At 37.7% G+C, this 72,089-nt stretch overlaps 1 protein-coding gene across 3 annotated transcripts; it reads right to left on the reverse strand.

Annotated features, from left to right (window-relative positions):
• Positions 1-1,000: 1,000 nt before the first annotated feature.
• On the reverse strand, positions 1,001-59,811 carry FGF10 (fibroblast growth factor 10). Of its 3 annotated transcripts, XM_033086301.1 has the most exons (5): positions 59,643-59,811; positions 59,096-59,168; positions 58,399-58,948; positions 7,926-8,029; positions 1,001-4,154 (listed from the first exon to the last, which is right to left on the reverse strand). In XM_033086301.1, the coding sequence occupies exons 3-5, from the start codon at positions 58,733-58,735 to the stop codon at positions 3,957-3,959; spliced, it is 639 nt and encodes a 212-aa protein (XP_032942192.1). In that variant the 5' UTR covers positions 58,736-58,948; positions 59,096-59,168; positions 59,643-59,811; the 3' UTR covers positions 1,001-3,956. The 3 variants fall into 3 exon arrangements, with proteins under 3 accessions (XP_032942192.1, XP_032942191.1, XP_032942189.1); XM_033086300.1 differs by lacking the exon at positions 59,643-59,811 and adding an exon at positions 59,567-59,625 and having other exon boundaries at positions 58,399-59,168; XM_033086298.2 differs by lacking the exon at positions 59,643-59,811 and adding an exon at positions 59,297-59,555 and having other exon boundaries at positions 58,399-59,168.
• Between the last annotated feature and the right edge of the window lie 12,278 nt (positions 59,812-72,089).

Below are 72,089 nucleotides of genomic sequence, written 5' to 3' on the forward strand. Positions count from 1 at the left end.
GCAAGTAAGAGGACACGGACACGGGGGGTAGGAGAACGACACAGCTCGCCGGCCGAACTCGAGGAGAGAGGTTCCGTTTCTCCTGTTGGGATCAGGCTTCTTGGATTTGGACTGCTAAAGCTTTCTGCTTCCTCTGAACAACTGGGAACTGGGACGCCCACGGTGAGCAGAGTTTCCTTCCTCTCACCCTTTTCTTCCACCTGGGGTGGTGAGGCCACCTGGCCCCCTCCCCTGCCCCTGCAGCAGCCGCGACTAAGAAGCCGCCCGCCCTGGTCCATCGGAGAGCCATCGGTGACTGAAAAAAAGGGACTGGGACTGAATTCCGTTCTGTTCTGTCACTGTTTTTTTTTCTTTCGTATAGCTGATGCTGTTTTTGTTTGTCTTATAAATGTTTCAGTAAAGAACTGTTATTCCCAACCTATACCTTTTTTGTGCCTGCGAGTTCCTGAATTCCCTTTTCCTGGTAATACTGTCCCTTTAAACCGGGACAGTCCCACAGTCTAACTTAATGGAGTAAATAATGACATTTGATGCTTCAAAAGAAAAGTTGTTTTCATACATTAGTTTTAAGATCACTCCTTGAAACAGTTACTGTTTGTCTGAACAGAGACAACGGGTTTCCGAGAGGCACGAACTACAAAGTTCTGCTCCTACTTCTCAAACTTGCCAACCTTTGGTGAACTTTGTAACCTGAAATATCTTGAATAAAGCCTTATACAAAATGTAACTACTTTTCCATAACTAAAGTTTACTTAAAACAGTATTAGTACATGCTCTTCTTCCTAAACCCATTCAATCTTCATCAAACATGCTTCCTCTAAATTCATTGCTTTATTCCACTGTATAAAACCAGGTGGATTCAAATATAGGAAGAATCTGAAGCATTTGGTTTTATTAGTGTGGAGATAGTGGCCTCACACATTCAAAATATTAAAAATACTTAGAAATGCTCTAGTGATTTTTGTTTGGGGGACATACAGCACGAAATCACAGCCCATAATACAACAGATCTTTTTCTTTTTTATTTTTATTGTGCAGTACAATTTCAGGTTAATAAAACAAACAAAGACAATACTTTTATTCTCTAATCCCCACAGTTTATTATTTTTATTTAAATATAACATACTATACATTGTTGCTCAGTGATTTTGGTATCCCTTTTATTTTCTAAAACCCTTCCCCTGTTTTCCTTTTACTCAGGAGACTGTTATGCTCAGGGTGACAGAAAACAGAGCTTATGGTTGAGGATCTGGGATACTCTAATATCTGCAGTTTGCTCCCACTATAGTGGGTGTTACAGTATACCAAACACACAGGAATCATTGATTCCTTCAAGGGTTTTTTTATTTTGCTTGATTTTCAGAAACCACTCTTCATGTCACTAATGGCTCCTGGCTCACTTTGGGAAAGTGATATTTCCTGATCTTGTCGTTTGAGCAGCATGGTGTTTTGAGTACTATGATAATATTTATGCATAATCCTCCCCTGACCAAGTAATCTAGGTAATTCTATAAGAAGAGAATTTCATTTGTACCCTAAACGTTCCTTAAGTCGTCATTCAATACTGCATTCATCCAAACTCATACTGAAGGTTCAGTATGGGTGGTCCATTATGTCTTGTCAGTTTTAATTACTGATTACAAATTTAAACAACAGAAACTCGCTTTTATCATGGTAGTTAAGTTTTGCTGTGAGCAGCAATTACATTTAAAATCTGAAATTCTTATTTCTCTTTCTAGAAAAATGTAATTTGTGAAGAAGAAAACTGGAGATAAAGTACCATGAAATACAATATCAGAAATGAACTAAAAATATGTTGTCTCTCAAAGAATTCCTAGTTTTAAAAAGGCTGACTTTATTTAAGGACAGGAAATATAATCTGACCATTTTGTATTTTATGGGAAAGCTTTTTTTTTTGCTTTTTTTTAAAAAAAACCCAGCTAATATTTAAATAACAGATTAAGATTGAAGTGCTGGTTAAACATTGACTTAAATAAGTTATAGAAGGTTCCAACAACACCAGCCTTTATAGAGGTTAAACATTCTCAAAAAGACACATTAAGCAAGGCTCTCCTTTGTACCAAAATACAGTCTCCAAACAATAAAAATAAAACCAACTTTTTCACAACAAGAAATATTGAAGATAAACTGCAGCATCAATACAATCTTATAGTTATCATTAAAGTATTTAAAACAAAATAATATTATACTACTTTTGTTTCTTACTAAAGACACTGCAAAGGCTTATTTATTTATTTAGTGGAATACAATGTGAAGACAGTGGTACAAATTGTTTGATGTACTGTTTTCTATTTATCTGCTCTAACAAAATGAATCTCAATATGGTTACACCAGTGAGCTATCCAGAGCTCTCTAAAATTACTGAGTAAAGCAAAATATAAAACAAATCTTATGTACCTTTAATTGAACAGACTTCATATTATGCTTAACTTTATTATACTGCAGTTGCTCAAGTTAAGCCATGGGACGAGTAACACTTCATAAAAATGTGCTGGATATTATGTATTTCGAGCCTTCAGCTACTGTGATGGTTATGAAAGGCATGCTAAAGCTGGAAACCAGCACAGCTTTTTGGTTGGCTCTCATATATAATATACACGTGAGTAACAATCTCTGAAAAATGCATGAGCATGATTTTGGATCTCCTGTCTTGCAGTCCTTAGTTAGATACCACTCCCACTCTATGCCTGTGATTCTTCAAGTTGGTACCAAAGGCAAATGAGTTGAATAAGATTATCAACTGAATAAGGTGTGCAGGACTGTGTTGCCTTTTTGCTTCCCCTTCAGTGGTCAAATGTTACACTCAGGACTTACACACTTCTATTTTATTTTAACACTTGTGATTTTAATAGGGCTGACCACATCAGGGTTCCAGCCCAATGTGTGCTGCAGAATATCACACTGATAGCAATGTGCTAGATCCCTTAGATTTTGCTGAAATCAAAGTCAGATGAATGTACACACAGATGCATTGACACCCAAGCACAGATGTGGCCCCTTCTCTCAATTTCAAAATAGCAGAAAGACCCTTTGAACAAAGTATTTCTTGAAGGTTTTTCTTGAGTGCTGATAAGTACAAAAATTTCTCCACTATAAAGACACCCAATACCATAAATCCAAGCACTGCTTGTTTGGTCTTATGCTTAAGTGCAAGACAGTTTAGGAAAAAATGGAGTATACACTCTAAATTCTGCCTTTAAAGCCTTGTCTAATATCTATTCTCTGAGTACTTCTGAGGTTGTGGCATTTTAGTCTATCAACCTCTGTGTGAAGTACTAGGAAAAAGGGAAAATAAGAAAAAGCAAATGAGGAAACATTTCAAATAACAAAGATATTTAACATCCTATTAAATAAATAACTTAGAGAGAAATAAAAAGAAATGAATTTAGGACATACAAGCAAACCATACTATTCATTTTGTTAGAACAGTTATACACTACTTTGCTTATCCTATCCATTCATCCACAAGGCTTCTCCAGAAATGTCATTATTTGTGCATATGACCCAAGTGCTTCCAGTAAATGCTTGTGTGTCTAACTGTTCATTGAATCATTAGGCTTGAATGAGCAATTAAGGACTTTGATATGAGTTAGTATTCCATAAATAGCATTCCCCATGAAGATCACACAACAGATTGTCTTATGTCCATCAAGGTCTGTTGCAGTGATTAAAAAAAAAAAAAAAAAGTTCACACTGGCAATAAATTCCATCCCCTTTGATCCAGCTTCATTTGATTATAAGATATGACAACAAACTAAATAAAGGTATTTCATGTGCCAGCAATAAGTACAAAACCTTCAAAGGCTTCCCCTGCTCTCATTTCAAACATGCAGATGTCTGTGCTACTTCTTCGTATCTACTTTTTAAGAGAATTACCAAATATTCTTGACATAACAGCCTTTGGTTCAACTGCATCAAAAAAATGCTTTGTTTGTCTATGACATGACTACCATAGGAAGAAAGTGAGCTGAAGTGTTTTTCCTTCTTGTTTTCTGTCCTCTCTTCGTGGTTCCCCTCCCATTCAGGGCCACAAACATTTGCCTTCCATTGTGCTTCCAATTTAAGGACGCGTATGTGTTATATCCATTTTCTTCTATTCTTTCCTTCAATTTGCAGTCGCTATTAAACTCCTTCTGTTAAAAGAAGAGAAAAAACCACAAATTCAGAATAAACACAATATTTCAGCATACTGAAGGCAAACACTTTAAAAAAATGCTTCAAAAGATTGTAGACTTTTTTATGTGGCATTCTTTTAGGATTTTATAGTGCATTTAAATAAAAGTTTGACTGTGTCCACAGCATATAAAGCTGCATCAGTTAGACTGCAAACAGTGAAATTAAAAAAGATAAAATTAATTATTCAGTGCATAGATATAGAAGTTAAATTATATAATTCATTAAGAACTGAAAATCAACTTCTCTGTGGTGGAATATGGCAATAATATTAAATAAAATTCTCAGTCATAAACTCAAAAGTATGAGGAAGTAACCCTGGAATCTTTAATCACGTCAGTTCTAAGAAATATAATTATTAAATATCTTGAATGAGATTATTGATACCCTACATTAAACAAATATTGATGGTATAGGACTTTTTCTTATTTAAAGTAAGAATCTTTAGACCACATTGGTAATGAAAAAGGGCTTTTTTTTGATATGTGAAAGTCACTGTTATGTTGCTATTGGAATTGATGTGAGGCCTATTCACTTGGGTGACCCGAAAAGAGGCTCAGCCCAAAAAGGAATCATATATGATCCCATGTCTTACTGACTGAAAAAGGCTGGAAGTAATTTTATGTATGGGACCAGAGATTAAGGTTTTCTATTTTTAATGGAGAACCAGTTGTCAGGCTGTTAGAAGGAAACAAAAATACAAGCCTATGGGAACATGTAGGGGATACTACTTTTTTTCTAGACTGTTAAGTGTAATTTTACACCTTTCTGTACTGAAGTCAAGAATAGTTCTTTTCATAAACAAGTAATTCCTATGTATAAACGCATCCAACATAACAAACTATTTATATTGCATTTAGAAGACTTTTAGACGTCGCATGTTTGAAACATAATTAAATTAAAATGAAAAGTCAGCATATTTTTGCTTCTGCATTTCAGAAAATAAGATGTAATTTCACAGCTCATGAAGAAACAGGTCAGAATCTCAGAGTATGATGGACTAATTAGATGCACTATTTTTAATTTGATCATTAACTGATAAGAAATAAGTCTGAATAATCAACCAAGTTCCATGCTAGTGAAATCAGGTTAAAATATATTTCCATACCTATTAATTTAAATTAGAATTTTTAAACTAGTTAATGCCAAGTACTTTGATACAGTGAGAATTTTGTGTGTACAATTTATGTTTCCCTTAGCTGTGGCTATGACCATAGAAGACCTGTTTGGTGGAATTGCATACATTCAAATTCAATTTGACTCGAAAAGTGCTGTTTAATTTTAGGATTGGTAGTTATTTGAACAATGATCAGTGGGGAAGACGCTATGAAGGCAAGACCACTACAGACATTGCTTACACTCACAAAGATATCATATAGATAATTTCCCAGTTTTTTCTGTAATATGTCACCTCTGGAGTCAAAGTATAAAAAAGGCAGGTGCTCATCAATCACAATTCTAAACCACAGTAACTTCTCTTATCTGCCTATTTGTTAAAGAAGCTTAAATAAGTTCATTTTGTTAAAGAAACCGAATAGTGAGTCTTTTTTTTTTCTCTCATTTTAACCAAAACCAGTCAAATGGAAAAGTATTTGATTGACATAGAAGGAGTTTTGCTTGTTTTCCTAGATGCAAAATTGTACTCAAATCCAACTTTTACTTCTATTTTTAGACACTAGAGAAAAGATGATGTTGTGATGTGCTTAAGAAGTCTTACTGGCAGGGTTCTGAGTGCTACACACTTTGCTCATCTCAAACAAATTTCAGCATAAGCCTGCACCAAGGTCTATTGTGCACGTGCTCAAGGGTGTTTTCACAATTTTTATTGGTTCTGGTATTCATATCCATCTGCAAGCTGCCACACTGTAGTAATATGAGGCTAACTGCAAGTCCTGGGATTATGGGAAAAATAATAACAGAAGCATTCTTGAAATTGCAAAAGTATTATGGAATAGGCTTTGATAAATCATTATGCTGTAATTTTATGATGTGAATATTGAAAAATTATCTCAGCTGGAATTAAAAAAAAAGGCTTCCCACATTCGTATCTTCCTGTCAACACTATTTCTAATACACTATGAATTACTGAATCTTATGGCAGCAATTTCCATCTATGGTACATGAAAGCTGCTTCAATGTCTTTTGTACATATATAGTGCTGGGATAGACTCTAAACAGACTCTCACCACACTAGGCAAGGCTAAAAATTGGGATAAGAAATCCTGTCTTGGGCTTTGGGATGGACCATCACAAAAGACTGAAGCGCTCAACTGAGATGTGTGAATTGAAGGTGGTGATTTATGCTAAAACCTTCATCTACATACAGAAGCATACCCATGATCAATGAATGTACTGAGTAAATCAGTACATAGTTTTCTCTCTCAATAAGCACTAATCATTCAGTATTTCTGACCAGTATAAATCTAGAAATTAAATCTGCATTTACAGGAATATAAGAAAAATTTCTTTGTTCTGGTCTTTCCTTAATATGATTCTTTGACACTGTCATAGAGTTTAGAAAATCAGAAGTATATGTTGCTGAACCAGGAGTGACTAGCCACAGTGCAGATGAGGGAGGACAGTTTATATAGTTTGTATGAACTAAACACACTCTGTAGAAATGTTTATTTTAAAAAGAAGGCCAAATGACTATAGGCCCCTTGAGTCTCACTTGACATTATTCACTGTTTTCAGCAGAAATGGGAGATCTAGCTACATTGCTCAATGGTAAATGTAGTGCCTATATGTGACTTCCCTTCCATAAAGGATATGGATGATCTAAATATGAAGCAACCTGCGGAATGGCTCATAACCTTTCCAGGAACTGGAACAACATTGCAAAATTGTAAACCAAACCAGATGTAATTCCAGAACAATCTAGTGGTTTGTATAATCATGCGGATGTTTGAGGATATATTTGAATTTGATTGTTAGATTTATAGATCATAGTGCTTTCTATTAAAAATATTTGGACAGATTCTGGGTTTTTCTTTGGGTTTGTTTTGTGGGTTGTTTTTTTGTTTTGGTTTTTTTTGTTTGTTTGTTTGTTTGGTCAATTATTTCTGAGTTTTGTTGTTTGGACTTTTCCCCCCTGAAAGTATCAGTAACCCTAAACTTAAATTTAAAATTTAAAATTAAAATTAAGTACATATGGACAACTTTCAAGTGAGACCTGAATTCTGCTCAGATAATTAAATTCATGTTACTGATATTAAATTCATGTCTCTCTGTTCTGTCCATAATATTAACCATTAATCAGTATAGTCATCTTAAAGCCTACTACTCTAGGAATCTTCTTCAAAGTTTTAATTTAATGATTTGGTGTGTTTACTCAAGCAGCTCAAGTTTCCATGATTTCAGGCCCACTTTATCCCTCTCTCCACCCTTGAATTTCTGCTAAGTGTGATTGCACTGCAGAAAAAACAAGAAAAAAAAGCCTTAAAGATAACAATTTGTGAGACCCTCTCTACTGAAAACTCCTTAATAAGCAGTGTGACTGAGGCAATAAGTATGATAAATCCCAACAGCTATGTTGGTATGACATGAGCTTATCAAACAACAGGAAGCTTGCGGAGAGGGATGATCCTGGTTTATCAGAGGATGAAATTTTGATGAACAGATCATTTCAGCTCTAATTAGTAGCAACACACAGACAAAAAGTGTCTTCACTAGGCAAGACAGGGAACTGTGCTGACTCCTGAAATAATTTTGGAATGTAAAAAGGTACTTACAGAGCCGTAGACTTTTCCTTTTTTGTTCATGGCTAAATAGTAGTTGCTCTTAATAGACTTAACCGCCACAACTCCAATTTCTACGGATGTTATCTCCAATATGCCTAAAAAATAAAGTTGAGTTATTTAGTCACTTTGTTACAGGATTTTCTCACTATAGAGAAGACAACAAACTTGAAAAATACTAGACTTATAATATTTAGAATCAACGGACCAAAAAATTCAGCAGAAATACTCTTTAAACCACTGCAAGAATATACAAACATGTGTTTCCTATCCCTGTATTTTAAACCCCATAGATACTGAAATAACCCCATTCTTCTTAGGATACATTTTACTAAAATTTGTCAGAAGAGACATTAAAACCACAGCATCAAATTAAATATATAGCATATGTCAATAGAATATTGGATTTGCCCCAATCTTTAAAACCCTTGTTAAACAATTCCTTTCAGAACATTTAGATAAACTAAATCTCTTGGTTGCACTGAGCTGATAAATTCACTTTTGGCAAGTGTGTTGACAATGTGGGAAATAGTAAGACCAACACTAATGACCACACCATCTTTGTCTTCCAGATATCAGAAACATTTTGCTCTGTTCGTCATAAATATGATTTTTCCACCCCTTTCCACCCCTGCATGGCTCAAAGGACCTTTAATGGGAGAAACACCTTTTCATGTTTGTTTTCTGCCCAGGAGCATACTGATTTCAGAGTAGGAGACTGCATGCCTGGCTCCAACATTTCTTCTGCTCTCATGAAATTTATGTAGCAATAGTTGGATCAATGGCCTGGCTAACTCAGCGTGCTACACTAAGGGTGTACCGATAGAGAAATTACAGGAGGGGCAGAACTCCTTCTTGATTGGGTTGTGGTAGCTTACAAGTACCAGGGACATGCCACTGATAGAGGCAGATGAACGAGTCCGTATTTGCAGGGCCCTAATCTGTATTGTTCTTAAAAAATTGCTCATTTTCACAGAAAAGAAAAGCCAAAGTTGCTTTCTTGATCTTCTGAGAGAGAATTGCTATAGAGGACTGAGCAGCTCTCCCACGGGACATCTGCTAAAGTAATTGTGCTCAAAATCAGAGCAAAGTGGACTAGCTTGTGGATGGTAAGCTATCATGGGGCAAGAATGTGGTGTAAACAACACCATGAGTAACATTTTTAAATTTTTTTTATATTTTCCATGCCAAAAAGTGATGAGAAGAATTCAGTTAATTCTTTCTACAAAATTGTATTCTGAACTATGTCTGGGTCCATTTCTAACACCAGTAACAAGACAAAAAAAACAACCAAACCAAAACACAAAGAAGCAAGAAAAATACCGGCATAATATGTGCCATTATATATTTTTATGTTGAAAGGGATTGAGCTGGTTTAGATTTTGCCACAACATCCTTGTAACAATAACATCATAGTAGGCTATTTTGATTACTTATTTCATTAAGAGCTGAAGGAAATTAGAAACTTGTAGACAATTAACCCATTTTAAGTGACCTGCACCTATATGATGGACATCAATGCTTTTCAGCAAAATACTTAAACACAAGTACTCCTACAATTAATGAAAATATATTTTGTTTTTTTCTGGTAAAGTTTGTTTGCAATTTCATGCTCCATTATATTCTCAGTGGAGCAACTGTAAGGAAGTCCTGAAGAGAAATGTTAGTACATTTACATTATATCCACAACAAGTAGCTTGATTATCGCTGGTTAAGCTATTTAGTTGTAGGAAATACAGCAGAATTGTTCCAAATTATTATCAGATTGATAATATCATCACTAATGATCCCAGATTTATCCTCTCTGAGAGTGTGCTTGAAAGTTGAAAAAATGTATAATTTCTGTTGACAATTTTGCACATTCTGTGTTCTACACTATTTCTTTTGGGACAAGTGGATATCTTAATGGATGTTTTCTTTCAAATGCATTTAATCTTGATCTGTTAACCCTTCAGTGATAGGGTCCTAATTTGATATTTTGCTACTCTCTGTAGTCCTCCAAGAGTTACCTGCTAGTTCCAATCACAATTGCAATCTAGATTTTGTCTAGATTGCGAATTATTTTCTGCTATTTACAGATTTTTCCATGGGAAGAATCTCTAATTTGATAAAAATCTTTTGAAGGCAATAGGAGTCTTTCATTAGTTTTAGTGATGTAGACAAATTTCAAAAGTCAGCAAGAGAGCACGTACTCATCTGACATGAATCTGCAAGAAAGCCTAAGATTTTTTAGAATTTTGAAATAACTTAATTTGAATAAAAATAAGTAAAATGCACTTGATGTAGGGGTGAAAATATTAATTTGATTATTCTTGAAGTATTATTAAATTCATCAGGAATATATTAAAAAAGGAAATTGAGAATACAGCATGAAGCTTAAAATGACAGTGTTTTCCTCTTTTTTTTTTTTTTTAATTTCTTATTTTATTCCCATCAGTGGTAACCTTTCGCTGGAGCTTTTTTCTTTTCTCTGTGACTGAAACAAAAAAAAAAGCATTTCAACATGCTTCCTTGCATGCTTCTTGTATCTGATTTTATACCATTGCTTGGTCTTAGGTATTCCCATGCCTTAACACTTTGCTACAAGAAGATATGTAAGGTAAGTAATTTCCATTATATGATCTGATTTGTAATTATTCTTGATAATAAGTAGTACAAAAAAAAAAAATGTTATTGGGACAAAAGTCTTAGGAGTTATTTATTCTGGTTTCAAGCTTCTTAGGAACATGGAAATGAAAATAAATTAATTAGAAATACTAAAATGCTCTGGCCTCTATTATGGTTTTAAACCAGATAGCACACTATTATTTTACAGCCATAACTCTGTAAAACCCTACAATTACAACTAATCCCCATTGACCACATCCATTGTAAAAACATAGCTTTCAATACCCAAACCATTTCCAATTCATTATAACTAGAAAGATTTCAAATATCAACTTGTGATGTGCCCTGTAGCTATGCATGTGCTGTCTTTACAGGTCCCAAAGGCTTTAAACATATTCCCAACAGAACCCAAATGAATTTAACTTAAATAAACTGCATTTTTATAGTTTATAAAAGTGATCATTATGCACATTACAATGCAACAGAAACCAGTTTGTCTTCTTGCTTAGAAACTACAGTAATTTCACGACTATAAGGCACACCCTTTTGACTAAAATTTTCCCCCAAACCTGGAAGTGCATCTTATAGTCTGGTGCGCCTTATCTGATGGACAAAGTTGCGACATTTGCCACCCTGGAACTGTGAGCCGTGAGCCGTGGGGGGAGCCGGCAGTGCCGCGGCAGCCGGGTGGAGGCGGGCCCGGGGGCCCACAGCACCGCCCCTGACGGGTACAGGCAGGTCCCGGGGGCCAATGGCTGCCGGCTTGAGGCGGGGCCTCATCCAGCAACCGCATGGGGGGAGCTGGGGGCGGAGCCTCACTGAAAAAAAAAGTGCGCCTTATAGTCCTGTGCGCCTTATATGATCTACAAAGTTGTGAATTTTGCCGACTCTCGGGGGGTGCACCTTATAGTCTGGTGCGCCTTATGGTCGTGAAATTACTGTAAATGAAATTATGCTAAGTAACTTGACAGAATATCAGATCTGTTGTCAAGGCAGAAGTGCAGTGATGCAGACAGTCTGCAGCAAGAAGAAACACTTGACTCTGGGACCAAGTTCAACTTCTTTGCAGTGTGAGGCAGTGGTCATTTTTGTGTAGTTGTATCATTTGTTCTGGTATCTCTCTTAAGGAGTTCTTATAAACACATTTACAACATATCCAACACTAGTTGCAGTCCTCTCTACGTAGAAGAACAGAACCACCATCCATCTTCCTACACCCTTCAGAGATTATCTCGTAGCAATCCACAAACAATCCCTCCCTCCTTTGAGTTTTGTTCTGATTGCAAAAGTATTGTAGATGAAGAGTGAGTTCAGCTGGATAGAATGTGGTGATGACTGAGAGCTTGTGAAACCTTTTGGTTTCCCACAGGGTAAGAAGCAGCTGCTGGGCCCATGAAGGAAACTGCAGCTCTTGGTAGGTAACTGGAGAAGACAGGGCTTGGGGTCACTGCATGTGGGAATAAACTGGCTTTTCACAGCTTTGCGCTGTGCTTGATGTTGAAAGGGAGCTTAAGATAGAAATCACACAACTGACAGTGCCACAATTATGGGCAGAAATCTCAAATAATAACCAACCTGAACCATAACCTAAGTTTTGCCTTAAAAATAAAAGTTTATTCTAAGTTAAACCAGTTCTGTAGCTTTTATTAACACTTCATATTTTTTGAAACTGCCATTGTTCCTACTCTAGATTAGAAATGTACTGGAGGATCACAGTCTGCTAATGCGTAATATTTAGATCAACCATAACCAAAATATTAATGTCCCATGGACTTTTCTGTGACCACATCTAATTTGGATAAGCCTGAGAAATGCATCAAAACTTCTGGAAGATTATTGTAACAATACCTCTGAGCCTTTTTATATCAGCATAGATTCAGCATAAGATGTGCATAAAAATCACATAAAAGACTAATTATTAGAGCCCATTTTTAGATCCACACAGTCTGTAGCATCTTCTTTTTTATCTTCTACTGCTTTTATGGTTTTAATTTCAGAGCAGAGCACAGATGCCTCAATCAATGGTTCGCTGTAGACCAAGCAAATCAAAGAGTGGAACCTGGGGTGAGAGAACCCCTTAGTGATCAATAGTGAGAGCTGTTAGTTAGCAAAGGAGGAGTTTAGGTTTAGCAACAAAATTGTCAGGAATCAATTTAGCTAGTATTCTTCCTGACATGTAACAGACACAATTACTTCAGGATCACAATTAGCCTACATTTTTCCCTCTGGTCAGTGAAGACAGGCAGCTTCAAAGGGCAGTTCTAAACACCACCACCCCTTCTATTAAGTTTCCGAAGCTAGATGGGTTAAACTGAAGCAAAGGAAACGATGGAAGTGACATTGAGGACAAATCTATGTTGTCAGTTATGATGAGTTCAGATGTTCCCTCAAGGACACCATGTCTGTCACTTTCATCACTAACACACAAGCATGCAATCAGATTTAGCCGAAGTGCTAGGGAATAGAAACATGTTTGCTACCTTCAGATGGACTTAATTCACACTGTTGAGATGGGATGGCTACACAAAGGACCAACTGTACCTGGTTCTGTTAATCAGAGCTCAGATTTCTTGAGCTTTGTGTTTTGAGCCAAGATGGGAAGACATGTAAACAGCTGCATGAATGTTGATGGAAAATGTTGATGTCTGAGCATCTCAGCCTGCTTGACCCCACACTGCAGGATTTGGTAACTTTTAAATTAGACACAGACAGTGCAGGAATACATTATCTGATCTGGTTTTGGGACAGAGAAGCTATAAGTGACGACTCGTACTAACCAAGGAAGAGTAGTGACTCCTATGCCAAGAGGAAAAATGGAAAACAAAACACCACCATCACAGTATAGTACATATGATTAGATACAGGGTTTTAGTTATCTGATTAGATTTCTTGACAAAGATGGCTAAAGAGTTTCAGGCTTCCCTTCCCCAGCTTCTTTTTCCTGTCTCTGTGCTGAAGTTCACCAGCCCTTCAGATGTAACTGTTTGTGGAGCAGCATTATAAACAAAATCACTAGAATTATCTGGCTTGGAAAAAACTTTCAATAGAAAACAAATCAACCTAAAACTCTAAGGACTAAACAATCCAAGTTTTTGCAGTCAGTTTTAGTAGTATATATTTTCTAGACCTTCTAGTGCTCTCTTTTTGGTCTCTTTCCAGTTGGCTAGTTTTTTTGAACTGAGGTGCCCAAGACTGGACCAATGTTCTAACTAAGGCCTGATGGGTACTGACTTGAGCAGAATGACTACTTCATGTGTTTATAAGGAAACCTGGATCCTATTCCAAATCCTAATCGAAACTTGGCAGTCCATGTATGTTTCCATTTTGTAGACAGGACCAGGCACTCAGGACTTCTGCCAAGTCTTAAATTTCCATGTCTCCACAGAAACATGCAGGAGAATGGAAAGCTTGTAAGTGAGTAGTACAGCTCAGGACATTTTTTGAGGGCTGTATGAATCTGCCTATTTCAACCTGGGTGAAATCTCAAATTATCTTTCACACTCATGATTACTATATTCACCTCCTGCATTTTACCTCTTGCATAAGATTCAAGGTGAATAAGTTTAACTGGAAGAAACTGAGTAGAGGTAAGGCTATTCCACTCAATGTCCATCCTAACAGACTAGGGAGGGATATCAGACAGTTGCACTGCAGAAGAAACAGTTCAAGTGCATGATGACTGACAGAAGCATCTGTATATCACCTGCAATCTGTGCTTTCCCTCCTGGGGAAGGGAGGAGTTTCTAGCTGGATGGAATGTATTGACAAAAGAACTAATGGGCGCAAATTAGCTAACAGATACAATACCTGTATTTGCAAATGGAGTACAAATGACAACTAAATGGCACCAAACAGTATTTAGGCACTGACAGTATAAGCAGATGGAAGTGAGCCTGGGTGCTAAAGCAGTCACAGTATATACAAACAGATGAAAAAATCTTATGAGGCATTGTATAGATGTTGTGGGACAGGAAGCCCAGTGTGCTGCAGATGTTCTCTGCAATTTGTCTACCAACAATCTTCATACAAGTTTGTTGTCTGCTGCTGAGACTGTCTGACACATACTGTGGCTTTTGTTCTAACTAAGGCTGCTAGAAGAACAGCTAAGTGGGACAACAGCTCTCTTTCATCAATTTTGTTTCATTTTGGACCACATTTGATCTTATGATGGATCTTGACTCCCCTTTGTGAAAGAAAACAGGACCAGAAAAATATGGACTGCTATTTTCTCATGTGAAACACTTATCTTATAGTTGAAGGTAGGACGCAGAAGCATAACTACCTGCATAGCTATCACAAAGCTTGGCAGTGTGCACTGCACTGCATGTGGCAGGTAGGATCTCCTCCTGAGTCTCTATGTGCATAATAACTTAATACTGGGGTAAAATAGAAAAAAAATCACAAAATTCTACAGGCTCCTCTTTAAAATGCCATGACTAAGAACAATTTCTAGCAGTATTTTGTTACTGCTATGCTTCTCTGGGAAAAAAATAGATGCTTTTAGTGTTTTCCCTGCGAATCAGAAAGTTGCCAAACACACTAATCCACAACATCAATTAGTTGTTGGTTCTAATAGTTTATGTCTGTCTTTGCCTCACACGGCTAAAAGGAATCCATGGTATTTTAAAATATGGGATCCACATGTTTATAATGAAAGATTACCCCTGGACAGCTATAATGATCATTCTTTTTTACATAATTATATTTGGTGGTAGTTACTCATCAACACTTTCAGCAGTTTTCTTCTGCAATGCCACAAATATTCCTAATGTTACTTGATCATTATAATCTCTTTTGCGAGAAAACTTTATAAGGACTCTGGGAACAGAACGAACATCTGAGAAGTGTAGATTAGGCCGGCTGTATGGTATGGGTGATCAGGATTTAGAAAATCAATGCAAACAGTATTTCACTGTACCTAAAAATTCCTTAATTTTTTAGATATTAAATTCCTCACATCTGTTTTCTGTCCCTTCCTGCTTTTTTTCTCCAGATTTTTTTTTCTCAGACAGCCTGGATATGGTCAAATAAAAGCCAGATCTCTGACCTTAATACTTATATTTATACAGTTCGGGACAATGTTGTATATGATTTGATGGATGATTTTAAATAGCTCATAACCTGGTTGGTACTTTGCAATAGAAACTACTGTCTAAACTTTTTCAGACAAAATATTTACTGAAAGACATAATTTTTATAAAAATTGTTGTTCAGCAGTCTTGGAGTAAAGGAAGAGAAATTAACTGTATGTTGTTACTATATGAGAAGATATTAAGGCCAGCAGTTTAGCAGCTGAAAAGAACCTGATGACCTCTGATCACCAGTTTACTGAAACATCCATTAGTTGCATTGCTTTCTCTGACATAAATAATTTTGTGTATTTAATTCATTCTAAGTGACAACCAATCAAAAAGTCACCATTCAGTATTCATTATTCTTGTTACAATGCCATGTGACCCACTTCTCAATATTTAATGCTAGATTTATACTTTGTCATACCTATTTTGTACACTGTACATTTCTTTCTTCATCAAAGGTATGCAGTAAAAGCATATAACAAGGTTTGTACTCCTGCAAACGTATGTAAACTATGGCCTGCTACAGTGCAAGCACCTGATATATGTCTTTCACAGTGTTTTCATCTTTAATACTTGACTGTCTCTAACCTGGTTAGACCTGGTATCTTCAGACTGCTAGTACAAACAGTTCTTTTTAAACTTTGATGAGCACTGATAAGTGCTGTCTTCTTAAGCATTCATTCAACACCTCATAAAAAAGCAGGATTACAAAATCGTCAATCTTGCACAGCAACTTAAAAGGCTGATCTGAAGAGCACAATCACTTCACACCCTTCTGCTTTCATTATCTTCAAGTCTCCTTCTATATTGTTTCCATCTTCCCTGCTGACATCCTCAGATAACAGCTAACAAGCATGTTTTGCACACAGGATTATGTGATCTAATTGCACGTGCTTGCAACTCATGTCTTGTCCTTTTATAAAAACTATGATTCCCTAGCCTGGATTGCTGAAATTTTTTGGGGTTCCTTTTCCTTGAACTGCGTAAGTGTGAGCACAAACATTCACAAACCTATGCTAAGAACACATAAAAGACAATCCACAAACTTTGACACATTATTTCCAGTTTTTCTGATCAACATTCTGTAATTTAACAGCACAAATCTCACTCAGCCAACCAACCCCTCATCTGACAGTGAGTGTGATTTGTGCTGTCACACCAGCAGAATCTGTGTCAGGAAACATGTAGAGGGCAGGCAAAGATTGTCCCATTTTCTCTATATATTTCTGTGTGAAGTAGAGATATCTTTGCTTACACCACTGTCTAACACTGAAAAGAGAGCCTGTCCCTAGGCCATTTGATGAAAACTGTGTGTCAGTCATAGCCACACCTTCTAGCTGGTCTGCAGTGCCCCTGAGAGGACTTGGCCCAATTTTCCTCAGAATATTACCTACAGAGACCTTACCTGTATGCCAGACACACCTGTGGATTTTCTGTTCTGAGAGTCTCACGTGTTGTGAAGACTACCAGCCCAGTTTGCACTTAGTGTAGTCTGATGGCAAGATCACGTAGGCGCTGCTTTGCAAGGCCTGGCACCAAACTGCTAAAAACCAAAGGAACTAAGACTGGCTTGGTCTTGCTTATGTGGTCCCTGCAGTGAATTATGTTGAAAATTTTATGGAAGTTGATCCCAGTAAAAAATAGTTCATGCCAAATGATGCTAAGTGTGAACTACCGTGTGCAGTGTAAAACAGGATTACTGTATGCAACAGTCATCTTGGGAAATATGTTATTGCTGTAGACCTGCAGAGAGCTTTGGAGATGAGCAGCTGAAACACAGAGTTTCCATATAATGGGATTTTGCATGAATGTCAGATCAGTGGTGAGCATGCTACTTGTACAGCCTACGCACAGACACTAAATGCAAAACTACCTACAGTTGCTTGTGCATGATCAACTCAATAATTGTATTCCAGGTTCCATCAATTTTTCTATTTTTCTAGATGCTGTGTAGCTGAAGTATAGAAGACAATAAATAAACAAGGTATGAGTTAAAAATAGGGGGAAAAAAGTAATATTTTTTCTTGGGAAAGTAAGCAACAAAGTCCTGGTATTTTCTGTCCTCAGCGTATTCATTACTGATTTATGGTAAAGCCATGAAAGCCATGCTGATTACACTAAATTATTCAGGGTACTAAATCTGAAGGAATTGGGAATAATTGGAAAAGACTCTCAGAACCTAAAATGATAAGCCACTAAAATAAAAAATTCAGTGTAGGTGAATGTTGTATAAACAGGAAAAATAACGCGGGTTATAAACATGGTTATAAACATGAAATGTGTTACAGAATGGTTTATGCCTGAGCTGCTAGTTCTTGGTCTTATAATAGGTACTAAAAAAATTAGGAATGCTTAGGAAATTAAAAATACAGCCACCAAGTTTAAATCCATCCATGATTATATTTTGAACGCAAATGCTATCCTTGTCTCTTGTCTCATAAAAGATAGAACAGAACTGGAAAAGCTACAGGAAAGAGCAACATACATGATCTGAAATAACAATTAACTAATATTTGAGGAATAACTAAACCACTGGGCTTTACAGGGTGGAACAGAAATGGCTTTAGTAGCAAAAATCTATAAAACTGTAGGTAACTTTGGGAAAATGAAAAAGGAGCTACTGTGCACTGATTCTTAAATGAAATTACTGGCCAGAAAACAACAATTTAATGTTTAAAACAAAAGATTTTTTTTCCTCACTTGTTAGATTACAGCACTCATTGCTAGGATGTCAGTTTACCTGAGCTGAAAAGCAATCAGAGTATTTAACTCTGAAAATATGTTCCTAATACAAGTACATCAGCGTAGTCATTAGTTTCTGAGTTTCATACTGATGCACACTAGGGAAATGTAGCAGGCAGGCAGTCAGCATAGTATGACTGTTCTTCTCCTCTTGGGGCTTCTCCTACTGCTACTGTCAGAGACAGGAAACCAGACTGACCTTTAGTCCGAAGTAGTGGAGTCACCCTTTAATTCTTACATATACATCCCCCCATACAGAGAAATGAAAAAAAGCAGAGAAGCAGTCAGCAGAGACCTGTCAAGAGCAAATTCCATTAAAATCTAATCTGATTTTATAACAGCATAACAGGTCGTGAAAAGGGCTATGTAGTTAGGCTTTTGACACAACCACATTACATAATCATAAATACCCTAGTTTAATATAAATTTATTTTAAGTAGGATGAAAAACAGGCTAGAAAACTCTATTTAGACAAATGTTGCCAGTGATTCTCTGCAGAAATAGAATGAAGTGTTGAGGAAATGCAAATACAGGATGAAGAAGAACAAGATAACTACTTCTGCAGAAAAATTTCTGAGTGGCTACTGGTGTACAATGTGGCCTTGAGAGGGTAACAAGAAAAGCAAATAGCTTCCTAACTTATCTAAACATGTTGAAAATTCAAATATAATCCAGCACTTGGAAGGATTAATCTAAGTTTTACACTTATTTCAAAGTATGTCTAAGGAGGGCACCCAGCACAATGATAGGCATACAAAAACAAGACTTGTAACTGAAAGTTAAATAAAGTTATCCTGTTTATCTTAGGAAGAGGAGAGTTGGGAAGAAAAAGCATAACAGTAAAATACTTGAAAATTTCTGGGAAGAGGAGGGAATTTTCCATGCAAGAGACAACAGAAATAATGGGCTCAACTACACAGAAGAGTAAGAGAGGATGTTAAGAATAATAAGATTTTAATAAGGGTGATAAAAACTCTCTTTATTCATTAAAGATGCTTTGGAGTGTGTGCAGACTTTAAGAGCAGGTGATAAAAGTGTCCAGCTGAGTTGATGATAGATATGTTGTGGGACATGGAGATGTACCACATGATCTCTTGAGAATGCTTCCAAGCCCATAAAACTGTGTTTTCACACACAGGAAGTCAATCAATTATTTCTGAGTATGTTGGACTTACTACACTACAGAGCAGTATTTTTTACATTATTTGCACTTCAATGTAGTTTCAGTGTGCATGGTGTGCTGTTGATCTTTGGCTACAAAGGAATCAGTCAAAACTACTGTATGAAATTCCCGATTAGTGCACTGGAATTCCAGAAGTGCAAAGAAACATTAAAAGGCCCAGGCAGCAGTAGAAGATGGTTCAGATATTCCTATTCCTATGCCTATTCCTAGGCAATAGCAGGAGTATGATCATTTACATTATGCTCACAATAAATTCAAGACCATAATTGTTTCACATTGAATTGTTTTATAGATTACATATACTTTAGATACTTGCCTCTAAACTGAGATTTATGTCCTTCATCCCCATGTTATTAATTTGCTTATTTTTCACTTATGATCTGATCAAATGTAACATCAACCATATTTCCTTTCTGCTTTATTAGAAACCATTAAACACTGCAGTCAGTGCTGTTCATACATGAGGCATTGATTTCTGTAAATAAGTAAAAATTGACAACTGTACTAGTCATGTTAGACTGAAATGTAAAGAGACTTGTACTTAAAAACAAAATTTAAAATATGTTCGAATTGTGGCAAATCCTACAGAACCTGTCATTCACTACATGAAAACTGGACGCCCAACTGCAGTTTCTACAAGAATTATTAATTTCACAAATTAATAATTTCACAAATCAGGCTCATAGATAGCAAGTACCCTACAAGGCAAAGCATGAGGATACTATGTCTGAAAATTTGATTCTTAATGGACATGTTTTTCTCCACACCTCTATTGAATTACTTTTTTTCCTGTTCTTTACTTTCCAGTGCCTCTTTTCCCTCAAGCCCACACTGTAATTGCCTCCCCTTTCCTAGACAAAAGAACTTGACAGAAAAGGAGTAAGTTGAAACATGTCAATAAGGATCACAGTGGTTTCCTTTAATATCTTAATCTATTTATTTACTTTACATATTTTGCTGTTTTAGAAATTTTGTGCCAAGACCACACTTTGGGAGATCCTTGCTGGTTTTAAACTAACACAGTAAACAACAGTTACAACACTGCTGAATCTACTGTCAGGCATCTGCGCAATCATAATTCACTTCCATGCAACTACAGAGCAATTGAACTTCCTGACCCCACTCAGTCCCACCAGTTACATTCTCAGCTGCCTGTGAAAATAAAAAAAGCCTTCAGAGACAGCAAAAGATAAAAATCTGGAGGGAAAGACGGAAGAAATTTTTCCATCAGGGTAAAAATTATATTCCAAATATTTTCTTTGTTATAACAATAGAACAACATATTTGAAACTATTTGTGATTATTTTTAATTTTCAGGTCTCGTACGTCTCACATAATGAGCAATAGCAAATGCTCTGTAAAATGTTTAACAGGACAGAGATGATGAAGTTCTTGTTGTCAAAGATGAAATTCTTGTTGGCAAACTACCTTTTCAGCTCCCTGGTATCAAAATGGAACAGCTCTGGTGCAAAGGGATCTAGCATGTTGCCTTAAGTATCTCAAAGCTTCCAGTGCAAGTGCTAAAATATCAGCTGATGAGATCCAGTGCCCACTGTCCTCAGAAATCCCTTCTACTGAATCTGATTACTTTAAATATCAATCTGTGAGGTTAAAAACAACAATTCCAGTGCTAATGGGGCACATAATAGGGAGAATTATGGCTACATTTCCAAAGAAAGGCAAGCTACACACAGTCAAGAAGATGGCGGATTTTCAAAGGGTGATCTAAGTTTACACCAGATTTTACCTTCCTCCTGTTGAAATTCCATTTCAACAGAACATGGCAGACAAAAGGGTAAGTGACCAGGCTGTCACTATTCACAGCTATTTCACTGGTTTGCTCAAAAACATTTTAAGTCCAATGCTCAGAAATAGAAAAAAAATCAATGGGAAATATACTCTGGTTTAGAAAGGCTTCAGAGAAGTCTTCTTAAAGGTGTAACACATAAAACCAACAATCAGTACTCACAAATTATACTGCAATATAATGTGCAGCTGATACTTCAGCAATTCCTGATTTCTGTGCTACTTCTAACTAAACATGTGTAGTTTGGACAACTATACAGAATACTTTCTTGCAAATCTGTAGCCTGTGGTGGATTAAAATCTACCATTTTTCTTAGCACAGAACTAAAAATTTGTAACATCTTTCTAGTTTCTCATTGGAGTTGCATCTTCATTTACATGAAAACACTGAGTTACTCGTTAACCAAAGTGAATGAAAATTTCCAGCATAAGTGAAAGTTATTGGATGAAGCCAACTAATACTTAAACTTCACTTCCTCAAGAAATCTGGCTTATGTCTCAGTAACAAGGGGCTAAGGCAAATCACTGATGGATTTGTTATGGGACAACTCTAAAATGTCTTCCTGCTCTACCCTTGTATAAGGATTTTTATCATGTACATTAAAAACAGGCCATTACCTCTGTAAGAGTTAACAGACATGCCCCTGAATGCCATTCCACTTATTTTTTTACATATTAGCATACATATTACCACACCTGGAAAGCGTGTGACCCTCGTTGCAGGATCATTAGCAATCAGAGCCAGTGAGATCAGTTTGGGAAGCCAGAAAACAGTTGATTCAGAAGGCTGATTGATTTGCTGCGGTGACCTTGCAGAATAATAGCAAGACTTAAAAGAGGACTCTGCTGTCTGAGATATATGTCAGCATTTTATCTAGTGACACTACAATAATTAAAAAACAAAATTTTCCCAATTATCTCAAATTATTTGAATATCAGTGTCTGATTCCTAGCTTAACAATTCTAGTGCTGTTGGTCATAGCAGAGATTTCTAGATGCCTTTTCAATTCAGAAAGTACTCCAGGTTGAAAAAGCCTTTGAAGGTCTTCCAGTTAAAAACCCAAGAGCCAAATTTAAAATTTTCATATGTTGTTCTATTTCTTGTGTTTATTATCTGTGTTACAACTGATGTGGCTGTCTTGAAAAAGAGTTAAGTGACTCCTGTGACTGAGCATCATCGGAATCCATCTCTTTCAACTACACCTTTCCAAACTGGATCTGTCATATGCAAACTGAAACCTCAGTGGAAGGCACTGCGTTGAAACTGGCATCAGATTTAGAATCTGGACCTGATTCCACTGTAAATGAATTAGAAGCATTATGCTCATAGAAGATCACTGACTTTTGACAAGAAGGTGGCTAATGGGGCACTGTAAAACATATGCAGAAGACAGTGACAGCTGATTCTGATTTCTCTTCCAACATGTGGGTTATGTTACACTCACCCAAGCGCTGAGCTTTCATCTCAAACAGTTGTGAAGGTGAAGGTTTCTAGAGGTCTCATTCTCTAATTATGCCTGACTTAGAATTCACTTAAGTTAGACTAACACAGATAGGAAGTCAAGTTCTGTTAGCTGTTCCACCTTTCACCTTACCACACATCTGGGAAATATTCAGATCAAGATCATAACCTTGCATTCTGGCATTAGCTACCTAAAAAAACATTAAGATATCACCAACAATTTGCCTTTGACTGGGAAAATTAGAAGCATATTTGAGATGTAAACACTGTTGTGGCATTAATATTGCTGGTAATGATTAAAGGCTGCTACTTTAACTATAATGGAGTAAACCAAAACTGACAGTCTTAGCCCATGCCCATTTTCAATTTAAACAAGATAAGGAAATCCCAGTGGTATATCATATTCTGAATGAGGAGGAAAGCTGGGAATATTTACAGATGAGTATTTTCAATGAGGTCTACAAATGGAAAGCAGTATGTGTGAAGTACTGTAACAAATTTGTGGTTACAAAGCTGAAGTGAGGACAGTACCCAGCTCTTTCTGCTGTAAGAGGCCTCTCTACCACTTGAACTTATAATTGTAAACAGGACCTATGAATATCCTTAGAATTGTTGCAGTAGAGGGCAACACTCATCAGCCAAAATCTGTTTCAAATTAATTAGTCAATTTATTAGAATATCCTGGCCATAACTATCACTTTATTTCAAGAAAAGATACCAGCAATCATAAGCTAATAATATAAGAGTTCAAGGGGAAGCATACATGGGGCATCCTTCCATATGCATGAATGGGGAGTCTCAAACTGCCTTTTCTCTACAGTTTCCTATTCAAACCACAGAACTGAAGTCTAGAGATGGGCCTGTTTTAGGCAGGATTTGCTCTAACAATCATAGCTGTTACCTCTGCTCACTTCTAAGATTATTTCTGTGCTGAGGTTTCTGCCAATTAAAAAAAGAAAGATGACTACCTAATATAAAATACTTAGAGGCTCAGCAAGGTCTCTTGTAGAAGCTGAAGTCAGAGTAACTCCTTAAGAAATTACTTAAGTGAAAAATTTGGATTGGGATTTGGTACCACCTAGCAAACAAAAAATGAAGTTTTTCTAAATATTGATGTCTATTCCAAAATTAGAGCTTATCTGGCTGTATGATTAGCCATATATTACAGACGCTAAATGTGGAAGTTACTATTCTCTTTTCTAGTGTTAAAGGAAATAGATTGCTACACATGAACTGTCAGACAAGATGCTATGGATCCATACAATAAAGAACCTTAAATTCTGGAATATATTTGCAAATTTTTCATCTACTTATTGCTTTTTTCTTCTTTTTTTTTCCAACATTGCATGTTTAAGCTACAACTCTTGCAAAAAAATCAGAATTTCATACTGAAACCAGTGTTTTTTACTGTATCAAATTTTCACATTAATAAGCAGGAAAACAGTGATTGTGTGAAATCATGAAGCTGTATATGCTGCTGAAGATCGTGAAATGAGATAGAGCAGACATTAACAAAAGCATCTGTCTTGCATGTTTAGTTTCTTAAGCCTTTGATGTGTTTCAAATATCAGTAGAACCTTTTCCTCATCTTCCCCATTGCGGTACAAGTTCAAAGAAAACATATAACAAAAAAGCTGAATTGTAACAAAAGCTTTCTAGCAGCTTTGAACTGCCACATACAGTTTAGGAATTATAAGGGATGCCATAATATATGAGATAAGTTTATTAAACAATTGTTTTATTAATTGGTGTTAATTTATTTTCCAGACTGTGGTGGAAAGAAACTATAGATACTTGGGAACACCAGGAATATATAGGCTGTACACTGGCTGAAAAAAAAAGTAATAAAAACTTCAGGCAGAAGAAAGCACAAAACCCCAAATATGCAAAAATTTTGCTCAACATAAAAATATCTATTTTATCTGTAACCAAATTTGGATATCTTTGCCTCTCATGAAAGTGGTACACTCAGCACATATATGAGATAACAGCTAAATATAGGTAGCACTCTAGAAAGGGTAGAAATATATATAAAAATTTGAGGCAGGATTTCATCTTAAGAGAGAAATTAAAATACTACAGTGTAAACTGAATACAGATTTTCTGAAACCCTCGGAATTCATTAGTGTTTGTGACTAGAGAAACTTGGGTAACATCACTTACTAGAACAGTTAGAACTACAAGGATTTTGCAACAGTTGAGGCAGTAAAGAGAATATTTTAAAAGAAAACAGGCTTTGTTTGCTTGTCAAGACATCTCAGTATCTGAGAGAGCAAACATGCCCGTGTGACAAACTCCCATGCAGGCTAGGAGCATGCAGTACTTAATTTCAATAGTTCAATCTTAATTTAAATAGTTCAACTTGAATGTAATGCCTTTAGGGGCATTACACTGTATCTGATAAATACACCTTCCCCCAAACAAGCAAATAATGTGTTTAATTTTAGATGTTTTATAAGTATGTACATGCTTATTCGCAGATGTTAAGTGTATTTCTTACACAAACTTCTGTCTATTTTGTATATCTGTAGCACATTTTTTTTCAGAGGAAACGTTCCCTATTTTGTACTCATACTGTTTAGCAAGAAGGGACTAGCACCACGGGGAATTGGATCTAGTTGATCTTTAAGGTCCACTCCAGCCCTGACCATTCAATTACTTCTGAGTGCTCACCATGCCACCGTGTTAGCTCTGCAGGGGAATTCAGCCCAGTGGCTTGATTGCTGTTAATTCTCAGGCTAGCTTGTTTAAAGCTAATTTAAAACACTTTGTAATACTGTAGTGAAGCAATTGTCTTCTCTAGACTCATCCTTTCTGTCTGAGTAATTCTGATTCTCTGTGCTTCTGGGCCATTGGTCCACTTGAGCAATGATGTTTTCACTTCTGTTCCTATCTTATAGTGTCTTAAATGGTAGCATTAAATGGTAGCACCTGCTGCAAAGGCCAGGTTGCCACACAAAGTTTTACATTACTCTTTTCTTAAAAGACACCAGAAAAGCAATTTAAGTTCAGTAACAAAACGGATCTACCAGAGGTAATAGCTTCAGCTACGCACCTGCAAGTGTCTACATTCACTGTTCAGCAGTGCACAGTATTAAGCTGCACGCAGGAAAAGGGATTTTTCCACATCTACTAAACATCCTAAACATTGTACATGGATGTACTTTATTATGTTAAAGTATAGATCCAGCCATATGAATGCTAGCTACTGATGTACTGTTTATGAAGACATATATATATATAGTCATATATTTACAAACATATATTGAACATTTCACATTTATTTTAGATATACTCCTTAGCTCTGAAGTACATTTACCTGGATGCAAAATCCCTGGTATATTTCCCATCAGAAGCCAAACTGCTACATAGTTGTCAAATTGTTCATACTCTCAAATTGTATTGAACCTGTATAAAATGAACTAGCCAGTAATTATTATTTCTGATGCAAAAAATTATGTAGGAAAAGAAGAGTTAAGGGATTCTACACACAGACAAAATGATAGTGACACACTGTAAATATTTCATGCAATCCAAGGGCACAGGGTGAATTTGTTTCCCTTAAAATTTGATATATTTCAGCACAGGCATGAGACATCATTTATCTTCCCTTCTCATATTTCTGCCCACAAGACAGATGTCAATGTTGTCTAATGGATAGATCTTGTCTAAGCTATTTCCCATCTGGAAGCAGGCCAACCAAAAGCAATAACAGCTAGAGAGAATGATATATTTCAGAAAATATTTAAAGCTTTTCACTAATTATGGGCATCTTTTCAGCTTAGCTGTATTTAGCTAACTTGTACAAAGCATCTGTGAAGACCATGATGTTTTTTTTGGTGACATCAGATAACACATATGATTATATAGACATATCCCTAAGATAATCATATCCACTACTGATAATCTGCTTTATGAATATTAAGCTCATTAATGTAGGTGTTTGCATCTTTCTCCATACCACAGAAATTGTCTGCCAGATGTGCCAATGCATGAGTTTTCTGTATATTCCAGTATATACTACAGCACAGGGCTGAAGTGTATCCACACAGGATGGTCACAGACAAACTGTAATTACACATCACTAATTTCATGATCTTCAGCAGCATATACAGCTTCATGATTTCACACAATCATTGTTTTCCTGATTATTAATGTGAAAATTTGATAGAGTAAAAAACACTGGTTTCAGTATGAAAAATCAAAAATCAAAAATATGTCTGGACATGAGACACTTCACTAATAAAGAGATGACAAAAAACCTTGGGCTGGCTTTGCTTAAAGGGAATTGTCAATGCAAATATGAAGTGCAGTATCTGACAATAGGTGCACAAAGTAGCTGGATTTATTGATTTACTTCCCATGAGTCCTAAACACAGCTGACAAATACAGTGGTGACAGAAGTTTTAGTAGAGATGTGTCAGCTATAGTCAAATCTCTTTGTTCTGGGACTTCTCCACATAAGATTTTTTCATTTGCTTGGAAGTCTTGTTAATCCTGGAAAATATCTACTTGAGAAAAGCCTGAGGGCCCTTAAAATATAGTAAATAATTAAATGTTTAGTGAATATTGCAGAATTGTTACATAATATAGTACACAAAACCACAGTTCATAACACAATTTCCAAGGCAGCATTATTTTGCCTTGTTTATTGCAGGAATATTTTATTTGTGCCACTAGAGTGGGCTGCCATTGCTCAGGGACTGGCTGGGCAAATTAGTTGGTTTCACCTTTCTCATTCTGTCCCCAGTCTCACTGGAGGAGGGAGTGATTGACTGGCTGTGTGGAGTTTTTGAATCGTAGAAGTTGCTTAAGTAATTCTATGAAGGAATTAATGGGAGTTGCTCCAGTGGTCCTATGGTTCTATTATTTAATAAGTTTAGTTGTATGACAACATATTAAGACTGAAACTAAAATTATGATACTAAATGGAGTAGTGAATTTGCTAATATAGTTAGGTGCCAAATACTGAAGTAGTAAAAGATGTGGATGAAACACCTTGCATCAGAATTTTAGGAGAGAAAATGCATTTGTTATGACTTATTCAACTTATTTGTGTCACTAAGTCATCCATTCAAAGGTAAGAAGTGATTTGTATTTTGAAAAATAGTGGAATTTGTTATAGGAAAGAAATTTGTGACTAACAATAAGAAATAAGGTGTCAGAAGATGACTTCTACTAATTAAGAAAAAATAAAAAGCAACAGTAAGCAGAACCAGCTAGTTTAGTAACTAACTGCTTAATCCTCTTTTGCTTAATAAATTAGTTCAAGTTAAATGAAAAGCAACTTTTGACAATTTTTTATGCTTCCAACAGAATGTACTTCTTATGCATCCAACACAATGTCATTTAATGTAATTTTACTAACAAAACAATGTTGGGTTTGAATTTTTTAGTTACATGCTGATTTCTTTCCTAGTGTGGCTTGACAAAAGGCATATGTAAATAATTATCTTACAAGTAACTAGCTTTTCATCCACCATTTTCTAGCAAAACGAGCAATGAAAAATTATGAACCTGAGTAGCTGTTCATGAAGTCATATAACTATGCATATACAAATCTGCAGATACTTTGTGGTTCGGGAAAAGTGTTACACAGCACTAAATGCTGAGAGTCAACAAAATTACTAAAACAAATAAAAGCAAAATTATTATTTTTAATTTACATGTTTCTGTAGGATGCTTTAAATCATAGTAATACAAAGAACTAATGGCAGTAAAGCTGAATTAAGTGACTTGTGTGAAGCCATTCTATGTTTCCAAGTTATAATGAACCATAAAAATTATCGTATGCTCAGGATAGATGACAAAGCATCAAATTTTTTGCTTTGCCTTAGAGACAAGCATGAATTCTCCTGAAAAATGATCTTAGACAGCAATTCAGACATGTCTTTGAACTCTTCCTTGCCAGAATCTTAATCTGAGCAGTTTTATCTCAAAGGGTCCTGCTGGACAAATGGCTGTCCTCAAAGATTTTGGTCTGACATCTGGAGGAATTGCAGAAATCCTTGTGTATATTAGATTCAGATGACGCATAATTACAAGATAAGAGGAACAGTTTTGTCTCTTTTTTTTTTCCTGTTCATATATTCATCTCTTACTCATACTTTTACATTCACCTTTTGGATTGCATGAAGACAGCAAGGTTGTAATTTGAGTTCCATCTCCTGATAAACAAGGCCATACTCTGACCCTTTACAGTGCCTGTGTGCTTGTGTGGGACATAATTTTGTTTTCCCACAAGATTAATTTGACAATTTTTTTTCAGAAAAACATCACATGGTGAGATGCTCCAAAGATATAGGCCACAGAGGCAGGTTTTAATAAAAAAGGGGCATCCTGAGACTTCTGTCCTGTGGTAGCTGGCCACACCTATCCATTACATATTCTTTACAGAGTAGAAAAAAAACCAACAAATGGATACCACTGGATATTATCAAGAAAAAAACCCAAACAACCCAACCCAGCAATGCTGGGATTCACTTCTGATCTGGGACATTCTAGGACAACATAAAAATTGTATTGTGTTCTACATTCACTTAAAATGCATGGAAATAAATGGAAAATGGCATTAAAATTTAACACGCTTTGTCCAAAAGAGCATAATATCAAGGTAATCTGATAACTTTCTTTGATAACTGGGGTTGGTTGGGGTTTCTTCGCAGAAGAAAGATAGGGAAAGAAGGGAGTTGATACATTTTCTGTGTTTTCACTAGTAACTTGGACAACAACACAAATTAAATTGGTTGTGAGACATTGAAAAGTCTCAGACATATAAAACAGTTGTAGAAGCATTTTGTAAGACTGGTGAGTGGAGAGGTGGGATGTAATTTGATAATTTAAAGAGACACATTTACACATCTGGAGTACTCTAAGCTGTACTTAAGACAGGTATCTGCCAAGATAGCCATGCTAGAATTCTGTTGATTTTTCTGGAGCTCTATTTGAGCATGATTTTAAAGATCCCATTTAAAAGTTGAGTAGAGTAGCTCTTGAAGCCAAAAGGTTCTAAGATCAAACAAACTGAGCCAGCTTTATGAAATATTTTTCCATCTCCTCACCTCACAAAGAGGTATCTGTTTTTTCATAACACCTTATCAATGTAGGAACAAAGCTCTCTCATATAAAATAGTGTTTAACACAGGAGAGTTGGAACTCAAGTGTTTAAACTAAGTGTTGTTGTTGTCCAACTGTGAACCAAAACTACAGAGCAGTATTTCTGAGTAATCTAAGAAAATAAGGCAAATTTAATTGGAAATTCATTAGGAATCATATTCAAAGTTCATTGGAGACAGTGGAAAATTTTCCATGAACTTCAGTCTGGATCCTTTAGTGGCACATATCTCAGTGAAGTCCATTTCCTTGGAACTCAAATTCAACTCTCCATTAGATATATATTACTTTATCACAATCTGAAAATATACACACAACATAGCAAAATTATGTATTAATGTGTGTTGATGATCAAGTATGTCTGTGCCAAACACAGTCAACAGTTGTTTTTAATCAATCTACAGTGAAGGACATATTTTTCTTCAAAGAAAAAAATTATAACCACTCTATCAACAACTCTCAGCAAACATATATGAGGGGACATTTCCTATTTGACCTCTAAAAGGGAAACATTTGAATACCAAAAAAACCTCAGCAAAATATTTCCCACTTACAAAGACAAGCAAAAACTGAAGTAACTCAGTAAAATAAAGGAATCAAACTCTCATCTACTTAATATCAAAGCTGTTCCCTTGGAATCAGTTGAGATCCTCTTTTATGTCACTATGAGGCATTGCACCATTTATTAACATTATGTGGGTAGTATAAAAGGTTTCTGGAATATGAGGTTGTTTGGACTTTGGGGTATGATGATGTGTAAATGCATTGGTGGCACATAACAGCTTAATGAAGTATTTGATTTCTAGAACTTCAATGATTTAGTGACTTTCAAATGGGGATGCTTAGAGCTTCTATCACTTTTTGAATATTGCTAGTAATCCACAAAATACTAACATCCAGAAAATGTTTTTCCTTTTTATTTCTGATACCAAATTTAGAGGCTACTTAAAAACACACAAACACACAAATGGCCTCAGCAACTTCAACAGAGATAAATAAGTCTGAAATGAGGGCATACAGGAACCAGTCTCAGATTGGCACATTGCTGCATTATTGCAGTAGCTGCATAGGATAAAACATCACTGTTAAGATGGAAAAGTGAAGGTTTTCCCTGCTGCTAATGAGGTAATCTCTACTGAGATCTACTATGCACAAAGACCACCCTTGGGAATGCCTCTGCCAGTGACTACCAAGAGTACTACTTTTTTCAATTGATTATTTTGCACATGATAAAATCTGCATGACACTCAAGACTTGAAGGTTGTGAAAGGTATTTCAAGTGTTGCTTTAGAAGTGCCATTCTTCTTCAGAAATCAGCAGTTTATACTAGTGAAATGTAAGCTGGCCTCAATCCCAATGAAGTCAATGGCAAAACTATAGCTTATTTGAAAGAGAACATTATCAGGTCCTGCAATTGCAGCTGCTACTTTCTTTCTGTGGTGTAATACAGTAAAAAGATGCATAGAATTTGCTAAGGATATGATATTGATTTAATCTCTGTCAAAAAAACTAACTTCTGCCAATTTAGGAGAGAAAATGAAAAGAGTATATTTTGTTACTCTATCACTGATAAGACACTGCATCACAGTGTCAGGGAAACATATCTGATTTACATTACAAAGAAAACGTTTGTCTTGGATTTAAGAAAGAGTTCTCTAGAGCTTTCCACCAAAGAAACATTCAGAATTATGCTTATTGCTTTCTCTTTTCAGGTTTATTCTGGTTTTTTTTCTAAATAAAAGGCACTAAAATGCATGAACTGCTGAACTTTCTGCTTCTCTTGCAATTTAATATACTGCCACTAAGTTACTTAAGCAAACAGGGTCAAGGGCTCTTTCTATGGTTTTTCATTGCTCAGCTCCCTTCGTGTGATCTATTTCTCTGAGTATTCACCAAGAACCAGCCTGCTCTTACACCTTTCAATAAACTTGGCAAGTGTGTTTGGGGTTCAGCTCACTCCAGAGCATGTTCCACTCAATCTTCTCTTACACTAAACTTACAACTACAGAAGGAAACCTTTCATTCCTAAAGCAGAAGCAAATGCCTCATTTTGTAAGGTTAAGGTTAATTATGACAACAAATCCTGAAATCCCTAGTCTGATAAGAGCTCAAGACATGTCCTCTTGTTGTCCTTGCTGTTTGTAAAGACACAGGTGAAAGACTTCACTTGTACTGAAAACATGCTTTCTTAGTGCTCAACCCTTGTGGTCCCAGAATCCAGCTTCCCCATACAAAAAAAAAAATTGCCCAAATCACTAAACAACCACAAAACATGAAAAAGCAGCCTGACCTCTTTTAAGTGTACTTTCCAAAATATTCAGTATTTCTTTTAATTAGAACACTGAATCAGGATAATGCTACTATAGAGGAGACATAAACTTCATGTCTTTAAATTATGAACTGTACAAGTTTCCGGGCAATCTTTACTCTAATTGCAGAAGCAGAAAATCAGATTATTTAATAAGTTGTTTTCTTAGGAAGAAGGAAGTTGCATGCCTTAGGTGGTTAAGCACACATTAGGTGGGAGGGCAGGATGGCTTTGCAGAGGGATCTGGACGGGCTGTGTTGGTGGACCTCATCAACAATGTTGTGGGGTGAGATTCAATAAGGTGAAGTGCTGAGGCCTGTGCTTGGGGCACAGATTGGCTGAGTGGCTGAGTCTGTTTGCCCAGCAGAAAGGGACTTGGGGCTGAACACAAGTGGCCAAGAAACCAATGACATCCTGGCTTGGACCAGCCATAGTGTGGCCAGCAGGACCAGGGCAGGGATTGCCTCCTTGTATTTGGCATTTGTGAGGCCTCACCTCGAATCCTGTGTCAAATTTTGGGGCCTTCATTACAGTGAAGGGCACTCAGGTACTGCAGAATGGTTAAAGAGGGCAATAGACTTGGTGAAGAGTCTAGAAAACATGAGTCCTATGAGGAGCAGCTGATGGAACTGTGGCAGTTTAGTTTAGAGGAGGCTCCAAAGGGAACCTCATCTCTCTCTACAACTGCCTAAGAAGAGGTTCTGGCCAGAGGAGGGTTGATGGACAATGCTGGAAAACTGGTAAGAATGGATGAGAAGGCTCAGGAAGTTTTTTGCCTTGCAACAGCACTTGTGAAGTAATAGAACACAGTGTGATGATGATAATGATGATGATGATGATGTTAATTAATTTTAATCATTTAGGGGAGAAGACTTCTTTGAAAGCAGTCTTAAGAGCAAAAACTCAGATTTGAGCCAGATGTGTACACATCAGCGTACCATTGTGAGGTTTCTGCATGGACACCAATACAGCTCAGAGCTTTTATATTTTATAGCAAATCATCATAAAATATTGTCAAAACCTACTGGTGTAAGAAACATTTTGGCCTGTGGGTGTGAAACTTCCAATGAGTTCCATGAAAGGAAGAAAAACTCTCAGCAAAGCAACACTTATAATTTACTTGAGGCCCATGAGTGTGGTAGGAGTGGAATAACAGCAGTCTGTGCAATCTGCAAGGGAAGAGGAGCTGGTCACCTGCTGCCTCCAGCGAGGGCATCTGCCCTTGCACCAGGCCACAGTCAGAGTTCACAGTGTGTATTAGAAAGCCTCTTGCATCCCAGGTCTCAGCTGAACCATGCCTTCCTTATTCTTTTGCTTTTCCACCACAATATAGAAACAGTATTTCCTCAAAATAAGAGAATAAGCAACCTTTGCCAGAAAGTTATCTTCTAACTGAGCTAAGATCTGTTTGTACTGGACTGGAGCCAAAAAACTTCTCAGCCCCTTGAAACATATTAATAGCAGAAGTCAGGTACACATCTTAAATTCCTGGATTGAGCTCACAAATTAACACTGCAAAATACGTCCCACTCAGGCTGGCTTTGGCCAACCATTATACATTGCAAGACATTTTCAACCTGGTATTTATCAATTTCAGGATGACCCCTTTGCTCTAATATTTCTGTGCCATGAATTTCTGAAGAGTGCAGACTTTAGAGCTGACAAAGATGCCAAAAGCTGACTGCTCTCTGCCCCCCACTACGTACACAGAGCAGTGCAGGGCTCTCATCTGCAGGAGTCAGCCAGAGGACTCTGTTTTTGTTGGTTCTTTACTTTCTGCATGGCTGAGGTTTTCAACCCTCAGAGTCACCAATTTGCCTCCAGGCTGGAGCTTGTAATTAAAGTCTTGGTGCCAGGATTTTGTACATTCTATTCTGCCTCTGGTCAGGATGAGGAAACTTTCAAAATAATTATCCAATTTTAAAGACAAAAGTAACAAATGGGTATCCAAAGAGCTGTAAGGTTCAATATAGAGTATTTCATCATACAGTTAATACAAACACCAGGCCTAAGTTTAGCAGTGATTAAGATTGAAAACTCTGCAGAGCAAAAAAGAAATAAATCTGTATTGAGGGGAAACTGCTGTGGTGGAAAATCTGCCCTCTACACATTACCACCCACAAAGCCATATGGGGATTCCATGGATAAATATGCAACTGCTAGTTAGAGCTGGGTGGGAAAGCATCTCTCTAGCCCAGGAAATTTTTCCAGATTTCAAAAATGTTCCCATTCTGCACCATGGAGGCTGACCAAGCTACTGCTAGCACTGAAATCAGACAGGTGGGCATTTGTGTCCAAAGTAAAATACGTTACAGAGCAAGATACACAGCAAAAAGATAGGTTTCAAAATCTAGAGAGTTGTGGGAAAAAAATTAAATATCAGACTTTCTCATCCCTAGAGTCAGAGAACAAAACTTGAATAGGGAACACCTTATTGCAGTCCTGACAGGCTGGCAAAAATAGCATACAGGAGAATGAATAAAGCCCAGAAGAGCTACAATACACTTCCATTTTCTCTTTTCAAATGTAAGCTTTTTAGTGTCCTTAGGATCTGGTCATTGGATTGTTTGGAATTGAATATCACTGAACAAATTCAGAGCACCATAATCAAGATGGTGGCCTGTACTCAGATGACTTCTTTCTCAATGGGTCTGTAACTGGAGCCACAACAAAAATTAAATTTAATAAATAAGTAATTTATTTATTAAATAGAACTAACTTATTCTGATTTATTAAATCAGAACTAGCTGTTCTGATCTATGCTCTTGGCCAAATCACATGTATGATTCCATTCCCAGGCCAAAGGAAAGGTGATATGAGCTCCTTCCATGCCTCTCTACTTTTCTCTAAGCAAAAGTTTTCATCATAGGTTGCCAGTTACATCAGTTGACTGTCAGTGGAGTATTCAATACCTCATTTTACAAAGCCCGTTGATAAACAAACTCCATATTACTTATAAGCAGGTGAATTTTCTGCATTTTAAACAGTAAAGATGGTAAAAGCCTGAAATTTGGAAGAATACGTGATGACCACATTTACAAATATTACTTCAGATAGTATTCAAGACTACTATTCATGCAGACATGAGAAAGTTGATTTTGTTATCCTGTTACATCATATTCAAAGCACTACAGGATTTTTATTGCTTCCTGTGTTTCTAGAACATTACTTAGCTTATGTTGCTATGGCCTTGAAAATTTGAAGTACAATTGCTATATATTACTCTCTTCAACAGATTGATGAATATTAAACTTAATTTCACAATTTCGATATTTCAAATAATAGACATGCAAAATTCAGGATAAAGAGAGTCTTTTGACTGGTGTAGTGTGCCTTGATTTGTACTTTTTTGGCACACCATACACCAGGAAAAAAACCAATACTGTTTACAAAGCCTCATGATTCATTTTGAGAAAGAACAGTCTTCTCTAAGTATAAAATATATTTTGGAATGCTGTGTTTGAACCCAGTTCTGCAGCATCACCTTGACTAAATGTTCCTCCTGTATATATAGGAAAAGAGCCATCATAGCACGCTGATGAACTTGAGTGTCTGATGCATGCAATGCTAATATTTTAGTAGCTGTGAAACACTGTCCAGCTGTCTCTTCTAAGCTTTCAATCTGGTTTAGCAGGAAGCCAAGTGGTCCTAGGCTGCTACATAAATTTGGTGACATCTGAAAGAAGTGGTGTGCTCAGTTGGACAGACAGGTTTTGCATGGGAATATGTTGCATTAGGAAAGTTATAAAGCAGCTGGAGATTTAATACAGAATCTGTGATGGATAAAATCCAGGGCTACTGGCTGCGCTACTGACTGCCCTTACTCACACCATCTTTATTCAACCAACACATGCAACATATTAACAATGCAATAATTAGTACACATTCCTGTCTGCTACTTAAAACTTCACTCCCAGATGCTGCTTTGGTCTGATCTCAGTTTTATTACCTTTGATGATTCCCTGCACTTCAGAATACAAGGCTCCATTGCTATTCATTAGACTCAACAGTGGTTAGGCAGACGCTAGCTGAAGCCAGGTTTCTAACAGAAATGCCCCTGCTTTTATTTCATGAGGCTAACTTCTGTAAATTACTGTACACCTTTCCTCCAAATTCCCTGCAATTTATGTTCATGCATGTGTGTATGTGGGCAAAACAACTGCAACTAGGAGAACAAAACCAGGCAGCTTGATAACAACACAAATTACTTAAATAAGAAAAGAAAACCAAATCAAAACCAAACTTAAATAAAAATCAAACCAATCCTCACCCAACTCAGAAAAATCCAAAAAGTTCCTTATTCTGCAGTAAACCACCTTGTGTAAGATATCTTACACTCCCCTCTAGTCTTCTCAATTCTTTTGGTTTCTGTACACTGGTAACACTACAAGTACATAATACCCTCCTACAGCTGGGCAGCTAGACCTAGATACCTATATAAATATTTCTGCTAAGCAAATGTTCATGGTCTGTATGTCAGTGATGATATCTTTGTTTGAGGTGTTAAGGTATGCACATTTGTACATAACATTATCAGTAGATACCCAAAGCATTAGTTTCTGGCATCAAAAAATTTAAATTATTTCCAAATTAAAATAAATGTGAAAGGAAAGGTTTCATACAAATACAAACTGTCAAGGTTTGGCTTGGATTGACCAAAAAATGATACTTCAAAACTTCTTTAATAGCCTTTTATTGCTGCATAAAAATATGCTACATTAAAGAGAAAAAACCCTAATTACCTAGTTTGCAACAACTGGAAATATTCACAGTAAAGCCAGAAATTTTGAGTCTTAGCAGACATTGACTTTAATGAACATCCTGGGACTGAGTTGTTGCAAGTGTTTATATAAGTCATTCAAAAAGGAATGGGGGTGGTACTTCTGTCTGCATGGAAATCTTTTTAACATTTTTATTCAGTGAAACTCAAACTAGAAAACAAATGCTCAGAAGAAAGAGTAGTATATATCTCGACTGACAGCACAAACCCTTTGAAAGTGCTAATGTTGATTTCCAGACAACTTTATTTCAATCTAGCTTAAGTAGATTACATTTTCAAATTTAGACTGACTTTCTTTTTGCCTTGGAAAGTGTCTAAATTTACTTTCAGTTCTCTGTTATATTCCTAACTACAATTTCAATATTTTCCTAGCTTTTTCTGATATGTAGTTTACAAGAGTGTGATCTGTCATTGCACCATGAACGTGAATTTAAGAATGGTGCAATGGTCAAACTTCTGCTACCTATGATGAGAAATTTTTCAACATGGACATTTCACATAATTTTCTGTTTCCAGATATGTTTTACACTTCTCTACTTGCTGATGGGATGGAATGGAATAAACAAACAACAAGCTAGTCAAATTCTTTGGATCAGACAATGACTAATGAAGTGTTAGTGACCATGAAGTGTGTCAAACCAAACAAGGGACGACCGGAGCCTGTTTGCCACACTCTTAAACCTACTTATGAAACATACAACTGGTCATCTTGATAACGGAAAAATAAACAACAAACAACTCACAAATGTTGGGGTGTGCAGATTTTGTTCAACTGAAAGTGCTTGGAAGCTCACAAAGAAACCAAAGCTGGTCCTTCAAACTCCTCTATCCAAGTGATGTTTGAACTCAAGAAAATTATCCAAGTGACTGCAATGGGGTTTTTGATATGAGGAATGAGATCCTTAAAATTGTACATGTACTTAAAAAATATGGAAAAGGCTGCACTCACTTTGAGAATCAAGACCTCATCTGACATAAGATAATAAGGTGTGAAATATCCCATGGGACTCCTCCTACCACTGAATATCTAATTCTCCTTTTTTGGCTTGCATTGTGAGTTGTAAGTTATATTCCTCAGTGCATGGTTCCCCTGGGATCAGCAACATCTAACATGTCTAAAAGGGATGTTGGCTACACATGCTCTTGCTTACAAGGAGTAAAAAGTCCACTTAAGACTTCTTTATTTCAAAGCAAACACTTTCTGAGTTGTCCTCTTAGAAAAAACTACTGTCACAATTAGCAGTTAATTGCTATTTACAGGCATTATTATATCAACATCTTAGTCTGTTTCAATTAATATGAAATAGAATTCAACTGTCCTTCCACCCAATGTCCTAAAAACCATTAAATATAAACTTAATTTAGCAACACTCTGCCAAACTTAAATAATTTCTTTAACTGGACTACCTAACGCTCTTTTATTACACAACATACTAAATTATATAAACATAATTTTTGGCATATGTGTATTTTAATTCAAAACCAGAGTTGGATAGCACAATGCAACAATTGGCAAATCACAATCTTATCTTGGCTTTTGTAGTAATAGAGTCCAAACAAAAGTAGACATTTACTGGCAACAGCAAACAGCAGAACTCACGTCTTTTTCTTTTCACAATTCGCAGTATCATGTTGGCATTTGTTATACATTTCTAAGCACATTTTGACAGCTAAAAATGTCCCACATCGTACCTCACCATAATGGCTGTTTTACATTATATTTTTGCATCTAATCCACTTAAAAATGATGATCCAATTATTTTTGGTACAAAAGAATTCCTTAGAAATTCTGGTAATTAAATCTAGCAACCTGGAGAATTCCTTGAGTGTCCTAGGATTTTTTTTCTGTGATCTCATATAGGCAAATTCAAGACAGCTCCTATGTAAGCAGTGTCCAAGTTGCTTCAAGCATACGAGCCATATCAAACAGATTTAAAAGATTATTGTGCTGCTGCTCTGAAGAAGCAGGAATGAGGTGAGACAGAAGTGAATTGCCACACTTTGAGCTCACTGGCTGACCTTCCAACCCTTCCTCAACTTGTTCCTGCACACTCCAAAGCATAAAACTGCCTCCTCTCTTCAAAAACAGTAAAGAAAATGGTGTTGGAATGTAAGAAAACATTACAACAAGAGATAAAGGGAAGCAGCTACTTGCCCTTTCATTTCTTTGTTTTGCATAGGAGATAACTGATTTAACTGGAGTTTGGTCTGAAGAAATCTTAAATGAGACGGTTGTCCTGAGGACTGCATTTGTTTGAAAAACGTTTGTTTTCTGTTTTTTAACAAAACACCTACATGAATTCTACTAAAAAGAGAGGAATTATTTATTAGGATGCTTACACTACACTCTCAACAGCATTTCTGTTTAAACAGTTTTATTATTTTCCCAAAAAACCTCAGCATTCAGCTCAACAGAGAAGAAAATTTTTCTTAAACTTGAACAATGAGCCTACACAACCTTAGAAGTTCTTGACAAGTACGATATATGCAGGTGTTCTACCAAATTCACTACAAGTTTTTATTAAAAAAAAAGAAAGATTAAGTACCTTAAAATAAAAATGAAGGTTTAAAAAAGAACTGTTAAATGTTTGTAGGACAGGTAGGAATCTTTTTGCTTATACATATGAAGGAAATATCACACAGAGGCTATGCAGCTGACCTGCAAATTTATTTCTTTGCATAAATGGTCATGCAAAATGCACAAGGATGTATGAAAACTTTGAAATGCAAGTGCAGGGTCTGGGCAAGTGCAGCACTCATGCTTTGCTAATGATAGCTTCTCCCAGATTGTTTATGTAGTGTGCTGAGAGTGTCAACTGATGTGGAGAGTACTGGAAACTTTCAGGCGTAATTAACCTCTGCAGCCTCTTAATGTAGTTTCACCTATAATCCACAGGTCCATATCAGAGAAGAGCAAAGAGTTTGCTCAGGTCCAATTGAAACATTTCACAGAGAAGTGACTGATTAAAGCCAGACATACAGACAGTAAAAGAAAAGGAAAACAGGAAAAAAAAAAAAACATAAAAAAAAAAGGAAAAAAAAGTAGTCATGTGTTGCCCATTATCTCCATATATCAGCTGCAACAGTCCACACCTCTTCTGTGACATCCTGATGCATCAGGGGAGGGCTAAGAATAGCTTTGGCTGTTATATCCGTCTTAGAATGACAGGAACAAGTGAAATTACACCTAAGAACTTCAGGAAATACTCTTTTTTTGTCACAATATGGGAAAAACCCACAATTGTCAACATTTTCTTCTCTCCCCTCATCAACACATAAGCAAGAGACCTGTATTATGTACTATGCAAACACACAACCACACAAAAAACACTGTTTCCTAAAGTGCTTTCATAAACACAAATGTGTTTTTACCATTAAAAAATATACAAATTCATGAAAAATCATCCGGGTTGCTCAGCTGGCACTCTATCCAGAACAAAAGGCAGTTGTCTTGCGTCTCCTGAAAAAATGTCAGGGAAAGCAATGATTTGCTTGGGAATTAGAAAGCAAGCCTATTTCCTAATGTTTATACTAAATCCATTCACTTAGTAGGAGGATGAAGCCAAGGAAATAAAGGTGGAGCTCTGCTGTTCCCTTCTACATGTGGGACAGAGAGAGAATGATGAGGTTTCTGCACGAAAATCAAAAGTTCTGTGCACTGTGTTAAGCCATAATGGGTATGTGTTGCAATTCTCTAGTATTTCTAATTCAGTAATCCCTGGAGACAGAAGCTACCTGAGCACTGACTGGAAATACCTGCCTCTACAGTCATACAGGCATCAGTGCCTCGAACCTCAAGGACTGACTTAGACATTTTATAAACTGTGAAACTTCTTTCCTGGACCAGAAACTTGGAACAGGCCTGTGCAAAACACAACATAGTCATTCTCTGCCTTTAGCATCATGTCAGCAAAGAGCTTGATTATTTTGGCAAAGAATACTACAACTGTCTTCTGAGTATGTATCTTTTTCTTCAATTCTTTCCCTTTTTTGAATTACTAAGCTGTACATGGAACTTTTAAAACCAAACATTATTTCATTTTAAAATATCACTAAATTAGTTTCATTTCCCCATAAAAGTAATGGGTTTCAAACAAATTTGCAATTCAACTTTGTAAATATTATGATAAAATTAATTTTTTATACTTCTAAAAGAAACAGAGAAATATCTTGTCAAACTTATGATAGTGAAAAAGAAAATTGAATTGGACAGTTTTCATGATATATTTCTAACTAATTCCCAGAAAATGTCATGCTTCATCTAAATTGACATTATTTTGGACTTTGATTTTGTAAGAAAATCTTTCTCAATATTTCTTATTCACTCCATTTGGAAAATGCTTTGGCATTTCAACATATTTAAGAAAATAAGGAAAATAAGTTCTTTCCCCAAAACACCCATTAACTAACATCATCCTTTCAAATTTCAAGTGGTCTTATAGGCAAATCAATGAGATTTACATTTTTAGCATTAAATAATTAATGTCTGAAATTCACTTTTGTCTGCATCACTCAACTGCATCACTGCATTCTGACCACCAACGTTTTCAACACTTTTCCCTATCAAATACACTGTAAACCAGGCCTAGGCCATACTTAGTTTACTAATGGGGGAGAAAAGAGCCATTGCCAAGCGGCAGAAATGAGGTGTGTTTCAAGGCTTGCTAGTTTTGGAAATCTTGGTATTCTTCTTTTAGATCTTGGACATGGCAGCAGTTCTTAAAAGAGAGGAAATGAAAACATTACCTCACAAGAAAAGAACATTGAACCCACAACCTGAGTGTCATTAGCACCATGCTCTGACCCACTGAAATACTCTCAGGGTCAAGATAGTGGGCTGTGTCTTAGCATACTGTTCTTTGCTAGCAATGAACTTAGCATGTTAAATTTAGCAGAGGAAAAGAAAAAGGAGAGAATACAGCTGCCTCCTATATGTACATTACATAGTAAACTGTACAGAATAAAATCTTTGGGTCAGTTAAAAGAACTACTTGGGTGAAATAACTGAAAGAGCAGCTCTGATTATCACAGTATCATAGAATCATTAAGGTTGGGGAAGACCTCCAAGGTGATTGAGTCCAACATCTGGCTAAACACCTTGTCAACTAAACTGTAGCACTAAATGCTACGCCAAGTCATTTCTTGGAATGGTGACATTTCCAGGGATGGTGAATCCACCACCTTCTTGGACAGCCCATTACAATGTTTAACCAACATTTCGGAGAAGAAATTCTTCCTGATGTCCTACCTGAAACCCCACCTGGCGCAGCTTGAGGCCATTTCCCCTTGTCCTGTTGACAATATTTTGGTTGAAAGTTAGAATTATTTGTAGCTCTTCTATTGTGGAACAGCCTATAGCCAAGGAGCATGGTGAGCAAACCTATCTGGTGTTCACTGAATTTGTTAAACTTGCAAACAAAATTATATAAGGAACACTGGTGACAAAAAAAGCTGTTGTTAGGGCTTCCAGGAGGTTTTCTTTGGTCCTCTTTTTCTGTGATTTGACACATTTTAAATTAACAGACACACACTTTTTAAGTATAAGAAATGCCTGTGTCAGGGCTGTTTCTGCAACAGAGCTCCCCAGTCATCGTAAATCACAGAGCAATACTGTTTCCTTCCTAGTCCTGGGACAAAAGGCTTGCCTGGCTACTTTGAAGTGATCCACCAAAGGCTGATGTTACAAGAAGTCAGGGAAAGACAAACAAATATGGGTTTATTATATGGTAAATTCACTGGTTACCTATGATATGGGTTTACAGTGCTTCCCTATTCTAGACCAAACCATTCTCCCTATTCTAGAGCTGCAAGCTGCTTCCCACCTACCTAGAGCTCCCAGACTGCCACAGACATATGCTTGTCAGTGGGAGAGGCCATCTGGGAGTACCCATCTTGTGGATGACACGCTCTGGAAATGTGGTAAAAATTGCTGCTGTGTATAGGCTGCTGTTCCACAGAAACTGCCTGCTGGAACTATCCAGTAAGAATGGTTCCAATAAGGTTTTTCCTTTGAAACTTATGCCGATAATGAGAAGACAGAATTTCTGTAGTTGGAAGAACAAAAAAATGAGGAGTTTATTGTAGGAATTCAGAGTGCTCCTACCCCCTCATTGCATATTGCAGCACAAAGAATTATTTTTTAATTTCCTTTTCCTTTTTATCCCACAACTGACCTTTTCCTTTGGCTATTTCAGCCTTCTGCAAAGCTGACATCTGCAACTTTTTCCAGGACTGGCAAGGCTCCTGAAATCAACTGGTATTTACTCCTGGACTAGGTTCTAAGGTGCTATTATAAGGTGTAGAAATGATAGTCTTGATAGAAATTGAAATCACAGTGGAAATAAATCCACTACTTTATATTGCCAACATCAGAAAAATAATAGAAATACATAACTGAAATGAGATTCTGGAGTGGGTCAAAACGCTGTCATCTCTGTTCAGAGTGTAAATGATTTTGGTAATTTCATTTCAAATGTCACTTAATTTTTAACCCTGCCTTTACCTTTTTTTTTTTTTTTTCCTTTTAAAACATCTCACATTCCCTTTATGAATCATGTCTGAAGGGAAAAGAATCTATACCAGCCACCCTTATGCCATTTCCTCAGATGGAGCTTAGCTGTTCTCCAAACACTCCAATGTATTCTTGCTTTAGGTAACATAATTCAGAATGGCTGAAATCTTGTATTTATGCCAGTAAAGCTAAGATGTGTGATTTTGCTTGTGGGAAAACTTGAATTGCTAAGATGAGCTGGTGAGATTTAGTAACCTCCAGCTGAGGAGTAAGAACAAGTTGCTAGAGGGGCTTCTCCTCTGCTCACTTCTGGTAATGATTCCCTGATTGCAATAGCTTGTTTTCAGACTTGTTTCTCCTGTCTGTCTGTAAGCAATTCTACTTGATTCCTGGGTGAATATCTTTTCTTCTATTAAATCTCTCCTTAAAATTAACTTATCCATACAAACTTAAGAGTACAAAAAGGAAGGGTTTATTTATTTTTTTTTAAATCATGAGTTTAGATTCCATGCGCAAAATCTGCTGTTTTTCAGACTGTGTAATTTCAAAAAGACAGACTCTCTACAGATGGTATCTGTAGTGAATACATTAACAGCACTTTAAACATTTTTCTTTCCTGATAAAGCAAACTCAGCTCCCAAACTCCTCCAAAGGATACCTTAAGGGTTACAGGCAGCTCCTAACTTTGCTCATTAGGAACATCTTATTATCAAATATTCCCAACTTTCTTTACTCCACTGTCTGATGGGTATTTTTACCAAGAGATTACACTTTCCAAAAGCACTGTATTTAGACAGAATTGCCTACTGTCTCTCGTTACTCACTTTTGCAGATTTTTCTTCTGTTTTCTACATCTGTAATTAGTGATTTCACATCTAGTCTGTCGTACATATACATCTATGTAGGAGAAATATTCTGCTATAAAAATTGAACAGTACTACAGTACTTTATCCTTCAATTCCCCTATCTATGATGAAGGAGAACATCATCCTTGTATTGTGAACACAAAATAATGAACAGGCTAGAATCATCAGTCAATGGCTTAATAGTGGAATAAGCTTGAGTAAAGACAAAATAGAGAAAATCCTAAATCCTAAACTCTCTGCCTCAGTCCCTGTTGCCAAAGAAGAGGAAAATAACACAGCCATATTTCAAGTTTGGATTAGGGAATGACTGTAAAGATGAATAATTCTAACATTGGATAGTGAACCTGGGATCTATAACATATTCTAGATTTTATGTAACATAGGAGAATTTAAATACTTGTTAAAATTGGTTTTGTTGCACCTCGACAAACTTTCAGCCACTACTTATCAAAAGTAACCACAGAGATATTGTTCGGAATATCACTACAGTAAAACACTCTGTTAGCCTAACACAGGACTGTGTAATATTGTCTCTTTCTAGAGAACTCTTACCCAGTTGAAAAGTTCACCTTACCATATCAGTTATTTTTGTTTAGAATATATTAACTTTTTGTTCCTAATGGAAGCCAGTTAGAAAAATGAGGGTGAGAGGTTAAACATACATCTGGTCTCTCTATTTAACATAGAGGTTTATCTTTTGCATGTTGCTGATGATAATTTGGAAGGGAGGGGGGCACAAAGGAAAGGCACATTTTTATATTTTTCCGTTATGAAAACAGCAGCCTCCATTTGTCATTTGACATATGAAATAACTCTGCCATAAAAGTCTGTGCTTTTCAGCTTTGTGTTTAATTGTTGGAGCCAAGAAAAGGAGGTGAAGAAACAAGACAGATTTTACTTGGGCTGGTAGGACATAGTAGGCTATAGCAAGCATGGCTCTCATTATGCTTAAGTGAATTAGTCTGTTTCCTTTAAAAAAAAGGAGGGGGGGTAAAAAAGGAGAGATTAACAAGCCACCAAGGACCTGCTGTAAGACTTTGACACTTTTAGTGGCTTGTGACAAATGACTTGTGAGTATTAGCTCTCCTTCAGAATCAGAAAACAAATCTACCATTTGGATAAGGAATGCAAAAAAAAAAAAAATCAACAGCAACAAACTCTGCTACAAGGTCATGCTGCCTAGGACTCATTACCAGTGGAACAAGGGAGTTGAAGAACAGATGAGTTCTTTAACTCACTAAACTCTGAAATTGCTTTTGGATGTCTAGAAATCCCTAACACTTGTCATCCTTTTCTAGGTAAAGAATATGGTACAGCTCTTCTGAAGGTATTAATGTGTTCAAATATTCCAACAATGGTACGTATTTCTACTTATTCTCAAGAGGCATTTTGGGCCTGGGTTCAGCTTAGAGGCTCTCCTCTGGACTTATTCCAAGAGCTAAATATCTTTCTCGTGCTGGGGTAAAATATAAGTGTCTATTCAATGAGGCCTCTACAGATTCTTTGGAAGCTTCATCTTATGTGTTACATTAGCTGCACTGTCCTGCAATCTACCCTTACATTGTCAGTATATCTGAAAAGGGAGTTTTTCACATAGAACTTCTACAGGTTAGCACACAAAACAAATCTAAAAATGAAGAGCTGATATATATTTATATACTGGCTCTTTGGAAAGCAGAAACGTTCTGAAATCACCATGAAAAAATATTTAGTTGAAAACTCAACATTAGGAGTATCAGAAAATGCCAGATGGCAGTTGACTCAAACACCAAAATTACATTCCTTTCTTCATTATGGGTTTAATAAAAACCTCATCTCTAACTTATTAGATAAAGTACAAGGTAATAGAAATAATTAATGTTTTTACCTATTTTTTTTTTGGCTAATCATTAGATACTTTTACAGTCTGCATTGCTGTGTGACCACATGCATGGATACCTCACATCTGTGACTTCTGTTCAAAAGATTTTGAACTGTGATTAAGGTTTGGAGGTCCCTGGATAAGAGACCTGACTCCACTTCCTCCAGTGGCAATTTTTTTATAGCATTATTGAACTTAATAGTTCAGACTGCACTAAAGTTCTTCATTAATATAAGCACCGTGTTTTTCTTTCGTTTTGGTTGAAGGAGTTGCTGTAATTCAGTTGGTATTGAAAAGCTGTATCAGTCTTTATTATGTCCTTAATAAGCTGGAAACAAAAAAGTTATGTCTTGCTGACCTTTATGGTCTACTGTGTACATGTATAAAATTAACAAAACCAGAAAAAGGAAGAGTTCTACAGAAAAATTAATATAGATATTTTACAAGAGCGTTTGTCTCTAAATACTCATCATTGCAAAATGCTTCCTGTTTCATAAGGAGAATCAGCTGTAAGCTGAGTCCACAAATGCATGTGTGGCAGAACTAAAGGAATAAAGCAAGCATGGCGAATTTTGAGCAAATCTGGATGATGCTTTGAGGAATTATTTGGTGTGTGGTCTGAGGCAAGAAGCCACAGAGAGGCGGAAGTTAATCTTATGTCCTCCCCAGCTGCAGATATGTCTTTTTGAGAGCTGACTGCAGCAGGAGAAACTGAAGAAATGACCAAGAGACCAGATTAATTCCACATGAGCCAAGTGTCAGCCTCATTATAAGTGTTTTCACTAAAGTTGAAAAGACTTTAACTTGGATGGATGTCATTTCAAAGCAAAGTTGTGACATGCAGAAGTAATTGTAATAAATTAAACTGAAAGAATAATGTCTGTGACACTAAAGAGGAAGTATCAATAATTTAAAAAATGGTAGAAAAAAAATACTCTCCCAAATAATTCCAGTAGGTTAACTCAACAGACTGACAATATTTCAGGGAAATTAATGTGCTTCCGAAAATTCATAATACATTAATACAATAAATATTAGGAGGATATCATGCTCAAATTTCTTTTACTGATAGGCCTGACAGTGAAGACAGTGGAATAATAATTGTATTTTAACTGCTTAATCATGGAAATCATACAGACCCCTGAGCTGAAACACCATAAGGTTCATACTTTCAAAGCAAAAAAAAAAGTAATATTGCTTGTAATCATAATTATACAGCAGAACCAGATACAGTTTTACAGGACACATCCAATATGTTCCTCTACTACTACTGTTTAGTTAGGAGTTATATTGACATTAATTTTTGTTTCATGCTATGCAAAAAATCTGTTGGGTAATCTCCACAGAATGCTTGCAAGAGGGGTTATGCATATTAATTTATTTTTTTTTAAAGAGGTTTTCTTGTTGAAAGACAAAAATACCTTAGACTGACAGAATTAAGAAGTAGCTTATTCTTCCCTTACTATTCCTTATATCCAAACCTTTTATAGAAGAGATAATTACCCTCTGGGTGTTTTGTTTCTTCCTGGCATTTTTCATGGTGTTACTGGTGTGTTTCACAAATAATTGCCTTTCACAGCACCCTTGCTTGTGTAGGAAGTATTGCTAACTTCATTTTGTAAGCAGTGAAGGGGCAAGGATAAATTAGACTTGAATAGTCTCAGAAATTTTGAGGTACAATGGATAACCAACATATAAGACCTATTATTTCCTAATATGTTATGGCATTCCTTAAGTTTAATTCCTACAGACTATCCTTGTGCCAAATTGTCCAGTATTCTACCCTCTCCCTTTCAGCAGATTCCTACTCTCTGCTACCTGACAATCACCATGAGGACCATTAGGACCTCCAAGGATTCTCTCTGCTCCTTTTATCCCCTCAGTATTTTCGCAGCACATGGTGAAGGACAATCATTCCCACAATCCTACATCATTACTCCAGTCTGTATCTGTTTCTGTCTTGTTTTGAGACAAAATCCACCACAGTCATTAAGAAAATTTCTAAAGTTCAAATACCCTGCAATCTCTTGAATAAAGAAAGCCACTGTTGGGCCTTTTCATTCCCTGACAAGCTCAAGTGAATAGCTGCTCTGTGAGGTATTTCATTCAGATGAAAAGTATTTTCTCATCCAAAGCCCTACAGCAAGGTATTTTATACACTGCATTTAACTGACAGTATTCTTTCAGTTTTCCATAGAGTGTTCTAAAAATGTTTTCAGTATGTCAGTTCATTCAGTCTTGTAGTTCCTTAATATACAACAATCACCAGCTTTTAAGCAACCACCAGTTGCTGTTCTTTACTGGTTTATGTCACATGAGAACAGGAAGTACTAAGGAATAACTAATATCGAATTGGTACGGCGTTTAAACACCATGGCATGCACAGGCTGGGTTCCAATTGCCACTCCTAAGGTTATTCAGACACAGAAAGCTGTGAATGAAATGGTCTGCTCATAGTACCTGGAGCACAGATTTTTTTTTAGCCTTGTCACCCTTTCCCTGTCCTGCAGCGATGTGTTGTTCCCCTTTCCCTGTCCCGCAGTATTTCGCACTGGATGTCAGCAGTAGGAAACCCGGGGTGGATGGAATCACCAATCTGCATTACCTCAGCATCTCTCTCCATCGTTCTTGGCGTGGGAGTAGGGTTTCTGACAAGGCAAAATCCAAGGAAAGCACCAAAACTGCTTATATTGAATCTACCCTTAAGCCTCATAAAGGGCATAGCTTGTACCTCCCAGGATTTGCCTTACTGAATTCTCTATCAGCTACTGAAGTGGTATAAGCAACTCACTGGACTAAGAAGTAAGTCATTGCTTATGTGAGCTCATGGGTGTTTAGGAGCAGAGGTCATGCTGCTTCATGAATAAAAGCTATCGGAAATGACGTGAAATATCACTGTTCATAAGAATTGGACTTGCACATATGCTTTCATCAGCATCTTCACCTTTAAGAAGCTGAAATCATAATGTCCTTCCATTTCTTCCATTCTACTTACTTACTTACTTTCTTTCTTACTTTATTTTTGTCAGAACCACATGAAATGAAAATTTAAAAAGCTTGAAATCATTTGTATGTCAGAATGCCTAGTGAAATTAGGTTTGTAAAAATTTTCTGCTCCAGTTTGCACATGGGGGTACCGTAACTCAGCCCTTCAGTCAAAGTATGAACTGCTGACCCAGCTATTTGTAGGGGTAGCACCAAAACTATACACATATCTTGTATGGAAGGTTATCTTTCCAGCATCTGAAGAGACAGAGTAAGCACAGAGTAACCAGTAGACACAGCAGCAGACTAACAGGAAGCAGCCCCACCTTGGGTGATGAGGTTAGCTCTAGACTCTTCTTGTGCATCTTTTCATGTTACCATTAGTTTTGCAGTTACAGATCCTCAGTGAGCACAGAATTTCTGTGTTGCAGTTATTAGCATTAGTGTTTTGACAAGGGAAAGGTGTCCTGTCATCAGAATGTGAACCACATGCACCACTCTGCTTTCTCTGAGATAGGGCAGAGGGGCAGAGTCATGAGCCTCGGTTACAGCTCAGGGGAAGGTTTTCATTAGCCTGTCTCCAAGGGAAACGTGCCACAGGTACTAAGATAATTCATGAGGATAAGAGAGGTACTTCCAGATCAAATTCCAGATTGCCCTTGTCAGGACCAGAAGCTGGACACAATAGTCATTGTGAGACTCCTCTGACTTGGGATATTATACAGTTCTATGACTTTATGACATGGTTTATACTTTTGGTGTTTACATTCAGGAAAAACCATAGAGAAAAAAAAAAGTATCTGGGAAATAAATGAGAAAGAATTTAGTTCTGTTGAAGTTAAAAGACCTATTCAGAGAACATCAGAAGCTTTACTTTCTCCTAAAATGTAATAATAAAATTGCGAAAAGACGGTAAACATGCAGTCTTATAAATAATTATTGTGATAAATGCAGTCATCTATTCCATTGTTTTCCTTTGCTCACTGTAGCAACAAACTTCTAAATATGTATCTGCTTCAAATCCTAACTATAAGCTTGCAAAATATGACATATTTGATTACACTAAAAGTACCAGGAACCAAAATACTCTATTCCACCCTATTCCATGATCCAAAAATCAGACCACTTGGAATTCTGAGGTACCTTGATATCCTTGAGGTATGTGTTTCTCTTAACAAATCTAGTGCACAGTACTAGCACAATGAAAAATTTAAGAAAAAAACAACCAAATAAAACCCCCAACTTTTTGTTTCTTTAATACAGAGCTTGTTGCTCTTTCAAATAGTTTATTACTTTCAAGGTCCAATTCGCCCACCCATCTGCTTGCAAGTAGTCCATACTGAACTTGGTATTAGAAATAAAGCAGGTTATTGATCCTCTTGAAGAGGATAAAATGAAGAATAAAACCCTAGAGCAGGTACCAAATAGTTTCTAATACCTACAGAATAGTGTCAGAGAAGACAAAATTAAATTGAGAGTGGAAAGTTCATACCCTAACACCAAGCACACACTTTTATATAAATTCAAAAGGCACCTTAATGTCTTCATAGTTTCAGTCTGTGAGCAAACAGATGTTACAGTGAGATCAGACAGGACAACTCAACATCACTGGCAGTTCACAGCTGCCAAAAGGGGTAAGCCACACTCCCCCTCTCCCCACTTCTCTCCCACTCATGACACATGCTGCCACTATTTCTTTCTTGTCATCCTTTCTAGTACTGATCTGGTACTTGTCACACATCCCACCCACTTCCTCTAATGCGGGCACAATATCATTGATTTATACCCAGTCTCCACTTAGCACTGTGCCTTAATTCCAATTAAATAACATCCTGAATGATTCCAAAATGCTTCAGCATTCCCTCCCCAACTCCCACACATGCTGACTACAGCTGCACAGCTGTGTGTCAGGAACCTAAAAGAAAACTTACATTTCATTTATTTCTATGCAATGTTTGAATCTCTAATATCAGTGGCAGAAGAAAGAAGAGCAAAGCGACTCCTCACATCTCCCCCTTCCTCCCTCCACAACTCCCTCATTTTCACTTCTGCTCCCTGCATAGGAAGACAAGCCAGGAAAGGCAAAAAACAACTAAACTTATTGTCCTTCACATGTTTTTCACCATGAAAGGAGCAGGCATAACATTCAGAATAATTCATGTTCCTACTATCTGTAACCTTTTCCTCTCTGACAACACCAAAAGTTATGGAAGAGGGGAAAGAGAAAAGGAATAAAACTATTTGGTGTAGTTTCAACATTTCCTTTTTTTCTTGAAAGTCAACTTCGACGTGTGTGAAAATTCCTCTTTAACTGTAGAAGATATACACTACTGACAGATTATTTAGAGGTAAATGTGAAAGGGGACAGGCTAATAATTCTTTAGGCTAACTATAAAATAGGAGAATGCTTTACAGCTGACATTGTGAGTATATCAACCCAGTAATTGGATGCACGTGTTAGTAGCAGTAAAAAGGCACTGTCCAGTTGTCCACCTTACATGGGAATCTACTTTGAGTGTATTCTTTGATTTACTGTTGCAATTAGAACTGAACGTTCAAAGAAAGAACACAAGTGACCTAATTTAAAAACAGTGCCTTTAAATCCACTATTTAGTATGAGACTTGGCTAGCTTGTAATAATTTCTTTCCCCTGCAACTTCCATTTGCTGCAATGTACTCATGAAGCACCAAAATAAATTTTAATAATCTGCATAATTAATGAACTAATTTTTAATATCCATTCAATGATTAAAAATTTAGCCACTTCCTCCTGACTCCTACCCTTGAAGATTTTAATTCTCTTCATAAACACAGAGAGCTTTCCCAGGCTGACTTTTCAAAACTTCATGAAACACTGTTTCCTGTCTCCTTTTTATTATGTTGTAATCAACAGGGATGTTTTAAAACAAATTGGCACAAAAACCAGAAGCAATTAGGGGAACTAGGGAAGGATCCCTCTAGTTAACGGGACTAATGTTGCAAGCATCATTGGCTACTTTTCTCTGTTAAAGCATCTGAGCAAGGAAAGGGTGCATGATAGAAAAATATCACATAAAAATAAATTGTCAAAACACAAGAAAGAAAATTTGCTTGACAGGTACACACAGTTAGGTTAGTGGCACTAATATACCTACCAACTGAGAAACAAGTGTGCTAGGGTTGACTAAACCTGTCTTCCATTTCTTATCTGGTAGTTTGGTATTCACAGCCCAAAGTGAGCAAGGGTTATTTTTCCATGCAGTCTCCTCAATCTGACAGAGGTTGGCAATGCTGATAAACAAAATATTTGTGCTGTTCCAAGCGACAAAGAGGTCATTAGATTATATACCCCAGAATACTGGGATAAAGTAGTTCAGTGACATATACAACTGCAAGCAGTAGCAACAATTGTTTAAATGAGCAAGCTGGAATTTCAACTTAGTGCTGTTTTGGGGAAAAAGAGACTGTAAGAACTTGATTCAAAAGCTCTCCACAAAATAGAAAACAATGTTTTGTCATAGCATTTCAATGTTAAGGGAGTATATAAGAAATCCCAATCTAACCAAGAAATTTCTCTGCTTTATTGGCACTATCAGCCAAAATACTAAGCCTAAGAATAGAAATACATTATTTACATCTACATTTTTTCCTATTCAGAATATTTATTGTGCAGTTATATTACTTTCTTAGAGGAAAAATCAGCCATCCACATCACATGAGTGTTAGTACAGGTACCTGTGATTTTTAACTTAAGACATAAGTTAAAAAGATTTGCACATAGAAAGGTTTTCTTTTTTTTACATGAAAGACTCTCTGCAATAAATGAAAACTCCCCTATTGCAGGATCTGATCTGACTCTCATTTGAAGTGAAAAGGCCCCTATTCACACACACAGTTCAAAGACATCTGAAAGTCATCTTAAAATGCCTTATTTCAAAACAGAGGATCTTATCCTATGAGTGAATGCATCCAAGATGTTTCAGAAGTGTAAGCACATTCTATACTGCTCACTCAGCTAATGCCATCTTCAAGGAAAGTTTTGACCAAGCCACTACCTGTGAACCCTCCTATTAAAACAGAAACATGGCATCTATAAACCTGTACGTCCCTTGTTTCCTTTCTACTTCTTTTTAGGAACAAGCTTCCAGTTGCTCCTAACTCTTGGGATTTTTTTTTCCCAAGTGGCTATAAGTTAGATTTATGAAGACAAAAAGACTTCTTACAACTGTGTATTTTGAAAAGATTTATGACAGGGCTACAGTATCAGCATGGAGGGTCCACAAGGCAGGAATGCAGTAAGGGTAACAGGAGAGTGTCATGTAGACATTAAATAGTACAGTTCTTTCCACATTCATAAATCCTAAGTGTCTATAGTTTTATACTGCTGGTTATAAATTATATAACTGAGTTCTACAGACAAAAAACAAAAACCAAGCAAAACCAAACCAAACAAAACAAAAAACCAAACAACAACAACAAAAAAAACCCTAACCAAACCAAAAAAGCACCAAACCCCAACCAACCGACAAACAACAAAAAAACCAACGAACCCCAAACAAAAAACCCCACAAAAAAACTAAAAGTGAGAAATTAGGACATACCCATCTGACAGTAAGGAGCCTACATTTCAAATTACTTCACTCATCATTATTTCCTATTTAAAGTATTTTGATTGGTAAAGACATAAAACAGAACTCTTTGGAGAGTAAGCCAACAAAACACTAATAAGTTTCGAAAAACACTGAAAAGTTCTCACATTAATTTGCAAACACATATGACAGGGAGTCAATAATGCCGAACAGTTAGTTTACAAAAGGTTCAGTAGAAAAAGAGCGTATTTTACCAATTATTCTAATCTGCTTGGAGCCTCATAACTGATGTTAAGATATATGGCACTTTATTATTTTTCTGCACCACAGGTGTGGTGAAAAAAAGTAGTATCAAATGAAGTATACTTAATCAAAAGACATTCAATGCTATTTTTCTGCATATAACCTAATCTATAATACAATACCTATTTATATGTCATGTATGTATGCACACAATTAAAATCCTCATTAGTAATGTTCGGCAATTCTAGAGTTGAGTGGTTGTTTACAATCTTTTGGTCTAAAGAATGAGGCTCCAAACTTTCTTGCTTTCACTCACTATGCTGTTAAGCTTATCCCACACTAACCAAAGCAAAACCAAAGACTATCAGGGACTTCAAGAGTTCTTGAAGCTTAGTATAAAAGATAATTGAATCCTCAGAAGAAAAGCCCACAATAGGTTAGCTTGTGGGAATGGCTAATTATTTCTTGCTAGCTCTCCGGACATACACTTCTACTCTGCAACACAGTGCCTTTATCTTGCAGTAGTCCACTTGGGTTGGTCAGAAGGTAAATTAATAGAATATCTGCTGATGCAAGCCCTTTTGACTTTGCTTGAACTAAATTAGCTTGCATAGTTGAGGATGCAGACCCTTCTTGACCACCTCTTTGAGCAGAGGTGACACCAGGCAGTGGCTGTGCCGCCATCTACTGTAGGTTTTGCATAGCACTGCTTGGTCCAAAGCACACAGGAATCCCTCCAGGGTTCCTTCCCACTCATCTCCAGGCTCAGTGACACAGACTGCACTAAACAGGTACCTAAGTAAGAGCCTGATCCTGAAATCTTTGCTCAGGCAGAGCTCCCTCCACAGACTGCAAGTCAGCTGCTGCTAATGAAGCATTGTGCATTTTGTTCTTCAACTAATAATGTCTGTCCTGCAAATCTGAGGTTTTGTGTGCCTTATAGTACTGTGGACAGTTGCCTTAGAAGGCAATTGAAAATTGTATAGCACTGAGATACACATTAAAGTTTTCTTGAACCAGCTTACCATATATCGTGTAGCTTTAATGCATGCCAGCCATTAATCCCAGAAGAGTTTCACTATCTTTATCAAGAGAACTGTCTGTGTGAAAGTCAGAATCTGCACACATGCAGTCTCCTCTCAAGCTTCTCTTGGTGATCCCAGAGCTCAAGCTATAGTGAAAACTTTTGTAATTGCTCTTTGGAGGATTTTTGGATTTATTTGTCCCTCATCAAGTGTGCAAGCCTTCAAAAACACTACAGCTCTCTTTATTCGTGCTTGTGAAGGGCTCTGTCAAGAACAGGGGCAAAGGACTTCACAGCTGTGGTGCTGCAGGACAAGGTAATAGTTGTATTTTCAGGACTGACTTCCAGATGCAAGGAACAATAAAATAAAGTGTCCTACATCTATCTAGTGACAGACACCTCCAGCCATGCCAAGTGCTGAAAGTTCTGCCAGTCTTCTGACAGAACAGTCAGGAACCACCTGGTACTCCACAGGTAGAGAAAGGATGATGGAATAGTTCCAAGCAATCAAGTTGTAGTACAGCTGCCAGAGTAAACTTGAATTTAGTGCACTCTACACAGTATTTATAGAGCAAATCCATGAATGTTGCTTGAGCCGTTTAAAGGCTGGAGACTAAATTCTTTTTTCTGAATGTTTATTCTGACTTTCTCCAACTGTTCTTCTTACTTTACAGTGCTTAATTGGCAGTGAGCCACAAAAGCTGCTGTCTAATTACACAACATATCACGATCTTACAGACCTACTGATAAGGCTTTACTGCAGCATAAATGGATTTTAAACATTAGCATGTGAGAAAATTAGCCTTCAGATTAGAATATTTCAGTCTTGCGTGTCAATAGTCACTTTTATTTGTTTAGGAAAACATGGTTTCAGAGGGAGAAACTAATTTTAAAGATTAAATAACCTGTAATGTTAAACAGGTTACAATTTAGTGGCCTCTCTGGCTAGCTCTATGCATGGCAGAAATCTATTCACATGTAATTACTTATTTCAGACCATATGAAAGATATCATATCTTTTCATGGAATCAGTCCAGCTGGGGATTATAGCATTATTATGATAGCACTGCTATACATGATGCTGTGAAAAACAGATATAGTGAATTCACTTGCAATATTTTGCTACACAAACAGCCTTGGATAAAGGCATAATAAATATATTTTTGAATGGTCCCAGACTATGTTTTTACAGAAAACATGATTTCATACTGCATGTTATAATGACTATTAATCGACAACATAGAACACTGACTTCTGTCAATTGGATGATAGTTTTGAACTGAAGGATGTACACTAGGTCTGCCTTTGTGATGCAAGTGCAGTAGGGAATCTACAAGTTTTAAGATGATGGCAACCTTTTCTCCACTGCACATAATCTTCAGTGATAGGATGTAATTATGTGTAATAAAAGCATTATTTTGCTTTTATGTGAAACAAATGACATTCTCCTCTCTTTCAGCAGACACTCTGCAGATGTGGTGGTAACCATGACATCACTGAGAAGGTCAATTCTCTTTCTGATGCACTGACTGGAAAACCAGGACACTCCATGCACATCCCCTCCCATGACTGTGGGGGTTGTTCTTGCATGTAGCCTGAAAAGGTAGGAAGATGTATATGCTCATTTCAGTGTATTCTACCTCTTCCCGGCAGGATTTTGCAAAAATTCTAGCATGCTGGTAAGTTCACTCACTGAGCAATTCTGCTGGCAAAGTGGGACTGCTCAGACATGCAGTTACTTCCCTGAGTACTCTGCTGTCAGAGCAGGCACCTTACAGCCCTTTCTGGCAGCAGTGTGCTATACAGAATGGTTTGACATTCTCGGAGATACACACAAAGCTTTCAGAATCCTATTTTACGGGTGCTGCTCTCCTCTAAATCAAAAGGTAATCTAAGAAACACCATTTTAGGACCTCATTCCATGCAAATTCATCTAAGTTAAGCCTCCCTCACAGCTCTGTTTTTTAACAATTTGCCTTTCTATGAAATACAGAAAGGGAGGTGGTAGGATTCAGCTGCTTTGACATCTAAAGCATGTACAAACATCAGAGTGCATGATAAAGCATGGAGTTGCAAGGTGGAACAAATGAAACAGTGACACATGATATGTCAGTCCTTTTCTCACAGTTTGTAAGGTTATATTATGGGCATTTACTAGACATACAGCTGAATTAACAGCAGTGTCTATCATACAGCATGGCAACCTGCTGAAGTACCCTGTATTATACACATTAGCTAACAAGGGATCTACTTAATTCACTTTCAGTTGTTTTAATTTAACAGCAGGGTTTATCTGGATTTACGTAAAACAACACAAGAACCAAAATGTGGATCTTTACCAGTGAAGAAAGCCTTAAAGTTTCCTCGAGTTGCATAACAGAGCTTACTTGCTCAGTATGTTCCTATAGTGGGACATAGTCACCTAAGATTTGCAAGGGAAAGCAATATATTGTGATTTAGTGCAGTTCGATTTAAGATTGCACGGACAGAAAAACCAAGGAAGGGGTACATTTCTAGCACAAACAGCCAAAAAAACATTACAAGAAGCATTCTATTACTAAGCATCTAATTAGTTCTAGAGAAAAGCTCGAAACTTCAGCTATGGGGACTGCCATATGACTTTTGCTCTGACATAATTTATTTAAAGGAAAAAAAAAAAAGAAAAAGAAAAAAAAGAGAAAGAAAGAAGGGGACAATGAAACGCGTGTGAGGTCTGTGGGAAGGCAGCCCCAGATGTTTACAATGGAGCGAGTAGCGGTATAGCGGCGCTGCAGCCCGGACCGGCGGGGCGCAGCGCGGCACCGCCTCCGCCGCACCGCGGGCGGCAGCGCGGCCGCGCACCGGCCCCAGCGCCGCGGGCACCGGGGAGCGCCGGGCGAGCGCGGCCGGCCGGAGCCCGGCCCGCAGGAGCCAACACCCTGCCCCGGCAGCGCGAGCGGGCGGCGAGAGCGAGAGGAGCGTGCGGGCAATCGATTAATTGTTCCAATGCAGCGCTCTCGTCAAGGCGATCTAATGACAGGGGATAATGATTTTCAGATTCAGGAGACAATGTCCCCCACACACTCCCCGCCACTTCCTTGCAAATCTCTTCTAATTTGCCAGGCGAAGAAACAAACGGTGCTCGGCGAGGCCATTTGCAAAACAAATGTAAGCGGAGAGATTCGCAGATACGGGCTGGTGGGGAGCGGCGCCCCAGAGGAGCAGAGCCGAGCCCACCCAGCCCTGCCCTGCGCCCCCTCTCCTCTCCTCTCCCTGCGCTCCCCTTCCCTCCCCAGCCCGGCTCGGGCCCGGGGCGCGGCGGCCCCTGCCCGGTGGCACAGCCGTACTTACTGAACGGGCAGTTCTCCTTCTTGGTGCCGCTGACCTTGCCGTTCTTCTCGATCTTGAGAAAGTACTTGTTGTAAGAATAGAGCTTCCTCTTGCGCACGTCTCCTTGGAGGTGATTGTAGCTCCGCACGTGTCTCCCCGCACTGGAAGGAGAGGAGAAGGACGAGGGGAAGGAGGAGGATGATGAAGAAGAGGAGTTGGTGGCCTCCGGGGACAGCATGTCCTGGCCGAGGTCATGGCAGGTGACAGGCACAGAAGACACCAAGAAGAGCAGCAGCAAGCAGCAACAAGGCAGGTGGGAAAAGGCTGAGGCACCATTTGTCAGTATCCATTTGCACATTGTACTGAAACTCTGGGCGCTGGAAAATGTCTTATCAAATGAAACATACTGGAAGGGTAAAACCTGGTAAAAGGCAAGTGGAGAGACGGTGGTTGCTGCTTCTGGTTAGATTCCTCTGAGCTCTGATCTGGCCTGAAGTAAGTGCACCAACATCCATAACTCAGGGGACAAATCTCCTCAGAAGTTGCTGCCTTTTAATCCTTCGAGTCCTCCCTCAGAAAAAAAAGAGCTGTTGGTTTTGGTTGTTGGTTTAGTTTTTTGGTTTGGTTTTTTTTTTTTTTTGGGTGGGGGGGTTGCTGTGGTTAATCCTCTTTCCTTTTTACCTTCCCCACCCCCCCACATGCACACACACTCCCCAACCTGCTGAGACTTTCCAGTAGTTATTTTGTTCTCTTCCTCACTCCTTTCTTCACCATCTTAGATGCAGAAAGGTCTGAAAAATAGATGACAGCAAAGTCAATGACAACAACAAAAACAACGACTAAGATAAATAACAACCAGCGGAGAGGGGTGCCGGAATGGATTTTTCACACATACACCTTTACACACACGCGCACTCACACTTTGCGGCTTTGCACCTTCTTCTGATCCCCACCCTCTTGCCTTTTTGCAAATCCCAAACCAGTTGCACAACTCGTCCTTTTCTCACTGACAGCCCCAGAGGAGGAAGTTTCTTTGTTTTGCTTTGAATTCTCCAGAACAGTATTTAAAAAAAAATCCCGAGAGAAAGAGAGAGAGAAATCCCAACTTGTCCCCCCGCCCTTCCTTTCCTTTCCCTCCCCCTTTGGTTGTAAACAGGTTGGAAGCTGTAGCCTAAATGTCAGCGATTACAAGTCAGAGGTGGGATGTGCCTCTGGTGGTCAGCCCTTATTTGCAGGGGGTCAGGCAGTGGTGGGACATCTGAAACCTTTTTGCAGCTGGAGCGAGCGGTGCCTGCTGCGGAGGCAGCCCCGGGAGCTGCCCTCGCTTCCTCCCGGGCTGCGGCAGCTGCGGCAGCCGCCGCCTTCGGCTCGCTGCTAATTGCTCCTAAAGCGTCCTTCTCTTCGGAGCGCCGGCCACCAGCATGGCTTAGAGACTCATGCTTTACTAATTTCCCTGTCTTCCAAGTTGAACCAATCCCCTCCAGGGAGGCTTCCCTCCCCCTTCACTCTTCCCCCACTCTCCCTCCCCATCCCTTCCCCCCCCCCCAAAAAAAAAAAAAAAAAAAAAAAACCCTCAACCAACCAACCGCCTCCCCTAAACCACCCCCCCACCCAAACTAACAAAAACCAACCCTCAAAACCCCAACTTGTTTTCTAGTGGAGAGTTTTATTTTATTTTTTTTGGCAGTGAAGTGATTGAGAAAGCCACCTGGAGCTTGTTGCCTGCTAGATCTCCCCCTCCCCCCTGCTGGAGGAGGGGTTGGGTGGAGAGGTTGGAAAGGAGTATATACTACAGGCAGACCCTGGAAAAGCAGATTATATGCTGGTCAGAGAGAGTAAAAAGGGAAGAGACATAATTAGCTCCTTTTCCTTCTTCTCTGCCAGCTTCCATGGAGGTCTTTCTCCCTCCTTCAATGAATCACTGATTTCTCGCTTCCGTTGCTGAAATAAAAAGTTCACACTTTAGCCTGCTCTTCCTTTTAAGCCTCTCAAGATTTATTGTGTCTCTTTCCCCACCCTCACTCTCCTTGTCTCAAAAGAAATCAGGGCCCTAAATGACCATTTTCTAATTGCTAACATGAGTCGTTCACTGAATCACGCGTCTGACTTCAAAGCAAAAGGGATTTTATTGGCATTGCAAAGGTTTCCCCATAAAATCTGTCTGAATACTGTGCTGTCTTTTTAATTTTTTTTTAAGTAATGCAGTTTCCCTTGCCAGAAAGAAACAATTTTTCCATTTTCAAGGCTATTTTAAGTGATTTTTCAAGCTATTATTTTCCTGGAGGGGCATATGTTGTTGGTTTTCCCTGTGACTCCATCTCATATAATGGATTTATCATTTCACATACTGAATGTTATGACAGATTCATATTTCTAGCCCATCATTGAACTGTCAACTTTCCCAGTGATTAACAAACATCTTCCATACTATCTTTTAACACGAGAATAAAGCATCAGGAACTGACAGGGTATGGGCAGTTTGCAAGCTATTATGTTTAATCAGTTTTTAGTGTTGTTAAATACCTGTTTTGAAACACAAGCGGATGGAACATTTGCTAAGAGAATGGAATATCAAGGAAATAGGTACAGAAACACAGTGAGTAGCTCAATAAGTAAACTCAAAATCTTTTTGAAATAGAGGCAGTTAAATAATGCAGATCAGTAGAATGCAATGGAAAACCTCCTATGCAATTCCATTTGGCATTTGGAGGAAACCTTAGTTTAAACAACAGAAAATGCAGGAAGTACAAACAGTTCTAAAATTAGACAGATTCATTAGATTAGGATGTTAAATATATTGTTAACTTCACAACAGAAATTAGAAATTATTTTCTCCAATTATGGTGTTTATTCTGGAGAGAGTTGGTTCCTAAATTTATGTGTTCAGCTGCTGGGGGTGACATTTAAACAGCCTTAAAAATGAAACCATTTAATGTTAGAATCAATATGTTTTACGATGTTGTTTATGGTACTTCAGAGTATTTATTCTGCATGTATTTGCACTGAGTGCAAAGCATTTCAGAAATATTTCTTTTTGCAAATCTGATTTAGGCTTTCCTTTTGCCAAAGGCTTTTCCTTTTGGTAATTCATTTTTTAAAAGTAGAGAAACAAAACAGAATGTAAAGCAAACCCCTCCTTTCTGTGAATGCTTGACAGCTTACATGTGTGTCTACAAAGCTTATGTCAATATTTGAGTGCTGCCTTGGTCATGAAGGATACAACATGCTATTTCTAAAATTTAGAAACAGCTTAAATTATAAACACTTTCTATAATATCTTAAAGTTTTAGATTTGAAGTAATCTTTCTTTTTTTTCTCTCTCTCTTTTTCCTGTCAAATGCTGGAAAATAAAGTGAATTGGCATTTTAAGATCTCTGGCAGGAGTTAGAAATAATTTGGGGATTAAACAGCTATAATTAACCCTGAAAAAAATAAGTACTGTCTTGAATTTACTAAAGAAGAGTTCTGCTTAAACCTATTTCTTGCTTATGACTATCTGTGTATTGGTTGCAAGATTCTGTGCTTAGGAACAGAAAATTCAACATGTACAGAATTTCACATAAATCTTCTGGCAGGTGCAATATTCAGGGCAGTACTTCAAACTACTGCAACGCATAGAGTCCTTTTCTATCCTGTGTGATGACAAGGAGGGCATTTACAAAACAGAGTCCAAATGAAAAGCTGACATAGCTTTTTAGATTATATCTCATTCTTTTTTCTACTTTCTGTATAGCCTTTCTTTTATAGCACAGTTGAATCCCTAAATACCCCAGTACTTTGTATTGTCAGGTCACCTCTTAGGTTAGCCTGAGAAAGCCTGAGAAAAGTTCCACAGGAAAGATGCACTATTTAACGGAATTCAATCTGTCCCAATAGATTTGAATCACTAACATAAATGTATGAATGTAGATTATATCTCTGTAATGAGGCCTGAATCATTCTCAGTTACTTCAAAGGCCTGAAATTCAACCTTCCTTTTTAGCAGCAACAATCAGACCTTAATGGGTTTCTTTATTAATTGTTCCATTGCTAAGCTTGAAAAGCAGCTACCTTCAGTACAAGTCCTAGACTAGAAATGGTACCTGCTGCTCAAAAAACAGTGCTTCTGTTTGCTTTTTACCACTGTAAAATTCTGTGAAATATCTCCTACACTGCAGTTTTGTAAATGATAAATTACTTTGACCCATCCAGAATGATCTAAAAATATTTCCTTTCCAATATGTTTGTAAAATGCAGAAAATATATGTAAAGAATTTTCTTTTTAAACTGTTTTCTCTACAAAGAATGTTCAGGGAAATGAGTTGCCCCGGAGAATTTTAATGAAAAATAAGCTAATTAAAAAAAAAATAGCAATAGCTTATGTCATGTCTTCTGATCAGCAAGGAGGGATATTTGGGATATTTTTGGATTGGGCTTTGTTATTTTTTTCCCTAGCTAAGTAGGTGACTTGGATCAGACAAGGATTATTTTAATGTAGTTGGAATAAGTTTTGCCTTGCATGATTTCCCTTACTCAAGGTCTTATCTTTTTTGGTGATGTAAATAAGTTCTATTTATGTCTTTGGGTGTTAAAATAATCAGCTTACTCCCAGATGTCATAAGTCCCTCAGTTTAGATTGCTAGATTGCGATCATGAACATTTGCTGTTGACAGTATGATGAGAGATGCACATGCATCTTCTGGTCATGGGACCCAATTCTGTTCTTATTCAAGGTGTTGGGAAATTTGCCAGTGATTTCATTGAGAGAGATTTTGGCCAGGATTGTTGCTGCCAAAGAGGCAGCTCTGCCAGAAACGAGGTGCAGAATGCCAAATGCCATAAATGGCTCAGATGCCTCCCTCTCTATGTCAATTCCAAACTGCAGAACTTGGTATTGTTGTAAAACATTGAATCACAGAATTGCAGGTTCAGTTAAATTGGAAAAGAGCTCTGAGGTCATCAAGTCCAACCTGTGACTGAGCACCACCTTGACAACCAGACCATGGCACTGAGTCCCGCTTCCAGTCTTTCCTTAAACACTTCCAGGTGGCTCCACCACATCCCTAGGAAGCCCATTCCAATGTTTAATTATCACTTCAGTGAACAAATTCTTCCTAATGTCCAAGCTAAATCTTCCCTGGTGCAGCTTGAGGCCATGTCCTCTCTTCTTGTTGCTGGTTGCTGGGGAGAAGAGGCCAACCCGACCTGGGCACAGGCTCCTTCCAGGCATTTGTGGAGAGTGATGAGGTCTCACCTGAGCCCTCTTTTCTCCAGGATAAACACCCCCAGCTCCCTCAGCTGCTCCTCTCAGGACTGGTGCTCCAGACCCTGCCCCAGCTCCGTTGCCCTTCTCTGGACTCACTCCAGCCCCTCAGTGTCTTTCTTGCACTGAGGGCCCAGAACTGGACACAGCACTCGAGGTGTGGCCTCAGCAGTGCCCAGGACAGGGGGACAATCCCTGCCCTGCTCCTGCTGGCCACACTATTGCTGATCCAGGCCAGGATGCCATTGGCCTTCTTGGCCACCTGGGCACACCCTGGCTCATGTTCAGCTGCTGGCACCAGCACCCCCAGGCCCTTCCCAGCCACTCTGTCCCAGACTGCAGCACTGAATCTCTGAATTACTAAGAAAAGGCAGTGGCACATAGCAGCAGCCATCAATGAGACAAGTTGTTTCATTTGAGATACACTGCTGCTTGCTGAAATATTTACACTGTGTAGTTCATGCCCCCTAACAACAGGGACTGAAGGCCATTGCATTTTATCTAAAAAATTATGTCTTAAAGCTTGAGAAAAAAATATCTTTTTTTTTTCTCTAAAAAATCTGCATAATCGCAATTTAATCTATATTTGTTACCATTTCATGTACTTCCATGACATTTAAAAAGTATAAAAATGCTAATATTATTCCAATATAATGTACAGAATGAGGTATCATATAAACTCTTAAGTTGTCAAAGGTTGAGACTGCAGGCAGTGTAACTCATCTGTGTTTGTAGCTGGAATAAGACATATAAAATCAGAACACTATTTTAGCTGCCTGTAGTGGGACTTGGTAGTGAAAGCACACTCCATGGCTCTGTGCTCGCTCCTTTCCAACCAAGCATCCAAAACTGGAAAAGAACTCAAGCAGAGTTTAGCAAAGATTAAAAAAATGCATGTTTTACCATTTCTTTTTAATTTCAATACCGCTTGCATTTCCAGGTCAGACATAAAAGAAACATGGAAAATGTGTCTGAGATAGCCAAAATGAAGTTAAGCCAGAGCTAGAGCCTAGAGTGCTGAGAATGGCCAAGTGCCCCACCCAGGCTGAGGCTGAGTCCTCCAGCGGAGTGAGATGCCACTCACTCTCTGAGATCTGGTGGAAGAACAAAGTCTTGGCTGGGCTAGCACTACCACAGGTGATAGGTAATGATTAACTGGAATACACCCTGTCTCATGTTTTTCTTTTGAGAAACACAAACAAAAGGTAGCAACCCTTAGGACTGCACAGGTCATCATCTTGTGAATAGACATAGAAATTGTGGGATCAGGAGGGTTTTGCTGCATTACTTAGACTAATAGTATGTGTGTCCCTCAGGAATGCATTGGCAAAACTGTCCAAATGCTGTGCTTCAAGCAAACAATTAAGGAAGTGATTTACTCTCTCTAAAATGCTAATTATAGTTACTCTCTCAAAATACATTTATAGTTACATTGTGTCTGACACAAAAAATAAATTACAAAGAGATACTTGATGCTTGAAAATATCTGTATTATTTTTGTTTGGTAAATATAGCTACTAAGAGAAGAATAAGAAATAGGAAAAAAATGCATTTTGTGAAAGTCAGCAAGAGGAGATTACAGACTCCAAAACATTGAGCTGCAGTGCCATAAGTAGCTATGTGTGTGGGTTGGACAATGACCCTCTTTAGTAATGGTCTGCTGGCAGCCAGTTTTGCCTACTCTGTGGCACAAATGTAATCAAAAAAGGCAGTATTTTCAAGGAGGTACTTTAATCTTAGAGGATTTGTTTTTGTTTTTTCATACTACTGTGAATGAGGACCACTTAAATTCTCCTATAAATATGAGCAATTGAGAGCAAACCAACCAGAAAAAGCCAAGAAGAGGCAAATGTCCATTAGGCCTTTGTAAATTATTTTCTCCTCCCACTCAGTATCATCTAAGCCTACATTTTCCATGGAGAATCCTACTAAAGCTTTGAGAAAATACTTTGTGCATTCTGACATACGTTCCACATCAACATACGCACCTGTGAGTATTCTATGTAATGCGTAATGGTAACAGTAATGATTCCCCTCCCCTCCTTCTCCAGTACTGTTTTATCTAACTATTTATACAACTTTTTCTCAAAATACACTGTAAACATTTTCACTGTTCCAGGATCCAAACCTTTAGCTGGAACTAGGTGTCAGCTCATTGGTGACGCTGAAGCGTCCATTCCCCAGAAGAAACTTTTCAGAAACAGAGATAATATGGTACTCAAATGTCATCTTTGTGTCTTTGAGTGGTGTCTGTTTACTAGAAGAAGGTGTGTGGAGGTTTTTTGGGGGGTTTTTTGTTTGTTTAGGTTTTTTTTTTTGTTTGGTTGGTTTTTTTGTTGTTTTTGTGGCGGATGAAACAGATAAACCAAAAAAGTTATATGTACTTTTTCACACGCAGGGGTATGTACCCTGAAAGGTGCTAACTATCCAGTACTCTACCTAGATCCAGTCACAATCCCTTTCAGAAAGGCAACAAAGCCATATTAAAACTCCACAGCTCCATCCTTCTTGAGTGCTACTGAAAAGGAGTGAATAAGTCACTTCCAGGCTTTGCTTGTGGAACTATTTGAAACAGAGCTGACAGCTAGGAACATCAGCCCAACAGCTGAACACGCTTGCCTCACCACAGGCGACCAGGGTAGCCAGCTGGGCTCCCTCTGAGTTGGTTAATAGCTCACACATTGCAGGGGGAGCTCACACATTGCCTCTTCTTTGTCAATTAATTTGTAGCAGTCACTGGGATAACTTGTGTGAGTAAGCACCTCTCAGCGTGAGGAAGGGAGATGGAAGTGAGCCCTTGGCTAACAGAGAAGCCTGGGGCATGGCCGAGAAGGAGGGGACAGCTCTCCATGCTGTGCAGGCAGGGCTGGAGCTGCTGCTAAGCCAGCTGGGCAGGTGTCAGCCTTCCCCAGTGTGGCATCACCCGGGAGATGTGCAGCACAGTGTCTCTCGTAGGGTACGTTCCACCTGCATTCCCACAGAATTGCTGTGCAGGGTTGAACACCACCTTTCCAAAGACTAGACCTTTTCACATATATATGACAAATATCTATGTGTCTTTGGTGTCTCACCAAAGATACCATGAAGGCAAGAACCAAATGTGGAGTCAGTTCAAACATAGAGGATTTTTTCTTAAATGCTTTGCAGCTTAGAACATGCTAGCACTCTTAATACTATACCTAAGAACATGATGACTCAGATAATTGCCCAGTTAGATACACTCTTATTATTTAGTCCTGGACTTCAAAAAGAATAGCCAAACTGCTGTTTTCTAGTCTCTGTATCAAAGAATGAGTCCTCCAAAGTCAGCTTATTGCTGAGTTGTGATCTTCTAAAAGATGATTCTCATCTGTTATAGGGTACTCTCCAGCTGCAGATTATGGTTTTGAAAATGCAGCTTAATTAGTTCTATATTTATTAGCAGATTGTTTAACTTTTTGTTAAGATCAAACACAGAGAAAAAGGATAACAATATAGTATCTTCTTTCCAGCATTATTTAAAATGTTTGCAGCATGTTAAAGATTTAAGCAACTCTCTGAAGAGCAGTCATCCATTCTGCAAGGCTTAAGGAGATTATTTTTCTTTACGGCATACAGCATATGGGTAACAACTGGCCACACAGATCCAAATCATAGGAAACCTTACCATGTTGCCAGTTACTGATGATAATGATTAGCTCCTAAATGCCAGATTCAGTAAAATTGACATCACATTTCATGTATCCTACATGTAGTACAAAGCAAGGAACTTTGAAGATGACACACTTTTTTTTTTTTTTTTTTGTAATGCCAATAATTGCTAAAATACCTTCCCTGGACATTCCTAAATACAAACAATGCTGCTGCAGGTCTTGTCTTTTGGTGTTTTTTATTTGTTTGTTTGAGTTTTTTTGTCTTTTATTGTTTTTTTGGTTGGTTTGGTTTTGGTTTTGGTGGTTTAGCGTGGTTTTTGGGTTTGGGGTGTTGCTTTTTAATTTTTTTTGTTTTTGGTTTTGTTTTGGTTTTTGTTTGTGTTCATGTTTTTTGTTTGTTTGTTCTTTGTGGGTTTTTTTTGTTTTGTTTTGGTTTTGGTGCAGCTCAGGCACATGTACTCCCTAAAGCAGACTGGGAATTGTGATACCAAGAGACATTAATGATCACAAAAGCAATAGAAGTTTGCATATATGGTATAAGATCATTCTAACTTTCAAATGTGTACAAGAACTTCATGCACCCAGAGAACGGAGGAGGTCAAAGAAGGAGGGTTTGCATCCATTCTTTCTCTTTGACCCTACTTCTGGGGCTGCCTTGCCTCTGATACTCCTTCTAGCTCTGAATCATTGAGTTCTTCTATTCATATGATTACTGTGAAGAGACTGTCATCTTGGAGCCATTTATATCCAGCTAAATAATATAAGCTGGAAAGAACTAGTTGTTTAGTTGTGGCAAATGTTGTCTGTTGTCTGCAAAAAGTGCTACTTACATTCAAAATGCTAAGCAAAGGAGAGCATATGAAAAGACTGAATAGGTAGGCTAACCTATAAACTCCTCAGATTAAATATGGATAAAAAGATTTGCTTAGCTTCTGACGCATCTGAGACTAGTGCTTCTAATGTTTTCAGAACTTCTGTGAGTCTGTTGTATAAACAGTTTAACAAAAAAGTGATGACCCTTGCTTCAGACTGCCCCAGGTGGGCTTTGGTTGTTGGTGCTTTTGTCAGATGTACATCAAATGGCAGAAAACTTCAACTAATTAATTCTATTATTTGCTTACTTACTTAGTTAGCTAGTAAAGTGGCAGGTTAATGTTTCCTACAAAAACCACTAGGCATGAAAGAGAACCAACTAAATTCATGGTTACTGAATTATAAGAATTTTAAAAGCATTAGCAGATAATGTATTGATTCAAACCATACAATTTGATGACTGAACAATCTTTCTATGGTCGTGCATATATATTTGTCAAGAAATCATGCCAACAGATAAACCACCGGAAGTCAGGTTCCTGAGGAGAGGCAGAAGAAGGAACTAAAGCTCTTAGTTTCTCTATCGTTTGCTGAAATTGTGCTCCTCCAGAAGTCAGGTAGCTTGTGCACAGTTGCAGTGGGCAAGTTGTTCCCTGGTGGCCTTCAGAAAAAAAGTCTTGCAATTGTTTAGTATCATCAGATGGCTAGGGAGTAGTCATACATGCTCCAAAATGTAAACTTGTCCTTGAAAATCTGTCCAGAAACACAGTACTGTGGACCCTGAAAACAGTCTATCCTACTCCTGACATAAAATGTCAGCAGAGAAATGGAGGCTAGGATGTTGTGTCCCAGTATTTTGATTGATGAGTGACACTGATCAATGCCATTTCTGAACACTAAATAGGACTGTGAGTAGGGAGTGACCTGCCATCAAGATTCTCTGCATCCAGACTGGACTTCTGACAGAAAGAAACCAATCAACATCAGCTAATGTGTAAAATGTATTGTCCTCTACAACAGGAGTAAATATACAAGTTGTGTCTATGCAGAGGTCACTACTGAGACTGTTATCAGAGAAGTACAAGTCAACTCATGAAATCATCAAATAGGAAACACTGTCCATAAATAAGTTTCTCTAATCTGTTAGAAATCTTCAGGCAAAACTGGGCATGGCTCTTTAGAACTTCGAGTCCTTTACCAGTCTTCTAGAAAATTTCTTAGACAATGCAAAACTGGGAGGAGTGGCTGATACCCTTGAGAGCTCTGCAGCCCTTTGGAGGGACCTCGACAAGTTGGAGACAGGGGCAGAGAGCTGTCTCAAGTTCAACAGGCAAATGCAGGGTCCTGCACCTGGGCAAGGAATAATTCCATGCAGCAGCACAGGCTAGGGGCTGGTCTGGAAAGGTCTGCAGTGGAGCGCTGAGAGTTCCTGGTGGACAGCAAGTGGTGCCTGAGCCAGCAGTGTGCCCTTGTGGCTAAGAAGGCCAGTGATATCCTGGGGCTGCATTGGAACAGCAGAGCCAGCGGCTTGAAAAAGGCCATCCTGCTCCTCTGCTCAGCTGTTGTGAGGCCATATCAGGACTGCTGCATCCAGCTCTGGGCTCCTCAGGACAAGAGAGACATGGGATTCCTGAAGTTAGTCCAGGGAGATCTGCAAAGATATTTAAGGGTCTGGAACATCTCTCTTACAAGAAAAGGCTGAGGGAGCTGATTCTGTTCAGTTTCAGGAAGAGGTAACTGAGAGGGGACCCCATCAGAGTCTGTCAGTGTCTGCAGGGAGGGGTCAGAGCATGGTCCAGGCTCTGCTTGGCAGTGTCTGAGGGCACAAGGGACAGCAGGCAGAAACTGATGCTTGAGAAGTTCCACCTGGACACGAGGAACAATTCTTTACTGTGCAGGCGACCACACACTGGAACAGGTTACCCAGAGAGATTCTTGCAGTCTCTCTCATTGGAGATATTCAAGAACCCTCTGGACAAAATTTTGAGTAACATGTTCTAGGTGCAGGAGGGAGGTGGGACCAGGTGACCCACTGTGGTCCCTTCTAATCTCATTCATTCTGTTAGTCTTTGTGGTTCTTATGCCTGTGCTTAAGCAGCTGCATATTCCAATAAACGTCAACATGGCAGCACCTATGTTCAAAGCTACAGATGCAGTTAAGTACTCTTAGGACAGATTTATTCATCATTTCCTAGTCATACATTCAGCTAGTCTGTAAAATTTTTCTCAGATATTGAGTTATTTTTGTAGAAGTCTGGATATCAAGAGCGAGATGATAAAGTCTTTTAAGACAGTAAAAATTATCCAAAATGTAAGACTTAGAAAATTATTTTTAAAAGGCACTTTTTTAACTCTGAAAGATACCAACATTTTTGTACTGGAAAGAATGGTACCAAAGTATCCATTATGTGTCTTCTCCTCTCAGGAGAAATGCATTATTATAGATGGAATGCTCAGTTTTGGTGAGCTTTGCGAAGAACCAGTATTTTTTTTTGGAAAACCATTTATGTAGGAAGTTTCAAAAGGCAGTTAGAAGGGAATTTATTGGGTTGTTCTAGGTTGACTGGATTTGGTTCAAGGACCTGTTTAAATGATTGCTCGATTCTTTATCTATAATTTTTCTGATTTTGAAGAAAACAAATAGATTTCAATTAAAAGCTTAACAAAATGATTGCATTACTATGTGACAGCTTCTGCAAAGCTACTGTCCAAGCAAGAACAGAATAAGCCCTCTCATCCTTTCACAATAGTTTATTTTCCATTTCTTCTTTTAAGGATCCTCTCTCTAAAACTCTAATTCTGTTAAACGTGGGGAATAAACAGGATTTAAATTTCAGTTGTTTGTGGGCAGATGACTTCAACAGATTTTGTGTGGTTTTCCTGCACTGACCAATCTGCACAAGATACATCAGTGTGTGGCAATTCTAGAAATTCCCAGGAAATTCCCAGTGTTAACTAAGGAAGACAGTAATTATTACTCATTCAATGTATGCTGATTTCTTTTTCATTGGACTTATATTTTTGCCAACGTTTATAATTGAGTCATATGTGAACATCCACTAAGAATTTGATTTAGCATTTTGTTTTATACAGGGCAATGAATACCTGTGAGACAGTACACCTCAAACACATCTTAGTGAAAAAGATCAATACTGTAAATACTGTAACAAGAAAAGTCTTCTACTTTTATTTCTAATCCTTGAGGTTTATTTTCCTAGCTAAGTAAAGGTTTGTTCTCTGGTTTGGAAAAAGAAAAAAAAAAAAAAGGAATGCTAACAATCCATTAAATTCTGGGATATCAATTTCTCCTAGATTAAAAATGACATTTTCTTTAAGTACTGATTTTTTTCCATAATAATTTCTGTCTGATTTTGATTTAGAAAGACAAGTGAACAACATTTAAAATCTTCAAGACTCACTATTGCGTTGTTGTATCATATGAATAACTTTGCTTGTTAAGTGAACATTTGTAACCAATTAGTCTGAAGAATGCATCCTTAGAGCTGAGAAAAAGAGGACCTCATCAGACCCTTGTTCTGCTGTCTTGGACGTGGGTCTGCTAGGATAGCATAAGTAGGAGCTGTGTGTGAGCACCAAGGTATTTTGCTGGGGATGATTGTAACAGATAACAGCAGATAATTTAAGTTCCTTTTGCTCCTCTAGTAGTGCACTAGAGAAGGAATCTTTTGCTGGTGATATTATCAGGAGATAGTTGGTCACAAGATGCTATCTTACTCAGAGCAGCTTCTTCTGTCATGGTGCTATTTATTTGCCACTCTTACTTAAGGCTATGTTACCAATCCAGATCCTGTAAAACATCCAAGACCAGTTCTGAAGCCTCTTTACTCAAATCTCTGCCCTTTTGAATTGTGTCAAAAATTTAACTGTGTTAATTGTATTGAGACAGATTTTGTGCTATTTTCTATAAAGATAATGAGTATGATAAACAGGGAATTGCACCAAGAATCACATCATCAGATATCAAGCATTTAAACAAATGCAATAATGCAATAATAAAAATTCAG

This window comes from Catharus ustulatus, chromosome Z, assembly GCF_009819885.2.
Source record: "Catharus ustulatus isolate bCatUst1 chromosome Z, bCatUst1.pri.v2, whole genome shotgun sequence".
NCBI lineage: Eukaryota > Metazoa > Chordata > Aves > Passeriformes > Turdidae > Catharus > Catharus ustulatus.

Excerpts from the sequence above, each read along its gene's own strand:
- FGF10 (XM_033086301.1), bottom strand. The coding sequence starts at position 58,735 with ATGTGCAAATGGATACTGACAAATGGTGCCTCAGCCTTTTCCCACCTG. Across the intron at positions 8,030-58,398 it reads GAAGGAGAACTGCCCGTTCA|GCATATTGGAGATAACATCC; the intron begins GTAAGTACGGCT and ends TTTATTTTTTAG. Across the intron at positions 4,155-7,925 it reads AAGGAAAAGTCTACGGCTCT|AAGGAGTTTAATAGCGACTG; the intron begins GTAAGTACCTTT and ends TTCTTTTAACAG.